Source organism: Helianthus annuus, chromosome 2, assembly GCF_002127325.2.
Source record: "Helianthus annuus cultivar XRQ/B chromosome 2, HanXRQr2.0-SUNRISE, whole genome shotgun sequence".
NCBI lineage: Eukaryota > Viridiplantae > Streptophyta > Magnoliopsida > Asterales > Asteraceae > Helianthus > Helianthus annuus.
Window position 1 is genome coordinate 19,360,717 of NC_035434.2, and position 72,089 is coordinate 19,432,805.

At 38.7% G+C, this 72,089-nt stretch overlaps 3 protein-coding genes and 1 non-coding gene across 4 annotated transcripts; all 4 read right to left on the bottom strand.

The window, feature by feature from the left end:
• Positions 1-34,941: 34,941 nt before the first annotated feature.
• Positions 34,942-35,048, bottom strand: LOC118489902. Its single transcript, XR_004887914.1, has one exon. It is a non-coding gene; the product is annotated as a small nucleolar RNA R71 (small nucleolar RNA).
• Positions 35,049-56,736: 21,688 nt separating this feature from the next.
• On the bottom strand, positions 56,737-57,396 carry LOC110887179 (nuclear polyadenylated RNA-binding protein 3-like). Its single transcript, XM_022134985.1, has one exon. The coding sequence runs from the start codon at positions 57,394-57,396 to the stop codon at positions 56,737-56,739; it is 660 nt and encodes a 219-aa protein (XP_021990677.1).
• Positions 57,397-57,888: 492 nt separating this feature from the next.
• Positions 57,889-58,346, bottom strand: LOC110887191 (3-beta-hydroxylase). Its single transcript, XM_022134987.2, has one exon. It carries the CDS (start codon positions 58,344-58,346, stop codon positions 57,906-57,908), a length of 441 nt encoding a protein of 146 aa, XP_021990679.1. The 3' UTR covers positions 57,889-57,905.
• Positions 58,347-61,737: 3,391 nt separating this feature from the next.
• LOC110912045 (3-beta-hydroxylase) lies at positions 61,738-63,610 on the bottom strand. The gene is made up of 2 exons (XM_022156717.2): positions 62,711-63,610; positions 61,738-62,437 (listed from the first exon to the last, which is right to left on the bottom strand). Exons 1-2 carry the CDS (start codon positions 63,599-63,601, stop codon positions 61,826-61,828), a joined length of 1,503 nt encoding a protein of 500 aa, XP_022012409.1. The 5' UTR covers positions 63,602-63,610; the 3' UTR covers positions 61,738-61,825.
• Positions 63,611-72,089: the final 8,479 nt, after the last annotated feature.

Sequence of the window (72,089 nt, forward strand, 5' to 3'; positions counted from 1 at the left end):
CGGAAATGTGCAAAAGACTCGGACAAACAACGAACCAGCCACAGAGGGTTATACCATCATGTAACCTGGTCCTAAGAGAGTCCTAAGGCATATCTAAAACATACTAAATCGGGTCAGAACTGAAGTCAAAGCAAAAGTCAAAGTTTTGCGACTTTCGGTTCCGAACCAGGTCAAAACAGAAAATGGTCGGATCAAACAAGCTTAGACCAGTTACAATACTTATTATCAAGTTATATGAGTGATAAAACAGGTTACATGCCATTTACATTGTTAATTATGCATTAAATCGAAAATTAGCATTCTGTTGACTTTTTCTAAGCAACTTTGACCCGACATTTGGACTAGTTAGAGTGGGAATCATAGGGAGCCCTTTTAAGGGTTTAATGCCCACATATTTACCCACATATAACTATCTTTGATTCGACTAATCACTGGACCATTTGTGATTAATCGTTAATTCAATCGTTAATTACGACGGATTGACTTTTAAGCTAAAATTAAGCAAAAACTTAACTAAGAAGGGTTGAGCACACTTACTGAAGTCCTATGCACGACCAGAGATGCTTAGAGAGAACACTTGAGCTCCAGAAATGATCAGAAGTGAAGGAATGAGGTGTGGTTACAATGTGTGCATCTCATGGCCTTTTATAGTGAATTTGTGAGCTTAGGATCATTACAACTAAGGCTACAACTGTAACCGGATCACCAACAAGTGTCCCTGAGTGCTAGGGGTCGCTTAGGGGGCGCCCATACTCTTGTAATAATGTCTAGAGTCGGTTAAAACACCCAACAGTGCTTCTGTCCACGTTTTCTGCATCTGGGAGGCTGACGCGGCCCGCGTCAATGATCCATCCACTCTTACGCGGCCCGCCTTGTAACACCTCGAAATTTTGTGTCCAATAATGTATTGACACGTGTCTTAAGTTTACACGTGGCGTTTAATATTAAATAAAGGACTAAAGTTTACAAACCTTGAAAGTATGTAAATTCGAGGGTTATAAATGTCAAACAAGGGTAAGTATACTGTATAGTTGATGTGAGTAAAATGCAACATATAAATTACATCAAATGAGGCATAAAACTAACCCTTTTTAAGTACTAATGTTGGAAAAAGTGTGCTTTTGTCTTCCTTTTGTATTTTCAGGGTTAAAAGAGCTTAAATGAACAAAAGAAGCAAAAATGCAGCCAAATCCAACATAAATACAAAGAAAAGGAAGAAACGTGGCATGCCCGACTCCTCGACAGCATCTCCCAAAGCAAAAACAAGAAGAAAGCTGAGCATGGGGCTGTGCCCAGCTGAGCATGGGGTTGTGCCCAGCTGAACACGGGGCTGTGCCCAGCTGAGCATGGGGCTGTGCCCAGCTGAACACGGGGCTGTGTCCAGCGGACACGGGGCGTGTCCAGCTCAACACGGGGCCGTGCTCAGCGAGCACGGGGCCGTGTCCAGGATGGTCAACCCTGGCAGAAAAGACAAAAGTGATAGAAGCTTCTACTGCCCACCACGGGGCCGTGCCCAGCAGACACGGGGGCGTGGTCAGAGTGCTGCAGGTGCATTTATTGTAATTGCGAATAACAATTAATGAAGAGAGAGAGTGTCAGACGGGCACGGGGCCGTGCCCAGGCTTCTGTTCAGCCTATAAATAGGAGTGCTTGGCTTCATTTCAACTCATCCCTTGGCACACCACCTCTCTCACACTTCATCCACCACCCACCACCACCATAATACCATCATCCACCACCATCATCCATTGTCCATCGTAGAGTGTGTGAGTCGTCTCGGGATCCAAGATTGATAGTAAGAGTTCTTGACAATCAAGGCCATGTTTGCCTAAGTCTCTTACATCACTTGGTGAAGACAAGTGTTTAGTATAATACTTTTTATTTTTAATCTTTTGCACTTTTTATTTGGTTTTGTATTAATGACTTTAATAACTAGTTACTTATGTTGAAGGTGATCTTTCCTTATCGTTTGTCCGTGGTGTCTTGGCATTATTTTACTGTCTATATAAAATAAAAGATTTTCACCATTCATATCTCCACGGTCTATATGGAGGTATGTTGGCTACCTGGTCGGGGGTTAAGGGAACGGTTTGGTAAGGGTCTTGCCCTTGTTCAGCGTTTAGAGGTCCGGCTTAGGACCTGGGTCAAATTTAGTAGGATCTCCTTCAATGCCCATAGGTATTGGATGGCGGGGATCCAAACTCTTTGACCCCCTCATAAGTTAACTACTATTAATACTATAACCCGGCTATTTAGGACTGTATCCCTGCTGACTCAGACTACTTAGCCGAGGGTAACGTCACCGCCAAAAGCGGGGCCTACCACAATTTGCATTAATAACTTAATTCATTATCTTTCAATAATCCGAACCTTTAGGATTGTATCCTTGCTAACTCAAACTACTGGGTTGAGGGTAACGTCGCCTTCAAAAGAGGGGCCTACTACAATAACTAAGACAATCTCTTAAACAAGTGCAAAAGTGCGAAAATAATCAAAGGTTATACTAATACACGTGTCGGATCCAAGTGATTCATCTTGTCTATCTGTTTTTATTTTATTTTTATTTTCAGCATTTAGTTAGTTTTTATTTTTCTTAGTTTAAAACATTTTTCTCACTTTTTGATTTGATTAGACGTTGAGGATAAACCGGTATTAAAAGCTCTTGTGTCCTTGGATGACCTCGGTATCTTACCAACACTATACTACGTCCACGATGGGTGCACTTGCCCATATGTGTGTTTAGTGTTAGTGAATATCGTGTTTTATAAATTTAAAACTTGGCTAAAAGTGTAAAAAGGGGCTTAAATACTCATCAAAAATATAACACACTTCACGCACATCAAGTTTTTTGCGCCATTGCCGGGGACACAAGGATTTTAAGAAAGCTTAAAATCGACGGCCTAATCAGTTTTTCAAAACCTTTTTAAAACGCGCGCATTTTTTTCTGCATTTTAGTTTAGTTTTGCATTTACAGTAGCCTGAACACGGGGCCGTGCTCACTGAACACGCCCCCGTGCTGCATATTTTTAGTTAGATACCCAGATACAGAGTCTGAACACGGGGCCGTGCTCACCGAACACGCCCCCGTGCTCAACGTGACCAGTAAATTTAATTAAAACGCCCAGATACAGACCCTGAACACGGGGCCGTGTTCGCCCAACACGGGGCCGTGTCCAGCTTCTGTTTCCGTCTTTATTTTTGTTTTCTGGTCCCGAGACTCAGTTGTGATTTGTTGAGTGATTCTTATGGATCAATACTCAAGAGGTTACAACTACACCTATGATGAGGATGATTATAGGGGTAATTATTGCACTAATTGTCGTAACGCATGCTCGGTTCAATATAATAACTCATATCAACCATCCAATTCATACAACCATTATGAGGAGCCCAGGTACGAGCCATCAACTTCATACACATCCTATGAAGACCAAAGGTATGAACCTCCTCCCTCATACTCATATTTTGATGAACCAAGGTATGAGCCTTCATACTCATACTTTGAAGACTCAAGATATGATACTTATTTTGAGGAACCATGGCGTGAACAACCCACCTCATATGAGTACTATGAAGAACAAAGTTTCGACCTTTATCCATCATATACTTACAATGAAGAACAATGGTGTGAACCATCTACTTCATATGAGTACTATGAGGAGCCAAGGATCGAACAACCGGATTCAAGCTTTGAGGATCCAAATTCTTTTTCTCTCACCGAAGTGACCAATAGGATATTAGAACACATTAAAACTATCGAACGTTGCATAAAAGAATCTCGCGCAAAGGAAGAGGAGTCCCGCGCAAGAGAAGAATTAAATTGAAATAATAATGTAGAGATAGTTGAAAATGTAAAAATGGAAGAACAAGAAAGTGAAAAACCGACACATGAGTTAAACAACGAAAGAGGTGAGGCCGATAACGTAAAAATTCAAGAAGAGTCTAATTTTAAAGAAATTAACCTCTTGTCGCCTTCTTTCGAAAATCATTGTTTAGTACCAACTCATGCTAAGTTTTTAAAAGAGCTAAACACTAGCACTAAAATTGAAGAAATGGTAAGTGTTAAGTTAACTAATGATCAAACTTCGCTAATAAAAGAAGACCCTTTTGAAATTAACATTACACCGGTTCCATATTTCTTTCAAAATTCATTTATTAGTAATATCACCATTGATAAAGATCTTTGTGTTAACATAATGCCTAACTACATTTTTGAAAAGCTAAGTATTAGTGATTTTGCTTCACTTCAAATACCCATTTTTCTATCCAATCGGAGAATAATAAAATCAATCGGTGTAGTTGAGGATATCTTGGTTCAAACAAATCAAATGGTAATCCCAACCGACTTTGTCATCCTTGATGACGCTCCTCTAGTGTTGGGACGACCTTTTGTAAAAACTCATGAAGCTTTGAAAAACCGGAAGTACAACAATCTACCTCTTCAATTAGGGGCATTCAAAAGGAGCATAGATCTTGAGCGCTCAATGAAATATCCTTTTGGCAATAATGACCCCCTAATTGAAGATGAGCCAGAACCACCCGATAAGGAGGGTCTAGCCAAGGACCCTTATAAACGTGGTGCACCACGGAGGCATTCCGCGGAACTATCCTTAGTTTTATATTAGTTTAACTTTTATGCTTTCTAGTTTAGTTTTAATTTGCAGGAATAAAACACACTCGGGATGGTGAAGGATACTAAGGGAAGCTTGAACCAACACCCCATGCGCAAAAACAGAGTCTCTCGACAATTTTTCTTCATTACTGCAAGTTCAGCACGGGGCCGTGCTCACCCAACACGCCCCCGTGCCCAAAAATCTGCAGAAATGCCCAGTTTAGGTACCTGGACACGGGGCCGTGCTCACCCAACACGCCCCCGTGCCCAAAAATCTGCAGAAATGCCCAGTTCAGGTACCTGGACACGGGGCCGTGCTCACTGAACACGCCCCCGTGCCCAGCCTTCTGTTTACTTTTGGTACTGGCAGTCTGGACATGGGGCCGTGTTCAGCCAACACCACCCCGTGTCCAGCTACCCAGTACCATAAAATCTTGTTTTAAACCCACTTTTACACATTTTAATCAACCGAAAAACTTATTTTTGGGACACATTGAGGACAATGTGTAATTTAAGTGTGGGGGGATGCTAAAACCTTGAATTTTGCAAGTCCTAAACACAAGCCTTACACAAAACTCTATTGGAACCACTAAACACCCCAAATTTTTTTTTTTCAAAAACTTTTTCATTTTTTTTATTTACTTGTCTTAGTTTAAGTTGGGAATAACAAGTTCTAAAAAGGTTATACTTTTACAAGTTTACAATCGCTAGCGTCGTGATAAAAAAGAACCAACATAAGAAAATTATGAAACGGCATAACAAGTCTAGTTAAAAATTTGATTATATATACTTGGTCACATTAAAAAAACCCATTCCCACAAAAGTGAGTTTTGAGCGTTTATTGAGCACAAAAATATACATATTTAGATTAAATGCTCATTTTTCGTTTCTTGTGTGAATAGCCGCTCGGTTCTTACAAATCTAGAACTTGCCACGACGATACATTCCCGGTCCTTACCAACTTAAACCCGAGTAAGTAAATGATGGAGGCATTAGGACTAACCCCCTTTTATATCTACACCATTATTTTTCTTTTTTTTTTTTATACCACCTACCCAAAATCCCCCTAGTTAACCCCTTTGAGCCTAAACCTTTTCATTTCTTAATCCAAAACAAACACCCTTTTTCCCACCAAAACCCCTTTTTCATTTTAAACCCTTTATTTTAGTAACAAAGCGCGGTTTTTCTTATGACTTCCTTATCAAAAAAAAAAAAAAAGAGAAAAATAATGATAATAATGAAGCCAAAAGAAATAAACAAACAAGTTATCAAAAAGAACTTTGTTTGAAAAATTGCTTCATTAAAACAAAAAGTCAAAAAAAAAAAAGTCTTACGAAAACCGGCGCTTTTTACGCCTTTCGCCCTTTTCTACTAACCACTAACCCAACCACCTACCTTTAACCCAAGCCTAACCCTTCCCCCAAAAAGTCCTCTTGATATTTACAAAGGTATATAGTTAAAAAGGAGGAGGATTGATTGCTTGGCAAGCTTATGGTAGAAGTAAGTTCCATGCCGCTCTCGAGTGATTCACTAAAAATACACCTTCGGCCGAGTGTTGAGTGATCCCCCGTGAGGTATGTGAACTTGTATATAAATGAAATTTTAAAGAGGCATGTTATGCCCAAATAAGTAATTTCTCTTATGAAACGTTCTAAATAAATCATAACGAATAGGATTGTAAATAGTATAAAAATAAAACCAATAAAGATCTTGGATTCCCGACACTCAAAGACAAGCCCAAAACCTTCTCTTCTACCCATTCCATTTGGGAGTGTAAGCCACATATGAAAGAGTTTTGCTTGAGGACAAGCAAAGATTCAAGTGTGGGGGTATTTGATGTGAGTAAAATGCAACATATAAATTACATCAAATGAGGCATAAAACTAACCCTTTTTAAGTACTAATGTTGGAAAAAGTGTGCTTTTGTCTTCCTTTTGTATTTTCAGGGTTAAAAGAGCTTAAATGAACAAAAGAAGCAAAAATGCAGCCAAATCCAACATAAATACAAAGAAAAGGAAGAAACGTGGCATGCCCGACTCCTCGACAACATCTCCCAAAGCAAAAACAAGAAGAAAGCTGAGCATGGGGCTGTGCCCAGCTGAGCATGGGGCTGTGCCCAGCTGAACACGGGGCTGTGCCCAGCTGAGCATGGGGCTGTGCCCAGCTGAACACGAGGCTGTGTCCAGCGGACACGGGGCGTGTCCAGCTCAACACGGGGCCGTGCTCAGCGAGCACGGGGCCGTGTCCAGGATGGTCAACCCTGGCAGAAAAGACAAAAGTGATAGAAGCTTCTACTGCCCACCACGGGGCCGTGCCCAGCGGACCCGGGGGCGTGGTCTGAGTGCTGCAGGTGCATTTATTGTAATTGCGAATTACAATTAATGAAGAGAGAGAGTGTCAGACGGGCACGGGGCCGTGTCCAGCGGACACGGGGCCGTGCCCAGGCTTCTGTTCAGCCTATAAATAGGAGTGCTTGGCTTCATTTCAACTCATCCCTTGGCACACCACCTCTCTCACACTTCATCCACCACCCACCATCACCATAATACCATCATCCACCACCATCATCCATTGTCCATCGTAGAGTGTGTGAGTCGTCTCGGGATCCAAGATTGATAGTAAGAGTTCTTGACAATCAAGGCCATGTTTGCCTAAGTCTCTTACATCACTTGGTGAAGACAAGTGTTTAGTATAATACTTTTTATTTTTAATCTTTTGCACTTTTTATTTGGTTTTGTATTAATGACTTTAATAACTAGTTACTTATGTTGAAGGTGATCTTTCCTTATCGTTTGTCCGTGGTGTCTTGGCATTATTTTACTGTCTATATAAAATAAAAGATTTTCACCATTCATATCTCCACGGTCTATATGGAGGTATGTTGGCTACCTGGTCGGGGGTTAAGGGAACGGTTTGGTAAGGGTCTTGCCCTTGTTCAGCATTTAGAGGTCCTGCTTGGGACCTGGGTCAAATTTAGTAGGATCTCCTTCAATGCCCATAGGTATTGGATGGCGGGGATCCAAACTCTTTGACCCCCTCATAAGTTAACTACTATTAATACTATAACCCGGCTATTTAGGACTGTATCCCTGCTGACTCAGACTACTTAGCCGAGGGTAACGTCACCGCCAAAAGCGGGGCCTACCACAATTTGCATTAATAACTTAATTCATTATCTTTCAATAATCCGACCCTTTAGGATTGTATCCTTGCTGACTCAAACTACTGGGTTGAGGGTAACGTCGCCTTCAAAAGAGGGGCCTACTACAATAACTAAGATAATCTCTTAAACAAGTGCAAAAGTGAGAAAATAATCAAAGGTTATACTAATACACGTGTCGGATCCAAGTGATTCATCTTGTCTATCTGTTTTTATTTTATTTTTATTTTCAGCATTTAGTTAGTTTTTATTTTTCTTAGTTTAAAACATTTTTCTCACTTTTTGATTTGATTAGACGTTGAGGATAAACCGGTATTAAAAGCTCTTGTGTCCTTGGACGACCTCGGTATCTTACCAACACTATACTACGTCCACGATGGGTGCACTTGCCCATATGTGTGTTTAGTGTTAGTGAATATCGTGTTTTATAAATTTAAAACTTGGCTAAAAGTGTAAAAAGGGGCTTAAATACTCATCAAAAATATAACACACTTCACGCACATCAATAGTAACCCTAAACGATGCTCGTACCTTCAAACGAATAAATCATGGATCGTACGGAAGCGAAACGCGGAAGAAAGTGAGAGATTACAAGTTGCATGGGTTAACTGTGTCAACATGTTTAATTATACCTCTGAGTGACCCTTTGACGTACCCGAGGCTTTGTAACAGTAAAATAGGCTCACTAGAATGTACTATATAAATTCCGCGAAGTTCCGTTTTAAAACGAGAAAGTTATGATCAAATTCGTATGAGAAGGGTTAAAAGCGTCAACAATGAAAGTTAAAGCTTTCCAGATAATTAACAAACTAACCGGGGACTTAACAATGCAGGTAAATAACATGAGGCCCTTAGTTGTAAATAATCGAGGGCCAAATCGCAAAGTTACCCCTTCAAACCCGAAAGGTCAGGCTATTAATTACCGAAGATTTCGTTATTAAATACAAAGATTTAGTCATGATTATAAAAGATTAAAAATCCAGAAAAATTAGACCTAACGCGGGCCGCGTTAAGGTCTTGGGTAAGTTAATGCGGGCCGCGAGCCTTCTGCAACTACGCGTTCTGTTATAAGAACTCAGGCGACCCGCGTACAAGTCAGCCTGATCTTCCATGCGGGCCGCGTGAACCACCCAGATGCAGAAACTTTGGACAGACTTGTTGTTTGGAGTTGTGAACGATCAAAAGTGCAATAAGTGAAGCATGTGTGCCCCCTACTTGCCTCCTAGCATCAAGGGCCACCTGCTGAACATCCATACTCACTTGTAGCCTGAGTTGTAATGATCTAAGGGTCTTTCTTTCACTATAAATAGGCCTACATTGTGCAAAAGTTCATCACACCTCAAAACACATCTTCTGCTCATTCCTGAAGCTCCCAAGTGTTCTTCTATAATTCTAAGTCGTGCTCTAAGTCTCTGTAAGTATGCCAAACCTTCTATGGCCTTGTTTTTGCTTAGTTTAGCTTAAAAGTCAATCCGTCGTAACTAACGATTGACTTTGCGATAAATCATGAATGGTCCAGTGAATTTTCGAATCAAAAATAGTTATGTGTTGGTATTTATGTGGGTAATAAACCTCTAAAAGGGTTCCCCCTGATCACCACTCTAACTAGTTCAAATGTCGAGTCAAACGTATACTTAAAAAGTCAACAGAAAGCCATTTTTGCGATTCTTGCATAATCTGTAATATAGATGATATGAAACCTGTTTGAACACTCATAAAACATGATAATAAGTATACTAACTTGTCTAAGCTCGTTTGATTCGGCCATTTGCTATATTAACCCGGTTCGGAGCCGAATGTCGCAAAAGTTTGACTTTTGCTTTGAATTCAGTTCTGACCCGTTTTAATGTAATGTAGATATACCTTAGGACTCTCTTAGGACCAGGTCACGTGATGGTATCACCCTCTGTGACCGGTTCGTTGTTTGTCCGAGTCTTTTACGCATTTCCGTTAATTGCTTAAAAGTTGACCGTAACGCCCTTTTCAAAATAAAACGAGTATTTCGGACACGTGAAGGGACCATAACCTTGCTTACTAAATTCTAAGCATGTCCCTAAAGTTTCACGCCAATCCGAGGTCCAGAATGGGAGTTATGCTAAATAGCGCAAATAAAAGAAACTTTTGTAATAAACGGCGCGATTAGCATAACGCCTACCTAAACCAAGATTTCGACACCTCACGGTTGTAAAATAATATTTTGGTATTTTTAAAGATTTTTAATTAATTTTAACCTGCTCATAACCTGCGGTTATGGCTACGGTTCGGTAAATACCGAATATGCCCTTTTCGGCCAAAACTTGAGTTCTACAAGGTCTTTTGACCCGATTCCAGTTGCTACTGATTTTAAATAATAAATAAAGTATTTTGAACTTTATAAACTGATCGGGAAACTCAGATTTCCTGTAGAACTCAGAAATCTATTTTAAAATCTTTAAAAAGACCGAAATACCCCTACGGGGCATAAAATGAACTTAAACTCGTTACGGGCATCGCGGAAGGTATCCTACTGATACCACAACCTCTTTAAGGCATATTGACTTAGGAAACAAGTGTAGGACTCTTACGGTTACCCATTGCGCCCTTCGCGCGCACGGTTCGGCTTATGTAACTAGTTTACATAAATTAGCCGATACGGGTCAGACCATATTATTTTGAACCCAAAATCCAAAGTGTGAATATTAAACCCATATAAAACAAGTCTTCGAACTTGCTGGGTCACAATCACGTTCCATTCCCGGTTTTCGCCTTTCACGCGATTAAACCGTATCTATCCCTTGAAACTGACCGGTCTAGGCTACGGCTAATATAAAGACCCGTTAGGATTCTAATAGGTTATTTTAAAACCTTCGTTCCAGAATAGGAGCCCCAGTAAAAGATATCTGTGATTTAATCAATTAAGGACAATACTTGCAAAGGTAAATACTTTTAACTTATTTTCCGTATTACGGGCTTGGGTTACGGTATATATAAAATACCGCTTGATCGAGCATCAAATCTTCCATCATTTGGTGGTTAATTGAATAATTTGATTGGCTCGTTTAAACAGTCTTGTTACTTAAAAGCTTTGGGGGGTTAATGACCATGTCCCGGATATCCTAGGCATCATTTTACGAAATGGCCACGACCTCGACATCCGGGTGTAGGCGTACACCCGGCATTATGTCTATATTACTAAAAGACGTAACCGTTGGTTTACCCACCTCGGTTTTACGCAATGTGGTGTGTCTATTGATCTTTAACCCGGACTAGATCCGGGCTACTGAACGCAAAGAAGGAACATGTAATTCGTTCACAAGATTATAATATTAAATAATTCTCCCAAGTTATAAAAGAGTTTGTGCCTTGTGCATTCAAATCAATTTTAAATAAACATTTTCAAAAGTGTCGGTTTAATGTATTTACCAATGTAAACTGACGTATTTTCCCAAAAAGATTAAGTGCAGGTACTACACGTAATCGGCTGGCAATAGCTCCTTAGCATCTTAAGAAGTCTCGCAAGCTTTGATGCCTTGTCTGTTGAACAATACTTTTTATTATTTTGACCCCCCTGTGGATACCATTCGACTATTTGTGATACATTCGATATTACAATCAAAGGTTGAATTATATTTATCTTTATGCTTCCGCTGTGCATTTATATAATTGTGTGGTTTGACTATATTGTTGCCAACTACGTCACGGTAATCCCCCACCGGGCCCACCGGTGAGACACGTGGAAATCGGGGTGTGACAGGTTGGTATCAGAGCCAACATTGAGTGAATTAAACACTATCCTAATGTGTTTAATCTCAGTGACACAATTGCACATACTTGAGTCTAGACAAGAACATAGGACAAATTCGAATTGTTATTTCAAGTTTGTCTTTTCTTTTATTATTGTTATTTAAAGTTTTAAAAGCAGGAAATATGGCGCCTGTAATTTTCCGAGGAAGAGGAAGGGGAAGAAGAGGCAGAGGAGAGATCGTTACTCACCACGATCACGAAGCTGGACCTTCAAATACGCGAGCTCCTTTGACCACAAGGAGTGAAGAACCGCAAAGACGGAGAAACCTTTTCGAACCTGTGAGGCATTCCACCTCGCACAGCTCGACGCCATCGTACCGTCACTCGTTCGGGCCAGTTTCCGAGAATGATCCCAACAACCCTCAACCCTCCTACATGCCTCTACAGCGTTCGGTATCGCACCGCAATTTTGACGACCCTACTCCATACTTCAGAGGTCAGTTTAACCCAGCTGACTACATTCAGGAGCCTGCAGGCTTTGTTCCGTTAGGATCACTTCTCCAAAGACCATATGGATGAGGACACGGATCCAATAGAACCTGCTCGTGGTATGCCCACCCATCCTATCGAGATCTCCGATGGGTCTTCTTTTCATGGGATACCTTATCAAGGCCCAGATAGCTTCCAAGCGTTGTTCGACCGACATGAGTGGTACTATACACCATCTCATCAGACATCACAACAGCCGCAACATCCGCAAGATCCCTCTGAGGATCCACGTTTCGTGGCAGTTACGCCACCACCTCCGCCACCGGTACAGCCAGTAATGCCTGATCCGCTGTCACGGCCCTCGGCCCCGGGTTGACCCGGTTCCAGAGCCGCGAGGCAGGAAACCTGCGGTATCTGTTTTAGGCGACAGCGGAAGTCTTTTTAATTCAGGATCTTTTCACCGAAAATGCTCGTTTAATATATTACACAAAGGTTTAGGACTAAAATCCTATAATTTACAATAAGTTGATTTCACAAAGAAATCTTTATTTTCCAAATCATGTTTATTTTATTTATTCACAATGAGCCACTTCTCTGAGCTTGTAGTGCTTTACTGCACATTTCCTGGATCACACAGATCACCTGAAACATGTTTGAAAAAGGTTTTGTCAGCGGGGAAATACTGAGTGAATCATTCAGTTTTCTAAAACATCCCGTTAGTTACAAATTACAGTATTAAGAGCGATTACAATGTTTCTGATATCAATCCAACTACCCACAGTATTTGTCACTCGACCATCCATTGGCTAGCCCATTTGTCCAATGGTGTCTGTGACTGTGGTCAGATCACCCCTTGGCCACCCGTTTGTCCAAGTGTGACGGGAAACAAGTAATGTATACAAAACCCCACATACCGGCTGTAATATGGTGATTACAAAGACTTAATCCCTGTAATTATAACTTTGAAAATAACTTGGAGTTTTGTAAAACAATTGATAAAAAGAGAATGACTCACTTTGCAGATTTAACGAGCGAGATATAAGCCTACTGATTAGCCTCGATTAAACCTAATTTAACACAATGCACACACAAACGGGTTAGTAACTAATACCGAAGTTACGTCAATTCATGAGATTAAACCCTCACAAAGATTATCAAGTGCAATACTTAATAATTCAATCGGATTCACAACGAATAACAGAGCATAGTCCGGATTCGAACAGCACTCTATATTCAAGTTGAAATCAAGACGAATAATCAAAGTACAAGCTCAATTTGAGCAGCACTCGGACAATCGTTGGATAGTTATAATCGATCGGACGTTGAATCGTAATAGCGACCGAGTTATTACCCTAATTGCGGCAGCACTTCGAGTTTAGTGTGTGGTTGTGTAGTATTCAGATGATATCTCCGTGTATAAACGGAATTTGGACGTCGAATTATCACAGAATTTCAAGTGCCAACATCCCCTATTTATATCTGAAAAATGCACTACCTCGCGCCACGCGAAGGATTTCCTTGCGCGTGTCGCGTGGCGCGAGAGACCCTAGTCTAGCATAGGGTGTGTTCGTGTACAGGTAGCTTGGGTGAGTTGGTTTCGACTGAAAACTTAGCTCCCACGTAAAACTGTTAAGATATTACCAACTAGGGTTTACCCCCCCTGAGTTTTAAGGGCCCTGATCCTGATTCCGATTGTTATGAAAATTTTAGGGTTTATGCGGAATCACTTGGGTGTTTCAATTAGGGTTTTCTTATTGCCTAATTATCATCTAATTATTGATTTTCATGACAGTTGTTACATCCTCCCCACCTTAAGAAAAATCTCATCCTCGAGATTTATTGGAATAAATGAGGATATTTGCGCTTCATTTCTGATTCCAGCTCCCAAGTGTATTCTGGTCCTCTCCTTGAATTCCATTTGACTTTGACCAACACCAGTCGTTTGTGTTTGAGAAACTTGACTTTTCTATCTTCGATTTGTAGTGGTTTCTCTATAAACTTCAACTTTTTGGTCACCTCTACATCTTGAAGAGGTACTACCAGGGACTCATCTGATAGACATTTCTTGAGATTGGATACATGAAATACATCATGTACTCCAGCTAATTCTTCTGGTAGTTGTAAACGATAAGCAACTGGTCCTATTCGTTGACTTATTGGAAATGGTCCTACGTATCTGGGACTCAGCTTTCCTTTCTTACCGAATCGTACTACTCCTTTCCAAGGAGAAACTTTTAAAAGTACTTTATCTCCGACTTGAAATTCTAAAGGCTTGCGACGATTGTCTGCATAGCTTTTCTGACGATCTCGAGCTGTTTTCAGTCTTTCCTTGATCTGAGTTATCTTGTCAGTAGTTTCTTGTACAATCTCAGGACCTGATAATTGACTTTCTCCTATTTCTGCCCAACATACTGGGGTTCTGCACTTGCGTCCATACAATGCTTCGAATGGAGCAGCTTCGATGCTCGAATGATAACTATTATTATAGGAGAATTCAATTAAAGGTAGGTGGCTATCCCAGTTTCCACCAAAATCTATTACACATGCTCGGAGCATGTCTTCCAGAGTTTGTATCGTTCTTTCACTCTGTCCGTCTGTTTGTGGATGATATGCTGTACTTAGATTTAGTCGAGTTCCCATTGCTTTCTGAAAACTTGTCCAGAAATGAGAAGTAAAACGACTATCTCTGTCCGATACAATGGAGAGCGGAACTCCATGTAGGGATACCACTTCGTCTACGTACAGCTGTGCTAACCATTCCATGTTAAAGGTTTCTTTCATTGGTAGGAAATGAGCTGATTTGGTTAATCAGTCAATCACCCAAATCGCATCATTACCCTTTCTGGTTTTGGGTAACTTAGTAACAAAGTCCATTGTTATGAGTTCCCATTTCCATACTGGCATTTCTAACTGTTGTAGTAGACCTGAAGGTTTCTAATGTTCGGCCTTAACTTGTGAACAGGTTAGACACTTAGATACGTATTCGGCTATATCCTTTTTCATTCCTATCCACCAGAAATTGTTTCTTAAATCTTGGTGCATCTTATTATTTCCTGGGTGCATGGTATACCTAGATTTATGGGCTTCTTCTAGAATCTTATTTCTTAATTCTCCCTGCTTAGGTAGCCAAACTCGTTTCTTATGGAATCTCCTGATTCCATCATTTCCTTGTTCTAGTTCTTTCATATAACCTTTCATTCCTTCAGCATCATTCTTGATCGCTGTTTCCTGAACTTCCTTGATTTGTTCCATTAGATCTACTTGTAGATTTAATCTAAGAGCACGGACTCGTTTCTGCTTCTCATGGAACTTACGACTTAAGGCATCAGCGACTACATTCGCCTTTCCTTCGTGATATTGGATATCACAGTCGTAATCGCTCAGGATTTCCATCCATCTTCTTTACCTCATATTTAATTCTTTTTGCCCAAATATGTATCTTAAACTTTTATGATCTGTATAAATAGTAAACTTACTTCCATACAGATAATGTCTCCAGATCTTAAGGGCAAAGATTATGGCTCCTAATTCCAAATCATGAGTCGTATAATTCTCTTCGTGCTTTTTCAATTGTCTAGAAGCATACGCAATTACCTTCTTGCGTTGCATCAAGACACATCCGTATCCTAATTTTGAAGCATCACAATATACTTCAAAATCTTCTGTTCCCTCGGGTAAGGCTAAAATTGGTGCATTTGTCAATCGGTGCTTTAAAATTTTAAAAGCTTCTTCTTGTCTATGTCCCCATTCAAACTTGGTGGCTTTACAGGTTAACTTAGTTAAGGGTACGGCTATCTTAGAGAAGTCTTGGATAAATCGTCTATAGTATCCAGCTAGGCCTAGGAAACTTCTTATTTCCATTGCTGTCTGTGGGACTTTCCATTTCGTGATTGCTTCTATTTTGGCAGGATCTACATGGATACCTTTGTGATTTACCACATGACCTAAGAATTGTACTTCTTGCAGCCAAAATTCACACTTCGAGAATTTGGCATAGAGCCTTTCTTTCCTTAACAAAGCTAAGAGTACCTGCAAGTGCTCACAATGCTCTTTTTGACTTTTGGAGTAAATAAGTATATCGTCGATGAAAACGATCATAAATTTATCCAAGTATGGTTTACAGATTTGATTCATCATGTCCATAAATGCTGCTGGGGCATTTGCTAATCCAAAGGGCATGACTGTAAACTCATAATGACCATACCTAGTTCTGAAAGCAGTTTTAGGTATGTCTTCTTCTTGTACTTTCAACTAGTGATATCCGGATCTTAAATCTATCTTTGAGAAGTACCTAGCTCCTTGAAGTTGATCAAAAAGATCATCAATCCTAGGTAATGGATATCGATTCTTAATGGTAACCTTATTCAATTCTCTATAATCGATACACATTCTCATCGATCCATCCTTCTTTTTCACAAACAATACTGGTGCTCCCCAAGGGGATGAACTAGGTTGTATGAATCCTTTGCTTAGTAATTCATCTAACTGCTTTTTCAATTCTAGCATTTCGGTAGGTGCTAATCTATAAGGTGCTTTAGCTATTGGTGCAGTACCTGGAATTAAATGAATTCTAAACTCTACTTCTCTATCAGGTGGTAATCCAGGTAATTCTTCTGGAAAAACATCTGGGTATTCTGAGACTACGGGGATGTCCTGAAATTCCTTATCTTTAGTGTTAATGATTACGGAAATCATATACACCATTTCCTGTTTTCTCGAATAACTAGCCAATTTCATTACTGATATGAATTTCAATGGCTTTCGAGGTTTATCTCTAGTAATCAAAATTACTTCTCCTGTGGGGGTTTGAATTTCTACGGCATTCTTATCACATAGGATTCGAGCATGATTGGCTACTAACCAATCCATTCCTAGTACCATATCGAATCCAGCTAAATTCATTGCTAACAGATTTGCAGAAAACTTATGGCCTAATAGTTCTATTTTTCCTTCTTGCAAAATTTTATCTATGTTCACAGAATTTCCTTCTGCCGTTTCGACCGTAAAAATCTGCCTAAGAGTGGTTAAGGGTAGCTTAAGAGCTTGGCAAAATGAAGTATTAATAAAACTTTGGTTTGCACCAGAGTCAAATAATACTTTTGCAAACACGTCATGAACTAGGAACGTACCAGCTATCACGTCTGGAATAAGTTCGGCTTCTTGAGTGGTTAGCTGGAATGCTCGTACATTCTTCTTGGTTGCTCCTTCAGCCGTTTTAGCTTTATTGTCTGCTGGTTATCTAACTTAGGACATTCAGATTGGAAATGTCCCCTTTCTCTGCAGTTATAGCAAATTCTTGTTTTCCTCCTACAGTCTTCTTCACGGTGTCCTCTTGTCTTGCAAAAATTGCAAATTATATTGCATTGTCCATAATGTTTCTTTTTGCAATTTCTGCAGAAAGGAGGTGATGAGGATTGCCCTGTTCCTCTTTTCTTGGTATTACCCGCACGAAATCCCTGGGTAATCTTTTGAGCTAATTCCTTCCTGCGATCTTCTTCTCTTGTGCGCACCAGTTCATCTTTTAGGGTATTAGCTAATTCCACAGCATCGTCAATAGTACGAGGTCTCGCAGCCTTAACGATGTTACGGATCTCACTAATTAAACCCCAAATGTAACGGGAAATGAGTACCGGTTCTGGCGAAGCCAGTGTTGGCACTACTCTCGCGTATTCAAAGAATGTCGAAGTATAACCTCGACAATCTACACCTGTCATGCGGTGACTTAGGAATTTGTTTGCCATTTGGTCTTTCTCATATTCGGGACAGAATTTTCTTTCTACAAGACTTTTAAATTCTTCCCAACCCATGGCATAGGCTATCCTTCTTCCTTTTGCCTGTAGGACCGTGTTCCACCATTCTAGCGCCCCTTCTTTGAACAAATTTGATGCATACATCACTTGATCCTCTTCGGCACATTTGCTTATTGCAATTACTGCTTCGGTTTTCTCTAACCAACGCAGTGTTGCAGTTGCCCCTTCGTTACCTGCAAATTCAGTGGGTTTGCAAGCAAGAAACTCTTTGTAAGTGCAACCAGGCGTTGCAACTTTCATTCTTTTTGGGAGTGGGGCCTGTTGCGGATCATGATTGCCGCCTCCATTTATGCTGTTACTGCCGTTATCTTCCGGAGTACGTTTACTAGAAATTAATTGTTGAGGTTCGGCAGGTTTTTGAACAGCAGCTACAATTTCTGGAATAGCATTGGCTATCCCTTGAGCGATAAAGTGCTCAATATCTTGTCTAGTTATATATTGATCTTCCTGATTTTGCTCAGACTGATTTACTTCATTAATTGGTTCACTATTAGCGTTTTCCATCGGCTAATTAGTAGGAATTATTAGTGTCTAATTTATTGGCAACAAAATCAGCACAGGTGAACACATAAATTATCACAACATACAAGTATAACCAAAATTGTCGATTTCTCGACTTTCATTTTGTTTTTGTATATTGTATATGCATCCATACACACCGTTTCTTACAAAGTTTTATTGCCCATTTTACAGAGTATTTTTTTTTTTACACTATCATACAATATACTTTCCTGACTTCACTATTTCGTTGGTTGACTGACAGTTCTAATAACGATACTCCCTCTCATCGTACTTCCAAGATAGTTGTTCCCCCATTTCCCTGATCCTATTACCTATACCTATCAGTTCTTCACCGAACTGACGGAGTTCGGCTAGGTTTTCATTACTCATGGGAGGATTGGGGATTGGTTCTGGATCGAATTGAGGAAGGAAACTATAAGGACTATTGACTATATTTTGGAATTGCCAGTCATTGGTCCACCATTCTTCCATTTGGCCTAATGGTCGTGTGTGGATTAGTGGGTCTGGAATCATTGGTGCTAGGTTTATGGGGATTCGAGCTGTAACAGGATAAGAGAAGTGATTATTGTTGACAGGCTCTATAGCATCACAATTGGCCAGTAGACGATCTATTTCGTCTTGGAATGTGATTTCTCCCGGTTGTTTTGAGCTTTCTCCAATCTCTATTCCCTTTTGTTTTAGATCTATCCCTATTTCCGTTTCTGCTTGTTTAGAACTTTCTCCGGGTTCTATTTCCTTTCCCTTGTTCATACTCACAGGATTTTCTATTTTAGGAAGTCTCCTAGTGGCTGGCTTCCTACGGCGTACTTTTCTCCATCCTACGTATCTTCTCTTCTTTTTAGGTTTGGCTTTTTCCAGCGGTGGAGCTTGGAATTCCACGGGTTCTTCTATGTCAGCAATGTAACCAGTAAAGTCGTGAGAGACTTCGATAGGCACTGGATATAAGTTGAGATTCTGAAATGCTTCCGATATCTCATTCATGCTGCATAGCATATATGCAAAATACAGGATGGTAATGTTAAAACTTTGGAACAAAGTTTAACAAACAAATACTGAAGTTTTATTGCATACCAATTTGTACAGAGGATAACAGAAATAAACACACTAGGATTTTATTTATTTACTGGATAGTGATTTCTTTTACTAGACCCAACTTATCGGATATTTAGAGGTTTGCATTTTCTGCTACAGTAGCTAGCATATAAAGATTTGCCCATTTCTCGTCTAGTTTATCTTCCCAAGGTGAACTATTACCTAATTCCTGAATTTCTGGGTTAAACCTAACTTTCTTGGTTCGGGGTTTGTTTTTCTCCTGACTCTTTTTAAGTATCGAATTTCTTTTCTCTGGAGTAAGAGGATTTTCATAATTTGTCTTTCGGACAAAGATTCCTTCTTCTAGGTTTACTGGGTTTTTGGAGGAAGAGGTTTCTTTTTCCTGGGATGCAATATCTAATTTGTGGTAGATAGCAGAAAGCTTTTGTTTACCCATACTGTAACTAACAAATAATCAGTTAATAAAACATATAATCACAGAATAGCAATTTGCAGAATTTAAGTATTTCCTCAAATACTTAATTTATAGGCTTAAATCAGTGGCTCGATCAGTGGCTCAAAAGTTAGCTCTGATACCACCTTTTCCCTGTCACGGCCCTCGGCCCCGGGTTGACCCGGTTCCAGAGCCGCGAGGCAGGAAACCTGCGGTATCTGTTTTAGGCGACAGCGGAAGTCTTTTTAATTCAGGATCTTTTCACCGAAAATGCTCGTTTAATATATTACACAAAGGTTTAGGACTAAAATCCTATAATTTACAATAAGTTGATTTCACAAAGAAATCTTTATTTTCCAAATCATGTTTATTTTATTTATTCACAATGAGCCACTTCTCTGAGCTTGTAGTGCATTACTGCACATTTCCTGGATCACACAGATCACCTGAAACATGTTTGAAAAAGGTTTTGTCAGCGGGGAAATACTGAGTGAATCACTCAGTTTTCTAAAACAACCCGTTAGTTACAAATTACAGTATTAAGAGCGATTACAATGTTTCTGATATCAATCCAACTACCCACAGTATTTGTCACTCGACCATCCATTGGCTAGCCCATTTGTCCAATAGTGTCTGTGACTGTGGTCAGATCACCCCTTGGCCACCCGTTTGTCCAAGTGTGACGGGAAACAAGTAATGTATACAAAACCCCACATACCGGCTGTAATATGGTGATTACAAAGACTTAATCCCTGTAATTATAACTTTGAAAATAACTTGGAGTTTTGTAAAACAATTGATAAAAAGAGAATGACTCACTTTGCAGATTTAACGAGCGAGATATAAGCCTACTGATTAGCCTCGATTAAACCTAATTTAACACAATGCACACACAAACGGGTTAGTAACTAATACCGCAGTTACGTCAATTCACGAGATTAAACCCTCACAAAGATTATCAAGTGCAATACTTAATAATTCAATCGGATTCACAACGAATAACAGAGCATAGTCCGGATTCGAACAGCACTCTAATATTCAAGTTGAAATCACGACGAATAATCAAAGTACAAGCTCAATTTGAGCAGCACTCGGACAATCGTTGGATAGTTATAATCGATCGGACGTTGAATCGTAATAGCGATCGAGTTATTACCCTGATTGCGGCAGCACTTCGAGTTTAGTGTGTGGTTGTGTAGTATTCAGACGATATCTCCGTGTATAAACGGAATTTGGACGTCGAATTATCACAGAATTTCAAGTGCCAACATCCCCTATTTATATCTGAAAAATGCACTCCCTCACGCCACGCGAAGGATTTCCTTGCGCGTGTCGCGTGGCGCGAGAGACCCTAGTCTAGCATAGGGTGTGTTCGTGTACAGGTAGCGTGGGTGAGTTGGTTTCGACTGAAAACTTAGCTCCCACGTAAAACTATTAAGATATTACCAACTAGGGTTTACCCCCCCCCCCTGAGTTTTAGGGGCCCTGATCCTGATTCCGATTGTTATGAAAATTTTAGGGTTTATGCGGAATCACTTGGGTGTTTCAATTAGGGTTTTCTTATTGCCTAATTATCATCTAATTATTGATTTTCGTGACAGTTGTTACATCCGCCAAGGCGTAGGAGGACAAATGCCCGTATGTCCACACGAGGAGGGGATTTCCACTTCAGCACCCCTCGACACTCTAGTAGTAGCCACTACCCGCCACTACCAGAAGAAGGACCTGCAAGTCCAGTACAGGAGGCGAACTCCGCACCAGTTGCACCAACTTCGCCACCGTTTGGGTATGACCACCCAATACCTGCGTACATGGGCCCAACGGCATACAACCCGTTCGAACCATCGTCGCACGCACATTACAATTACAACTATGAGCAAGACCCATATGTGGTAGGGGCTAGGTATAATTCCCGCTATCCAGACGGAGCTTTTGGAAACATGGGGATACCGGACTACTCAGCTCATGGGTATCCAGCACCTCCTAGACCTCCAGTTTCGCAACCGACGCCACAACCACGTTTTTCCCCACCTGAACAAGAAGAAATACTCCACCGTTTGAGCCGTGTGGAAAGAGACTTCGAGTAAGAACGTAAGAGCCACCGAGGATTCCTCAAGGGCTTGGCAAACCTACTGAAGGGCAAGAAGAAGAAACGAGACCCTTAGTCTCCGTATGGATTGTTGTACTTACACTTTAGTCCCTGCGTGGACATTTATCGTATTTCAGTCCCTACGTGGACTTATCTTTCAGTCCCTACGTGGACACCTATCTTGTATTAGTCCCTGCGTGGACCTGTCTTTTATTAAAACCTCTATGTAGGTATGTACTTGTTTAAAAGTCCCGTTTAGGGCAGCGTGTAATCGTATTGAAGTTTTGGAATGTTATGTTATGAATTTCATTTTGTTATTACTATATATGAAATAAATCAAAATCATTCCTATTAATTTGATCTGCATAAATAAAGAATCTTAAGAGTGAAACCTAGCCAGGTGTCCTATAAGATCCGGCCAAGATGGTAAGACCTAATTAAAAGATTCAGATTCCCTGTTAACCTCTATAAGCATGTTAACAATCATGGCAGATGTGATTCGTAAAAATCGCACACGCCATTCTTATACAAGAGTCCTCTAAAAGGATTCCAAAGCCCAAATTAATGATTTGTAAATCATGGGTTAAATCATCAAGGAAGACGATCACTTGCTAAACATCCATTAGCGATGTAGTGCCTACGGGCCAACCTTATCAAACATCCATTAGTGATGTAGTGCCTACGGGCCATAATTGTTGTCATATAAGACAAAAGACAGTGGTGGTCTATGACTCCCTGTCAGAAGAGGGGGTAAAAGAACTACGGTTCAAACCTTCATACCTTGATTCTCTGTAATCTCGGCTAATATTATAATAACGTCCTCGTGACTAGGCTTTTATGCCTCTAACAATATCAATTGTGAATAGGATAAGTATGTTCAAATCCTAAATATAAAGTGAGTAACAAATTAACCGGATATGGTCTTCGTTACCATGGTTAACGAATTGCCATAAAAGACAATTCTATAATAAACTCCTAAATAAAATTTTCATTATCTTCTGCAGCAGATACAAGCTACTATGGCGAATCCTAATGGAGAAAATAGTCATACAAGTGAAGATGATTATGATAATGCCCAAGTACATTTAACGGGTGCTCAACTAAAGGCTCTTGTCGACAACGCTGTGCAAGCAGCTCTAGATCGACAATATACCGAATCTCGAAGCAGAACCGTTTCCAAACCACCATCAAAGCCGAAGACACACTCAAAATCCCACAGCAAACCATTTTCCAAACCCCTCTCCATACCCAAAAAGGACGACGACAATCACTCGTCAAATGAAAACAGTGTTTGTCGTGAAAGGGAGTATACTGATGCATCCGGTGCCAGGGGCTGCACCTACAAGTACTTTGTGTCTTGTAAACCCCGAGACTTCACGGGGGAGAAAGGTGCCGTCGAGTGTATGACGTGGCCGGATGAGATGGACACTGTGGTGGACATCAGTGGCTGTGCGGAAAAGGACGTAGTGAAGTTTGTGTCGCAATCGTTTAAGGGCGAGGCCCTAGCTTGGTGGAGGGCACTGGTTCAGGCCTCGGGAAAAGCTGTGCTATACAGCATGACGTGGGAGGAATTCGTTTCTCTCATCAAAGAAAATTACTGCCCTCAACATGAGGTAGAGAAGATAGAGTCCGATTTTGTATCTTTGGTGATGACAAACCTAGACTGCCAAGCCTATTTAACGAGCTTCAACACGATGTCCCGATTGGTTCCATACCTGGTAACCCCGGAACCAGGGAGGATCGCTCGTTTTATCGGGGGGTTAGAACCCGCGATAAAGGCAAGTGTGAAGGCCTCTCGGCCAACGACCTTCAGGTCCGTAACTGACCTCTCTTTGTCCCTCACAATGGACGCGGTCCGACTGAGATCGCTGAGGAACAAAGAGGCCGAAAAGAGGAAGCGTGAGGACGATACCTCACGAAGGTCGGGAAAGAAGCACCGTGGGAACGGTAATGGCAAGAGAGGGACAGAGTCGAGGAAAGATGGGCAACAATCCGGAGAGAAGCCCAAGTGCAGAAACTGCCAGAAATTCCACTTTGGGAAATGTAGGCTTGGGTCGAACTCACAGTCCCAATCGAAGTCGCATACTTGTGGACTGTGCAAGTCCAAGGACCACAAGACTGTGGACTGTAAGAAGATTAAAGATGCGACCTACTATAACTGCAATGAGAAGGGGCACATTAAGAGCAACTGCCCCAAATTTGCCAAGAAGACGGAAGAAACCAAGAAAAACAATGCTAGAGTCTTCAAGATGGATGTGAAGGAAGCTTTGCAAGACGACAACGTAATCACAGGTACTTTTCTCGTGAATAATATCTTTGCAAGAGTACTTTTCGATTCAGGCGCTGATAAATCCTTCGTAGACCAAAAATTTTGCAAATTGCTGAACATGCCTGTCAAAACCCTAAATGTGAAATACGAGGTAGAGCTAGCAGACGGCACAGTAGAAACCGTCTCCACTATATTAGATGGATGTATGATATCCATTAAGAACCATTCTTTTCCTCTATCTCTACTTCCCTTTAATCTAGCTGGTTTTGACATCGTTCTGGGTATGGACTGGTTATCACACAACCAGGCCCAGATCGTCTGCAATAGAAAACAAATTGTGCTAAAGACCCCGACTGGTGAATCGCTCACCATTCGAGGAGATACGCAGTATGGATTGCCCGAGAATGTAACTATGCTCAAGGCTTCAAGATGTTTAAAAAGATGCTGTGTCATCTACATGGCACATGTAATTATTGAAGAGCCCAAACCAAAGATAGAGGACATTCCTGTCATTTCGGAGTATCCAGAAGTTTTCCCCGAAGATCTACCTGGATTGCCACCAGATAGGCAAGTGGAATTCAGAATAGATATCATCCCTGGAGCAGCTCCCATTGCTAGAGCACCCTACAGGCTAGCACCAACTGAAATGAAGGAATTGAGGACCCAACTGGATGAACTGTTAGCAAAAGGTTTCATCAAGCCTAGTTCATCTCCCTGGGGAGCACCTGTCCTTTTTGTTAAGAAGAAGGACGGGTCGATGCGGCTGTGCATCGACTATCGTGAACTTAATAAGGTCACGATAAAGAATAGATACCCATTGCCAAGGATCGACGATTTGTTTGACCAGTTGCAAGGGGCTAGCTATTTCTCGAAGATCGACTTGAGGTCGGGCTACCATCAGCTGAAAGTCCGAGATGAGGACGTACACAAAACAGCATTTAGGACTCGCTACGGTCACTACGAGTTCCTAGTGATGCCTTTTGGGCTCACAAATGCACCGGCTGCGTTCATGGATCTCATGAATCGCGTCTGCAAGCCGTACTTAGACAAATTCGTCATCGTATTCATCGACGACATTCTTATCTATTCAAAGAATAAAGCTGACCATGAGAAACACCTACGATGCATTCTCAAATTGCTGCATCGCGAGAAACTCTATGCCAAATTCTCTAAATGCGAATTCTGGCTACGAGAAGTCCAATTTCTTGGACATGTCGTAAGCGAGCGTGGTATCCAGGTGGATCCCGCTAAGGTAGAGGCGGTCGTGAATTGGCAAGAGCCAAAGACGCCTACAGAGATCCGTAGTTTCCTGGGGTTAGCAGGATACTACAGAAGATTCATTGAAAATTTCTCAAGGATTGCTACGCCCTTAACTTCTCTAACCAAGAAGAAGATAAAATTTGTTTGGGGCCCTAAACAGCAAGAATCCTTTGATATTTTAAAGCAAAAGCTGAGCAACGCTCCTGTGTTCACGCTACCGGAAGGTACTGAAGAGTTCGTAGTTTACTGCGATGCGTCACACACTGGCATGGGGTGTGTGCTCATGCAGAAAGGCAAGGTGATTGCCTATGCTTCGAGATAGTTGAAGGTGCACGAAAAGAATTACACCACTCATGACTTAGAGCTGGGTGCCGTTGTGTTCGCACTGAAACTGTGGAGGCATTATTTGTACGGAATCAAGTTTGTGATCTATTCAGATCACAAGAGCCTTCAACATCTGTTTAATTAGAAGGAGTTGAACATGAGGCAACGCCGTTGGTTGGAAACCTTAAATGATTATGATTGTGAGATCAGATACCATCCCGGCAAGGCGAATGTAGTCGCTGATGCCCTGAGCCGGAAAGAAAGGATGAAACCCATCCGAATCAATGCTAGGAGGATGGAAGTAAAGAATAACCTGATTGAAAGGGTGTTAGCTGCACAAAGAGAAGCTGTGTTAGAAGCTAATTATCCTAAGGAAAAGTTAGGAGTAACTGAGGAGCAGTTAACTCTTCACAAGGATAGACTTTTGAGATTGAATGGGCGAATATGGGTTCCTATTTATGGAGGACTACGAGATGTTATCCTCTAGGAAGCCCATAGTTCCAAATATTCTGTCCATCCTGGAGCAGATAAAATGTATCAGGATTTAAAGGCAAATTATTGGTGGATAGGCTTGAAAAAGTCTGTAGCCGCTTATGTAGCCAAATGCTTAACTTGTGCGCAAGTCAAGGCTGAGCATCAAAAGCCATCTGGCTTGCTACAACAGCCTGAACTTCCTGAATGGAAATGGGAGTGTGTAACTATGGATTTTATCACCAAGTTACCAAAGACGAGCAAGGGAAATGACACGATATGGGTTATAGTCGATAGACTGACTAAGTCAGCTCATTTCTTACCCATCAAGGAGACTTATAGCTCCGACACCTTAGCCCAACTGTATGTTGATAAGATTGTGGCCTTACATGGCATACCTGTGTCTATTATCTCCGATCGAGATACTAGATACACGTTTCATTTCTGGAAAAGTTTCCAGCAATCTTTGGGCACACGTTTGAACTTTAGTACGGCTTACCATCCTCAGACAGACGGTCAGAGTGAGCGTACTATTCAAACATTAGAAGACATGCTACGGGCATATGCTATCGATTTAGGTGGTAGTTGGGATAAGAACCTACCACTAATCGAATTCTCCTACAACAATAGCTACCATACCAGCATAAAAGCTGCGCCTTTCGAGGCATTATACGGTAGGAAATGTAGATCGCCTGTTTGTTGGGCGGAAGTGGGAGAGGTCCAATTATCAGGACCAGAGATAGTTTTCGAAACAATGGACAAGATTGTCCAGATTCGGGAACGTCTCAAAGCTGCCCGTGATAGGCAGAAAAGTTACGCTGATCCAAAGCGTAAGGATTTTCACTTCGAGGTAGGTGAAAAAGTATTACTAAAGGTATCACCCTGGAAGGGGGTGATGCGTTTCGGTAAGAAGGGTAAACTGAGCCCGAGATACATAGGACCTTTTGAGGTTATCGAACGAGTCGGGTCAGTTGCCTATAAGTTGAACTTACCAGCAGAGCTCAATGGAATTCACAACGTGTTCCACATCTGCAATCTAAAGAAGTGCTTCGCCGATGAATCATTGGTGATCCCACACACAGATGTGCATATAGATGAGAGCTTGAAGTTTGTGGAGAAGCCCTTGTCGATTGAAGACCGACAGGTGAAAAAGCTTCGAAGAAAGCATGTACCGATAGTAAAGGTCAAATGGGATGCCCGGAGAGGTCCCGAATTCACGTGGGAAGTTGAATCCACGATGAAAGAGAAATATCCCTATTTGTTTGAGTAAATCTCGGGTCGAGATTTATTTTAAGGGGGTGAGGATGTAACACCTCGAAATTGTGTGTCCAATAATGTATTGACACGTGTCTTAAGTTTACACGTGGCGTTTAATATTAAACAAAGGACTAAAGTTGACAAACCTTGAAAGTATGTAAATTCGAGGGTTATAAATGTCAAACAAGGGTAAGTATACTGTATAGTAACCTTAAACGATGTACCTTCAAACGAATAAATCATGGATCGTACGGAAGCGAAACGCGGAAGAAAGTGAGAGATTGCAAGCTGCAGGGGTTAACTGTGTCAACATGTTTAATTATACCTCTGAGTGACCCTTTGACGTACCCGAGGCTTTGTAACAGTAAAATACGCTCACTAGAATGTACTATATCAATTCCGCGAAGTTCCGTTTTAAAACGAGAAAGTTATGATCAATTTCGTATGAGAAGGGTTAAAAGCGTCAACAATGAAAGTTAAAGCTTTCCAGATAATTAACAAACTAACCGGGGACTTAACAATGCGGGTAAATAACACGAGGCCCTTAGTTGTAAATAATCGAGGGCCAAATCGCAAAGTTACCCCTTCAAACCCGAAAGGTCAGGCTATTAATTACCGAAGATTTCGTTATTAATTACAAAGATTTAGTCATGATTATAAAAGATTCAAAATCCAGAAAAATTAGACCTAACGCGGGCCGCGTTAAGGTCTTGGGTAAGTTAATGCGGGCCGCGAGCCTTCTGCAACTACGCGTTCTGTTATAAGAACTCAGGCGACCCGCGTACAAGTCAGCCTGATCTTCCATGCGGGCCGCGTGAACCACCCAGATGCAGAAACTTTGGACAGACTTGTTGTTTGGAGTTGTGAATGATCAAAAGTGCAATAAGTGAAGCATGGGTGCCCCCTACTTGCCTCCTAGCATCAAGGGCCACCTGCTGAACATCCATACTCACTTGTAGCCTGAGTTGTAATGATCTAAGGGCCTTTCTTTCACTATAAATAGGCCTACATTGTGCATAAGTTAATCACACCTCAAAACACATCTTCTGCTCATTCCTGAAGCTCCCAAGTGTTCTTCTATAATTCTAAGTCGTGCTCTAAGTCTCTGTAAGTAAGCCAAACCTTCTATGGCCTTGTTTTTGCTTAGTTAACTTAAAAGTCAATCCGTCGTAACTAACAATTGACTTTGCGATAAATCACGAATGGTCCAGTGAATTGTCGAATCAAAAGTAGTTATGTGTTGGTATTTATGTGGGTAATAAACCTCTAAAAGGGTTCCCCCTGATCACCACTCTAACTAGTTCAAATGTCGAGTCAAACGTATACTTAAAAAGTCAACAGAAAGCCATTTTTGCGATTCTTGCATAATCTGTAATATAGATGATATGAAACCTGTTTGAACACTCATAAAACATGATAATAAGTATACTAACTTGTCTAAGCTCGTTTGATTCGGCCATTTGCTATATTGACCCGGTTCGGAGCCGAATGTCGCAAAAGTTTGACTTTTGCTTTGACTTTAGTTCTGACCCGTTTTAATGTAATGTAGATATACCTTAGGACTCTCTTAGGACCAGGTCACGTGATGGTATCACCCTATGTGACCGGTTCGTTGTTTGTCCGAGTCTTTTACGCATTTCCGTTAATTGCTTAAAAGTTGACCGTAACGCCCTTTTCAAAATAAAACGAGTATTTCGGACACGTGAAGGGACCATAACCTGGCTTACTAAATTCTAAGCATGTCCCTAAAGTTTCACGCCAATCCGAGGTCCAGAATGAGAGTTATGCTAAATAGCGCAAATAAAAGAAAGTTTTGTAATAAACGGCGCGATTAGCATAACGCCTACCTAAACCAAGATTTCGACACCAAACCTTTTACTCATGGTTGTAAAATAATATTTCGGGATTTTTAAAGATTTTTAATTAATTTTAACCTGCTCATAACCTGCGGTTATGGCTACGGTTCGGTAGATACCGAATATGCCCTTTTCGGCCAAAACTTGAGTTCTACGAGGTCTTTTGACCCGATTACAGTTGCTACTGATTTTAAATAATAAATAAAGTATTTTGAACTTTATAAACTGATCGGGAAACTCAGATTTCCTGTAGAACTCAGAAATCTCTTTTATAATCTTTAAAAAGACCGAAATACCCCTACGGGGCATAAAATGAACTTAAACTCGTTACGGGCATCCCGGAAGGTATCCTACTGATACCACAACCTCTTTAAGGCAAGTTGACTTAGGAAACAAGTGTAGGACTCTTACGGTTACCCGTCGCGCCTTTCGCGCGCACGGTTCGGCTTATGTAACTAGTTTACATAAATTAGCCGATACGGGTCAGACCATATTATTTTGACCCCAAAATCCATAGTGTGAATATTAAACCCATATAAAACAAGTCTTCGAACTTGCTGGGTCAGAATCACGTTCCATTCCCGGTTTTCGCCTTTCACGCGATTAAACCGTATCTATCCCTTGAAACTGACCGGTCTAGGCTACGGCTAATATAAAGACCCGTTAGGATTCTAATAGGTTATTTTAAAACCTTCGTTCCAGAATAGGAGCCCCAGTAAAAGATATATGTGATTTAATCAATTAAGGACAATACTTGCAAAGGTAAATACTTTTAACTTATTTTCCGTATTACGGGCTTGGGTTACGGTATATATAAAATACCGCTTGATCGAGCATCAAATCTTCCATCATTTGGTGGTTAATTGAATAATTTGATCGGCTCGTTTAAACAGTCTTGTTACTTAAAAGCCTTTGGGGGGTTAATGACCATGTCCCGGATATCCTAGGCATCATTTTACGAAATGGCCACGACCTCGACATCCGAGTGTAGGCGTACACCCGGCATTATGTCTATATTACTAAAAGACGTAACCGTTGGTTTACCCACCTCGGTTTTACGCAATGTGGTGTGTCTATTGATCTTTAACCCGGACTAGATCCGGGCTACTGAACGCAAAGAAGGAACATGTAATTCGTTCACAAGATTATAATATTAAATAATTCTCCCAAGTTATAAAAGAGTTTGTGCCTTGTGCATTCAAATCAATTTTAAATAAACATTTTCAAAAGTGTCGGTTGAATGTATTTACCAGTGTAAACTGACGTATTTTCCCAAAAAGATTAAGTGCAGGTACTACACGCAATCGGCTGGCAATAGCTCCTTAGCATCTTAAGAAGTCTCGCAAGCTTTGATGCCTTGTCTGTTGAACAATACTTTTTATTATTTTGATCCCCCTGTGGATACCATTCGACTATTTGTGATACATTCGATATTGCAATCAAAGGTTGAATTATATTTATCTTTATGCTTCCGCTGTGCATTTATATAATTGTGTGGTTTGACTACGTCACGGTAATCCCCCACCGGGCCCACCGGTGAGACACGTGGAAATCGGGGTGTGACACGCCTGAATCTTCCTGTCAGAGCCCATATCTTTTACTGTCCATGCAGCCCACATAAGCCTTATGGCAACTCTTACACCGCCCGCCTGAGGCCTGCTGTAAGATTTTTCAAATCTTTTTACATTATTGCAGCTGGCTCTTGGCGTTTCGAAGGGGTAACTTTGCACTTTGAGCCTTTCTTATTTACGTATAAGGGCCTCGTGACTTTTACTCATCTTATTAGTCCTTGGTTAGTTTATTACTACCCGAAAAGTCATAACTTTCAATGTTGACGCTTTTAACCCCTCGCGTACGAATTTGATCATAACTTTCTCATTTTATAACGGAACTTGATGAAATTTATATCATGCATTCTAGTGAGCATATTTTACCGTTACAAAGCCTCGGGTCTGATAAAGGGTCACTCAGATGTATAAATTAAACATGTTGACACATTTATCCCCTGTAGCTTGTAATCTCTCACTTTCTTCCACATTTCGTCCCGTATGATCCATGATCCATTCGTTTGAAGGTACGAGCATCATGTAGGGTTATTGTAAAGTATATTTATCCCTTGTTGACGTTTTAAACCCTTGATTTCACATACTTTCTATGTTTGTCAACTTTAGTCCCTCTATAATATTCTTTAACACATCCAAGCTCATGACACGTGTCATTACATCATAGGACGCAAATTTTTCGAGGTGTTACACTTACCAAGGAAACGAACTTCCGCAAAAGGAGTCTCTTCTTCATTTTATCTCCGAGTATTTTCTCCTTGGTTGCACTTTAATCCTAGTCGCAGTACGAAGCTCGGCCTTTCCTAGGCTTCAAATGGGGAGAATTTCCATTACGGCTTCTTTGCTTGGCGACATATTAAAAATATATAGAATTGAAGGCAATAATTCTCCGAATAGAGATGAGAGTATTCCTATGTTAAGTCTAGACTCAGAAGGTCAAGGAATGTGCTACTGTGTCATTGAGATTAAACACAAAAAGGCTAGTGTTTAATTCACTCAATGTTGGCTCTGATACCAACCTGTCACACCCCGATATTTCCACATATTATCGGTGGGCCCCGTGGGGAGTATCGTGACGTAGTTGATATCATCATAGTCAAACAACACAATTTAAATGCACAGGGGAAGCAAAAGATAAATATATTACAATCCGATAAAGAGTAACATCAAGTATTACAAATACGGTTGTAAAAGATCCACAGGCGGATCAAAAGATAAAAAGAAACTTTGTTCAATAGACTTTAAGGCATCTAAGCTTGTGAGACTTTTATTTGATGCTAGGAGAGGCCAGCCTGTTCCGATTAGTACCTGCACTTAGCCTTTTTGGGAAAATACGTCAGTTTACCCTGGTAAATACAATTTAACTAACTCATTTTGAAAACGTTTAAGAAAATTGATTTGAATGCACATGGCACAAAACTTTTTATAACTTGGGATAATTATTTATATATAAACTTGTAAAAAAATTACATGTTCGTTATACGTTCAGTAGCCCGAGCTGAATACCGGGTTAAAGATTAATAAACACACCACATGGCATAGTCGCGCGGTGAGTTATTCTTGTAACCGGCGGTTATACCTTATTATTTATATATGCACTGGCGGGTGTACGCCTATACCCCGTGCTAAGGTCGTGGCCATTCAATGAATGATGCCAAGGATATCCGGGACATGGTCATTAACCCCCCAAAGGTTTTAAGCAAACAAAACAATTTAAACGGCTCATTTCAATAAATTAACCATCATACGATTAAAGATTCAATGCCCGACCAAGCGGTATTTTATATACCGTACCCCAAGCCCGTATAGGGAAAATAAGTTAAAAGTATTTACCTGAGCTAAATATAAATTCAATCCCAGCCGTATATCAAACCAGCAAGTACAGATAGCTTTTACTGGGCTCCTAAATCTGGAACAAAGGTTTTTAATAACCTATTAGATTCCTAACGGGTCTTATTTAAGCCTATGCTTAGACCGGTTAGTTTTTAAAGGAGGATGTGGTTCAAAACGCAAGATTAAGCGAGAACCGGATTAGAATGTGGTTTAGACCCGACAAGCTTGTATACGTATGTAATAAGGGTAAGCTAAACACATTCTGGATTTTGAGATAAAAATGATAAGGTTTGACCCGTTTCGGCTAATTTATACAAACTAGTTACATAAACCGATCCAAACGCGAAAAGTGCGTAACGGGTAACCACAAGAGTCATGAACAGGTTTCCTAAGTTAATATGCCTTAAATATGTTGTGATATCAGTAGGATACCTTCCATTATGCCCAAAATGAATTTAAAACCAATTCATGCCCCGTAGGGGTATTTTGGTCATTTTAAAGGTTATAAGAGAGTTTATATATTAGTCTGAGTTTCAGGTCTGATATAATCAGTAAAAATACTTACTTTAATAAGTTATATCAGTATGGTATTACATATATGTGAAATTTATTAATTATAACCAAACTATGCACCGAAGGGGCATTTTGGTAATTTCGCATAAGCTTTAAAGGTCAAAATTAGAATTCTGAGTTTAAAACTTTTGCCTACTGTTTAATTATGAAAATTTACTAAAAATATTAGTAGGTGTCAAGTCTTATATATTTAAAATAGTTTTAATACATACTATGCGTTTAAAACGCGTAAAAAGGCGATTTTAAGCGATTTCCGGCTTTTATAATGAAAGCTGATATTTTTATTATTCCAGAAAGCTTAAAATACTTTATTTATTATATATAATCAGTAGCAAAAGGTTTGGGGTCAAAATGTTTTGAAAAACTTAATTTATAAGCCAAAGGGCAAAACGACAATAACCGAATCAAAGCTAGAACCCTATGTTATGCTCAGCCTAAAAATAAATAAAAATCTTCAAAAATCCTAAAATATTATTTTACATTAGTAGGTAAAAAGTTTGGTATCAGAATTTGGGTTTAGATAGGCTATACGCTAATTATGCCATTTAATTAATAAAAAGCTTTTCATTTACGCTAATGAGCATAACTCCTAATCTAGACCACAAACTGATGTCAAATTTTAGGGACAAGTTTATAATTCAGTAATAAAGGTTTCTATTCTTTCATATTTTCAAAAATATCGTTTTAAGGTCAAAAGGGCATAATAGTCAACATTTAGGCATATAACGGAAACATGTAAATGAATAGGATAACTAAGGATCCAAGTTGTATAACCTCAGAGGGTTATACTAACCTACAGCATGGTCCTAAAGGAATCCTAAGGCATATCTAAACTAAGCTAAATCGGGTCAGAACTAAAAGTCAAAGCCAAAGTCAACTTTTGCGACTTTCGGTTCCGAACCGAGCCTATACTTAGAATTGTCGAGTTGAACATGCTTAGATATGTTCAACTAATATTTACCAAGTTATTAAAGTGAGAAAACTGATTTCATGGCTTCTATATTATTAGTTATCTCCGACCACGGGCCGTGTTCACTGAGCACGGGGCCGTGGTGAACTTCCTGACCAACATTCTTTTCTGTTTTTATTGCAGGACTTGGAACCCAGGCACCACATCTGAACTTTCTACGTAGTGTATGAGCTCCAGTTCTAGTAGAGACATAAAAGAACCTCTAGAAGAACCCGAACGCTTTCTCAGAAAAAGACTTAAAGCTAAAAACCAAGAGAAGGTTTCGGGGGACCCACTTCCAATGGCGGACCAACGTACCCTCATGGATTACCTACGACCCACCGTGGGTAATCTCGGCGCCGCTATCAATGCACCGAATGTTGAAGCTAACAACTTCGAACTTCGGCCACATTTGATACAAATGCTTCAAAACTCCGCAACCTTCCATGGGCCGCAACCTTCCATGGGCTTGCGGACGAGGATCCCCATCTACATATTACTAATTTCTTAGAAATATGTGACACCTTTCAGATCAATGGACCATCAAATGAAGCCATCCGTCTTCGAATGTTTCCATTTTCACTAAAAGACCTAGCAAAAGCTTGGCTCAACGCCCTCCCAGTTGGTTCGGTAAACACCTGGGATGAACGAGCCCAAAAGTTTCTATATAAGTATTTCCCTCCCGCTAAAACGGCAAAATTAATGACTGAAATTAATACATATTCACAAGAGGATGGGGAATCCTTATATGAAACTTGGAAAAGGTTCAAGGAGCTATTGCGAAAGTGTCCTCATCACGGTCTTGCGGTATGGCAACAAGTATCCACTTTCTACAATGGGTTGTTGCCACACACAAGACAAACACTTGACTCTAGCTCCGGGGGACTTTTAGGTAATCGCCGCCCACATGAAATATACAATCAAATTAAGGAAATTGCTCAAACCAATTTTCAGTGGCACACTCCCCGAGGCAATAAATCTATTGCCCGGGCGCCCATAAGGTTGATGAAAGCACTTCTTTACAAGCCCAAATCGAGGCCCTTTCGTCAAAAATCAAAAAGTTAGAAATGACAAAAACGGTCTCGGTTATGATGGGATTTTGACATGTTTATCAAAGCAATTTCATCCATATGAAATAAAAACGCAGCGGAAATAATGTTTTAAAACATGTTACTTTTGTAAGATATAAAACCATTTATATGCAAAATCCCAAAACCCGGATCCATATATGAAGATGCATACTATCAAACATAACCATAGGGTGTTTAGCAAAACTACCTTCTTGGAGTAATGAGAATGAAATGGATGATGCTTCAAGAATGGTTGTCCTCAAGAGTAGAAGACCTCAAGCTTGTATACCCCAAGCTTCCAACAAACACCACGGGTTTAGCTAGGATTTCTCACACTTGAATCAAAACCGAAAAGCTCCTTGGAACCCTTCTATGGCCGATTTTGAGAGCAAAATAACACAAGTCTTCCAAGTTCTCTCTTGTCCATTTTGTCATACAAAATACATTTAAAGGAAGTGAGAGAAATTGCCACCCTACATGCCCAATCAAAATCCATGCAATTGCATGTATGTTTATTGGACCAAATTTTCACCCAATCAAGAGCCATCTAAATATGACATCTTGCATGAAATGTTATTGGAGCAAAAACCTTTTGGGAATTCCCATGAGGGGGGGCGGCCCACTTGTATTTTTATAAAAAAAAAATTCAAATCTTTCTTTTATAAATTTAAGTCTTGATTAATTTTATAACTTTTATAAAATTATACACCATATGTTTGCAAGACTTTATGTAATCTTTTATAATGTTATTTAACCCATTAAATAACAAAATAAAATATTCTCTCAAAATAAATTATCCATATAATTTATTAGTTTCTCAAGTGTAATTATTTAGAAAACCAATTTCTAAATATTGTAAGTGTTAATATTTATTTGTTTGATCATATCACAAATAAATAATATAAGTGTTTGTCTAGCTTGTTATTGGGTATGACTCGACTTGGATCATAACGTACTAGCCACATCAATTTAATATGTGTCTTGGGCATACAGAGTCCAACAATCTCCCACTTGCACAAGATACATAGAAGATTGATGCAAGCAGTAAATGACGCCTAACTACGGTTTACTACCCCCAATACGTATGACTATATTTGCCATTCAATAACATCATCCCTTTCAAGTCCCTTACTTGAACATGATTTAGGTGAATCTATCATTTATCCTTTCGTTACAGATGTCATGTTAAATCCAGAGACATAGAGTGATCACTCTCTGTTGATTTAACTTTATCAGGCCTTAGACATCTTACTCTCAACGAATAAGAGGAACAAATCCCTTCTTGACTACATACGTCTCTCACAACCACCTTGTACCACACCTGAGCTCAGCCTTATGTACTGTCATATTACTGACAGCGAAGAAATGAGTCAAAGCATAATATTTGGTGAATATCAAGACCCAATATGTATCTCAGGTCAGAGGATACTATGATATTCGCCTTAACTCAAAATTTACTTATGATCAATCACAAATGATTCCATGCAGTAATATTTGAGAGCGAGTCAGTCCAATATTTGTATCCCACAAATATCTATGAACTTTGGCAGTAACACTTTGCTCTATATTCATTCTAAATGAATATCCACCAATCCAAGTTCATAATAGTCTTACATTCATATTTGTTCCCACAATTATGATTGACTACGGACATTTAGAATAATTAAGTTATTCACGGATTTAAACATGCTAATATGAAACGTAACTCAAAATACCATAAATGAGTTAAAATAACAATTGTTTCAATATCCAAATACAAAATTTGATCAAATCCAATCACTAGAATATCGAAGTCCTAAGGAACATGTGTGACCCTCATGTTTTCCTCTGTCAAGGAGCTTCGTGAGTGGATCCGCAATGTTTTGATCGGTGTGAACTTGGCGGATACATATCTTTCCTTTTTCAACTTCATCCCTTATGTAGTTGAATCTCCGCTCGATATGTCTAGTCTTTTGGTGCGCACGAGGTTCCTTGATTTGAGCAATCGCACCCTCGTTATCACAAAAGATCTCTAGGGGATCTTGAATGGTAGGGACCACCCCTAGGTCGGCTATAAATTTCTTCAGCCATGCAGCTTCCTGGGCTGCCAATGAAGCGGCGATGTATTCTGATTCTGTAGTGGACAATGCTACCACGTCTTGTTTTGAGCTCTTCCAGGAGACTGCTCCTCCATTTAAAATGAAGACATACCCCGATTGCGATCGAGAATCACTTCGATCGGTTTGGAAACTCGCGTCCGTGTAACCCTTTACAACGAGTTCCTCCTCACCAGATCCATATATTAAGAACATATCCTTAGTCCTCCTAAGATATTTCAATATGCTTTTAACAGCCATCCAATGACTGTTACCTGGATTTTGTTGGTATCTACTCGTCATGCTCAAGGCGCATGAGACGTCCGGTCTGGTGCATATCATTGCATACATGATGGATCCTATAGCTGACGCATATGGGATTCTTTTCATTTTCTCTTGCTCATCCTTTGAGCTTGGACATTGAGATGTATTCAAAATTGTCCCCTTTTGAATAGGTACAAAACCTCTCTTAGAGTTCTCCATTTGGAACCTATTCAAGACTTTGTCAATGTATGCACTTTGGTTTAAACCTATCAAGCGCCTTGATCTATCTCTATAGACCTTTATTCCCAGAATGTAGGCTACTTCACCAAGATCCTTAATGGAATAATAACTTCCAAGCCAAGCTTTTACACCTTCCATGGTTGGAATGTCATTCCCAAATAGTAGAATGTCATCGACATACAGTACTAAGAAAGTGATGATGCTCCCACTAGCCTTCTTATAAACACAAGCTTCATCGCCGTTCTTGATGAATCCAAAATTCTTAATTTCTTCATCAAAACGGTGATTCCAACTTCTAGATGCTTGTTTCAATCCATAGATTGATTTCTTTAACTTGCATACTTTGTCAGGATGTTTTGGATCGACAAAACCTTCAGGCTGAACCATATAGACATCTTCATCAAGATATCCATTGAGAAATGCCGTTTTGACATCCAATTGCCAGATCTCATAGTCATAATATGCGGCTATGGCAAATAATATTCTGATTGACTTTAGCATCGCCACAGGCGAGAAGGTCTCATCATAATCAATCCCTTGAGTTTGAGTGAAACCTTTTGCTACAAGTCTTGCTTTGTAAGTATCCAAGTTACCATGCATATCAGTTTTCTTCTTGAAAACCCACTTACTTCCAACTACTTTAGAGTTAAGTGGTGGCACAACCAATTCCCAAACTTGGTTGTCATACATGGATTGCATCTCTATGTTCATGGCTTCAAGCCATTTGTCGCAATCGGATTTTGACATTGCATCATGGTATGTGGTTGGTTCATCTGAATCTACCACGTAGCATCCATCCATGAAAAATCCATATCTTTCAGGTGGATTGCTAATTCTACCAGATCTGCGAACATTTTGTGTATTTCGATCAACCTCTTGATCGTTTTCAACAACCTCTTGTTGAGTGCTAGTATCAACCAAACGTGTATCGTCTTGTGGTTCTTGATCCTCCTCAAGTTCCACTGTTCTATCACTGGTTCCTTCCATAAGGAACTTAGCTTCTAAGAACTTACCCTTTCGAGCAACAAATACCTTTTGCTCAGTTGGGTCGTAGAAATAGTATCCTATATCATCTTTAGGATAACCTACAAAGATACACTTAGTAGATCTGACTTCCAATTTATTTGGAGTGTATTGCTTAACATAAGCTTCACAACCCCAAACCCTTAAGAATGATAATGATGGAGGGTTTCCATGCCATATTTCAAAAGGTGTCTTTTCCACTTTCTTGGTTGGGGCCATATTTAATATACGGACTGCGGAGAGCAAAGCGTAACCCCAAAATGATAGAGGCAATGTGCTTCTAGCCATCATAGATCGAACCATATCTAATAGAGTTCGATTTCTCCTTTCAGATACACCATTGTGTTGTGGTGTTCCAGGTGGAGTAAGTTGTGAGATAATCCCACAACTCCTAAGATGATCTTGAAAAGCACCACTAAGGTATTCACCTCCTCTATCGGTGCGAAGGACTTTGATTGTTTTCTTGAGTTGATTTTCTACTTCACTTTTAAAGTCTTTGAACATTTCAAATGCTTCATCCTTGTGTTTTAGTAAATACACATAACCATAACGACTATAGTCGTCGGTAAAGGTAATGAAGTATCTTTCACCATTCCTAGTCATCGGTTTAAAAGGACCACATACATCTGAATGTATGATACCTAATAAGTCCTTAGCCCTTTCAAATGTTCCACTAAAGGGCGTCTTGGTCATTTTGCCTTGTAAACAAGACTCGCATACATCAAATGAATTATCTTCATTTGTATTCAAAAGACCATTTTTCTGAAGTGTATGCATGCGATTCTTGCTTATATGTCCAAGGCGACAATGCCAAAGGTAGGAATCACTCAAATCCATTTTGAGTTTCTTGTTGGTTACTTGGTACATTGAGCTATCATATGATGCGTTATCATGATCTAATTCATAAATACCATTTAAAGACATAGCTTTAAAATAAAACACATCATTTTTAGAAACATAAATGTCATAGTTAACAAATTCGAAATTGAAACCAGATTGTTTTAAAAGGGAAACTGAAATTATGTTCCTAGTCAAACTAGGAGCATACAAAACATTCTTCAAAATAACTTCCAAACCACTTGGAAGTTCTAAAACGTAGTCTCCTTGAGCCTCGACTTCAACTTTTGCTCCGTTGCCCATAAAGAGACTAGTGTTCCCCTTCTTGTAATGTTTATTTCTTTTGAACCCCTGCAACGAATTGCAAATATGAGTTCCACATCCGGTATCTAGTACCCATGTGTTAGAAGAAATAACATTAAGCTCAACATGTATCATAAAGATAGTACCTGAGGTTTGCCCTGCATCCCTCTTGTTTTTCAACTCTTTGAGATAGGTCGGATAATTTCTCTTCCAATGTCCTATCTCACCACATTCAAAACATGGGTCATTCATAGCAACCTTTTGCTTCTTTTCTTTTGGTTTGGCGGGTTCTGCTTTAGCTTTTCCTTTTCCCTTTCCCTTGACGTGTCCCTTTCTTTTAGCATAGGTTGCTTTAGAGTCGGGGTGGGGCCTTTTCTTATTTCCTCCTTCATTGATCGCTAGGACGGGTAAAGCCTTTTTGCCCATACTTGCTTCGGCCGTTTTGAGCATTGCATGAAGCTCACCAATGCTCTTGTCCCATCCATTCATGTTGTAATTCATAACAAAGCTCTCAAATTTCTTTGTTAAAGAGTTGAGGATCAAATCCGTAGCCAACTCTTTGGAGACGGGACAATTTAGCCGTTCGAGGCGATCAATGTGGCTTTTCATCTTGAGAACATAAGATGATACCGATTGGGTTTCCTCCATTCGACATGCATGAAGCGCCCGAACAGTTTCGAAGCGTTCTACCCTTGCTTGTTGTAGGAACATTTCCTTTAACTGGGTAATCATGTCATATGCCCCGTGGTGTTCAAAATCCTTTTGAATTTCGGGAATCATAGTTCCCAACATGAGGCATGAGGCTTGCATGGAGTCCTCGGTATACTTAACCCAATCGTTATAGGCTTCCACATCTTCCACGTTAGGTTCATCAGGAATAGGATCATCCAACACATAGGATATCTTCTCTTGCTTGAGAACGATTCTCAAGTTTCGAAACCAATCCATGAAGTTGTTATGGTTGAGACGATCCTTTTCAAGGATGGTTCTTAGTGATAGGTTTCGGACGGTTTGGGTAATCGGGTTTGCATTGTTAGCGGCCATCTACAAAATTTAACAAGTTCAATTTTAGTATTTTCGATATTGTTATATTTTAATCATTAATACCCTTTTGTGTCTTAAAGACAATTAATAATTAAAATCTAGAATCCAACGTTACATTTAAATATTGGTTAGGTGACCTTTATCCCTCTATTTAAATTAACAAGGTAGTCAACGTTTGACAATTGCAACTCTTTGCAATTTCTAGCCATATGGGATCGGTTAAACATCTTTATGTTTAGTTGGCATGTTTAATCCCATCAACACCTTTGTTCCCCATGCTTTGGTGACCCTAAGTTCATGGTTTCCAAATCAAGTCGTCCAACTTACACACACGTGTGAGTTTATACACATAAGTGGTTAGGTGACCTTTATCCCACAAACATGGTAAACCCACCTCGAACATACAAGTTCCCTCAAATGTGGTTAGGTGACCTTTATCCCACAATAAGAGTTCCCAAGTATTTCGAGTGTTGTATAAAAGGATGGTGTTTGACTTGTTTTATAAAAGGGTTTTCAATATTTCAAAATTCTAGTTAGAAAATATTATGTACCATACATTTGCATGCATTCAAATTAATGGTACTTTGGTGAAAACTAATTTTCAAGGTTCTTTTAATAAAACCCATTTTATTATAAAAATCATTAATTTTTAATAAAACCTTTTATTAACCATTTTAATGATTTTGTTAAGAACCAATTTTACGCTTGTTGTTGATTATTAGTTTGTTAAGTCATGCATATCGACATATCATCTAAACAACAAAATAAGCAACCAAACAAGCACATCATTCATAATAATAGGTGCATAACCATAGCCAACTATTTTGACAACACTTGTTAGCCGAAACAAGTGTGCCAAAAGGTCCTTCCTAAGGGGTGAAAAATGACACAAGTTATGTGTCGTTGAACTCCCACTTGATCCCGCATCCAAATGCTTCAAGTCTCCTTCTTGTGTTGTGATTTCTCCACCTTCTTTGGGCTTCCAAAAGTCTTTTATATTCAGCTCCAAACTCCTTTGGACTTCAAAAAAATGAGTTTTGGTTATCGGGTTAAAATCCCGTTGAGAACGATGAAGTTCTTTGGACCGAATATTATGGTCCAAACCAAAAGCTCATTTTTGTGTGCATCTTCTTTTACAAAATATATCCTAATACATTTTTCTAGTAAAATAAAATGCACCTAATCTATTTATTTTACATACCAGATGAAAATAAATAAATTACATATCTTCTAATGGAAGAACAAAAAAAAATAATTATTACAACCCATTGAAATAATAAATAACAACACAATCATTCAACACAAGGTCATGGCTAGGTTATATGCACCAAAATATATATCCAAATATATATATATTAATTTCAAGAAGCATAAAAAAAATGGTTCCCTTTTATAAACATTTTCGGCTATGTTCAAAAAACCGAAAAGGTAAGTTTTGTCCAAACAAACAAATCATCCATATGAAATAAATTTTTCAAGATTCTCTTATGCATGTAAGAAAATAATCTTGAAAAACAAAAGGGTTAACCATGTTAAAATTTTCGGCCATAGGGTTTTCCTCAAACCCGAAACCCGAAATTTTTAATCTATTGAAGTATGCACTCACATAAGCGGCTCTAGATGCCATTGATGGGATTTTGACATGTTTATCAAAGCAATTTCATCCATATGAAATAAAAACGCAGCGGAAATAATGTTTTAAAACATGTTACTTTTGTAAGATATAAAACCATTTATATGCAAAATCCCAAAACCTGGATTCATATATGAAGATGCATACTATCAAACATAACCATAGGGTGTTTAGCAAAACTACCTTCTTGGAGTAATGAGAATGAAATGGATGATGCTTCAAGAATGGTTGTCCTCAAGAGTAGAAGACCTCAAGCTTGTATACCCCAAGCTTCCAACAAACACCACGGGTTTAGCTAGGATTTCTCACACTTGAATCAAAACCGAAAAGCTCCTTGGAACCCTTCTATGGCCGATTTTGAGAGCAAAATAACACAAGTCTTCCAAGTTCTCTCTTGTCCATTTTGTCATACAAAATACATTTAAAGGAAGTGAGAGAAATTGCCACCCTACATGCCCAATCAAAATCCATGCAATTGCATGTATGTTTATTGGACCAAATTTTCACCCAATCAAGAGCCATCTAAATATGACATCTTGCATGAAATGTTATTGGAGCAAAAACCTTTTGGGAATTCCCATGAGGGGGGGCGGCCCACTTGTATTTTTATAAAAAAAAAAAAATTCAAATCTTTCTTTTATAAATTTAAGTCTTGATTAATTTTATAACTTTTATAAAATTATACACCATATGTTTGCAAGACTTTATGTAATCTTTTATAATGTTATTTAACCCATTAAATAACAAAATAAAATATTCTCTCAAAATAAATTATCCATATAATTTATTAGTTTCTCAAGTGTAATTATTTAGAAAACCAATTTCTAAATATTGTAAGTGTTAATATTTATTTGTTTGATCATATCACAAATAAATAATATAAGTGTTTGTCTAGCTTGTTATTGGGTATGACTCGACTTGGATCATAACGTACTAGCCACATCAATTTAATATGTGTCTTGGGCATACAGAGTCCAACAGGTTATGGCTTGTGAAGGGTGTGGTGGGCCACATGAAAGTTGGAGTTGTATAAAAGAAACAGATGATCAACCAGAGTCGGTAAACTACATTGATAATAGACCTAGGCTGTTGGGTCCTCCAACGGGTACCTACAACCAAGGATGGCGTAACCACCCTAACCTTGGTTGGAGAGAACCTGACAATAGTAGCAACCAACAAAACCTAAACCAACGAACAAACTTTCAACAACCAAGAAATGAGTCACAAAATTTCCCTCAACAACAAGGTGGACGAGAAAGGCTTAAAGATACTGTATCTCGCCTCATCTCCGACACTGAAAAGAAAAACTCGGATCGATTACAACAATTGGAATCGAATTTTAGAAATCAACAAGCTAGTATACAAAACATTGAAAAACAAATAAATCAATTAGCTCAAAATTTCTCCGATAGACCACAAGGCGCGTTACCAAGTAATACCGAAACAAACCCAAAAGCACAAGTCCATCTCATAACATTAAGAAACCGTACCGTGGGTTCCGAAGAAGCGCCACCACCGCCAACTGAGGGAAGCACAACACCGCCCAACAAGAGAAGGCTTTTCCTCTAATTCAAGAGCCTACCAAGGCTCCTCCGGTTCCATACCCCGGTAGGTTAATTTGTCAAAAGACCAATGAGCAATTCGCAAAATTCGAAAATCTACTAAAACAATTGCATGTTAATATTCCTTTTATCGAAGTCCTAACTCAAATGCCTAAATACTCAAAATTCATGAGGGACTTCCTCACTCATAAAAGGAAAATTGAATCATTGCAATTAGTTAACTTAGGCGAAGAATGCTCCGCCCTCGTACTCAACAAACACCCACAAAAGAAGATTGATCCTGGAAGCTTCACAATTCCTTGCTCGATCGGGGAATCCCCCGTTCGTAATGCACTAGCCGACCTTGGGGCTAGCATTAACCTCATGCCTGCATCAATGCTCAAATGACTCGGCCTAGGAAAAACAAGCCCTACCAAGATGAGTATATAACTTGCCGACAGATCCATCAAATACCCGCAAGGTGTCGCTGAAAATCTATTGGTCAAAGTCGACAATTTCATCTACCCGGCCGACTTTGTCATACTAGATATGGAAGAGGACACCGAAGTCCCCCTCATACTAGGGAGGCCATTTCTAGCCACCGCGCAAGCAGTGGTAGACATGAATGACAGAACACTTACTTTGAAGTTTGGGGATAAGGAAGTGAAGTTTGGGGTTGGGAAGAGAGTAGAGGATGATGACCCGGTCAATTACATGAAGGTCATTGATTCGAGTTTGGATGATGCTCTTCGACGGTGCAACATGGGATGCAAAACATCCCGCTCGGAAAATATATGACCTCACTTTGGGTCTAGCCAAGGACCCTTATAAATGTGGCGCACCACGGAGGCATTCCGCGGAACTATCCTTAGTTTAGCTTAGATTAATTTTTAGTTTAATTTGCAGGAATAAAACACACTCGGGATGGTAAAGGATAACAAGGGAAACGAGAAACATCACCCCATGCACGAAAACAGGGCCATCCGACAAAAATTTCTTCATTACAGCAAGTTCAGCACGGGCCGTGTCCGCCCAACACGGCCCCGTGCTGCACAATCTGCAGAAAACACCCAGTTCAGGTAATTGGACACGGGCCGTGTTCACTAAACACGCCCCCGTGTCCAGGCTTCTGTTTCTCTTTACTAAATTTTGTCACTGGCACCTGAACACGGGGCCGTGTCCGGTCACCATGGGGCCGTGTCCAGAGTGTCAGTAACATAAAATTTTGCTTTTTAACACTTTTTTACACATTCAATCAACCTAAAAACTTATTTTTGGGACAAATTGAGGACAATGTGTAATTTAAGTGTGGGGGGATGCGAAAACTTTGAATCTTGCAAGTCCTAATTAACAAGCCTTACACAAAACTCTATTGGAACCGCTAATCACCCCAAATTTTTTCAAAAAAAAATTTCATTTTTTTTACTTGTCTAAGTTTAAGTTGGGAATTTCAAGTTCTAACAAGGTTATATTTTTACAAGTTTACAACCGATAGCGTCGTGATAAAAGAACCAACATAAGAAAATTATGAAACGGCATGACAAGCTTAGTTAAAATTTGATTATATATACTTGATCACATAAAAACTCATTCCCACAAAAGTGAGTTTTGAGCACTTATTGAGCATAAAAATACATATCTTTACACTAAATGGTCATTTTTCGTTTCTTGTGTGAATAGCCGCTTGGTTCGTATGACTCTAGAACTTGCCACAACAATGCATTCCCGGTCCTTACCAACTTAAACCCGAGTAAGTAAATGATAGAGGCATTAGAACTAACCCTTTTTTTTCTTTCTACACCATTATTTTTCATTTTTTTTACCACCTACCCAAAATCCCCCCTAGTTAACTCCTTTGAGCCTAAACCTTTTCATTTCTTAACCCAAAACAATCACCCTTATATATATATATATGTGTGTGTGTGTGTGTGTGTGTGTGTGTGTGTTGATGATGAAACCAAATAAACAAACAAGTTCATCAAAAATTACTTTGATGATGAAACCAAATAAACAAACAAGTTCATCAAAAATTACTTTGTTTGAAAGAAATGTTTCATCAAAATAAAATAAAATTGTGAAAAATAAAAAGTCTTTCAAAAACCGAAGCTTTTTACGCTTTTCTCCATTTCACTAACCAGTAACCACTAACCCAACCACCCACCTTTAGCCCAAGTCTAACCCTTCACCCAAAAAGTCCTCTTGATATTTACAAAGGTATATAGTTAAAAAGGAGGAGGATTGATTGCTTGGCAAGCATATGGTAGGAATAAGTTCCATGCCGCTCTGGAATGATTCACTAAAAATACACATTCGACCGAGTGTTGAGTGATCCACCGTGAGGTATGTGAACTTGTATATAAATGGAATTTTAAAAAAGGCATGTTATGCCCTAATAAGTAATTTATCTTATGAAACGTTTTTAATAAATCATGACGAATAGGATTGTAAATAAATAAAAATAAAACATAATAAAGAATCTTGGAAATCCCGACACTCTATGACAAGCCCAAAAACCTTCTCTTCTACCCATTCCATTTGGGAGTGAAAAAGCCACATTATAAAGAGTTTTGCTCGAGTACAAGCAAAGATTTAAGTGTGGGGGTATTTGATGTGCACAAAATGCAACATATAAATTACATCAATCGTGGCACAAAACTAACCCTTTTTTAGTACTAATGTTGGAAAAAGTGTGCTTTTGTCTTCCTTTTGTATTTTCAGGATTAAATGAGCTCAAATAAACAAAAGAAGCAAAAAGACAGCTAAATCTAACATAAATACAAGAAAAGGAACAAACGTGGCATGCCCGACCTCCCGACAGCATCTTCCCAAGCAAAACAAGGAGACAGAAGCCTGAACACGCCCCGTGCTCAGTGAGCACGGGGGCGTGCCCAAGTGTCAGCAGAAAAGACAAAGTGGTAGAAGCTTCTATTGCCCACCACGGGGCCGTGCTCAGCGGACACAGGGCCGTGGTCAACTATAAGATTCGCGAAATCCAAGCAAATCTTGATAGTACAGATATGCTTCTACACACGGGGTCGTGCTCAGCGGACACGGGGGCGTGGTCAACTAATGCAGACAAAAATGCATTTAATGAAAATGCATTTAATGAAGAAAGAGAGTAGGATGGGCACGGGGCCGTGCCCGAGCTTCTGTTCAGCCTATAAATATGAGTGCTTGGAGCTCTTGCAACTCATCCCTTGGCACACCACCTCTCTCACACTTCACCCACCACCCACCACCATCACAACACCATCATCCACCACCATCATCCATTGTCCATCATAGAGTGTGTGAGTCGTCTCGGGATCCAAGATTGATTGTAAGAGTTCTTGACAATCAAAGGTCATGTTTGCCTAAGTCTCTTACATCACTTGGTGAAGACAAGTGTTTAGTGTAAAACTTTTTATTTTTAATCTTTTTCACTTTTTAATTGGTTTTGTATTAATGACTTTAATTACTAGTTTCTTATGTTGAAGGTGATTCTTCCTTATCGTTTGTCCGTGGTGTCTTGGCATTATTTTACTATCTATATAAAATAAAAGATTTTCACCATTCATATATCCACGATCTATATGGAGGTATGTTGGCTACCTGATCGGGGGTTAAGGGAACGTTTTGGTAAGAGTCTTACCATTGTTCAGTGTATAGATCCTGCAAAGGACCTGGGTCAAATTTAGTAGGACCTCCTTCAATACCCAACGGTATGGGATGGCGGGGGTCCAAACTCTTTGACCCCCTCATAAGTTAAACTACTATTAAAACTTTAACCCGGCTAGTTAGGACTGTATCCTTGCTGACTCAGACTACTTAGCCGGGGGTAACGTCGCCTTCAAAAGAGGGGCCTACCACATTATGCATTAATAACTTAAATAATTGTCTTTCAATAATCCGACCCTTTAGGATTGTATCCTTGCTGACTCAAACTACTGGGTTGAGGGTAACGTCGCCTTCAAAAGAGGGGCCTACTACAATAACTAAGATAATCTCTTAAACAACTTCAAAAGTGCGAAAATAATCAAAGGTTACACTACACACGAGTCGGATCCAAGTGATTCATCTTGTCTATCTGTTTTTATTTTTATTTTACTTTTCAGCATTTTAGTTAGTTTTATTTTCCTAGTTTAAAAACCTTCTTCTAACATTCTGATTTGATTAGACGTTGAGGATAAACCGGTACTAAAAGCTCTTGTGTCCTTGGACGACCTCGGTATCTTACCAACACTATACTACGTCCATGATGGGTGCACTTGCCCATATGTGTGTTTAATGTTAGTAAATATCGTGTTTATAAATTTAAAACTTGGCTAAAAGTGTAAAAAGGGCTTAAAATATACACCTAAAACATATTATACCTAACGCACATTAGTTGGCATTCCCGAGAGTATAATCAAATATCATGAAGCTCCCGATTTGTTAAAAGGTCACTCAGAGGTAAGAATTAACATGTTGATGCTTTTAACCCTTCATTGCGCAAACTTTCAATTAATTACGCAAACGGCTACACTCGATCGACAAGTGGCTCATTTGTGAATATAATCATCGTGAGAGGTTATTTAGAAACTTATTTTAGGTATGCTAACTCTTCCAGTCCTTTCATTATCAAAGTTTTCGATTTTTCAAAAAATTAGTCCCTTAAATTCAATATTTGACTTCATTAGGGTTTATTACACGTGTCAATACATCATTGGACGTGATTTTACGAGGTGTTACAACTTGGTTTGACCAGAAACATTATTTCAGTTTCTTCACTGTTTGAACAAGGATTCAAGTACGTTTTAATGGTTTTTCTATTTTAGCCTACTTTAATGATGTCTTTTATTTTAAGGCTAAACCTCGAAATGGTATTTATGAGATTGATGTTCAAGCAAGTAATAACATATATCATCTTTCTAAACGTAACAAAGCTGGCATGAATGAAACATACTTATGGCATTGCAGACTTGGCCACATAAGTAAGGCATGCATAAAATGGCTCCAGTTCGAGGGAATTCTTGAATCCACTAGACAGGACTCCTTTGATGATTGCAAATCTTGCTTAGCTGGCAAACTCACAAAGCACCCCTTCACCGATGTTGGTGAACGGATTAATGGTCTTCTAGAACACATTCACATGATGTATATGGCCCTTTCAGAACCATGACTAGAAACCACGACTAAAACCAACTTGATAGAAAGATAAAAGTACTTCGATCAGATCGAGGTGGTGAATACCTCAGCTATGAGTTTCTCAATCATCTGAAAGAGTGTGGAATAGTTTCACAACCCTCTCCATCTATCACACCCCAACTTAATGGCGAGAGTGAAAGGTGAAATCGAACTCTACTTGATATGGTTTGATTGATGATGTGTAGAACTAACTTGCCACACTCATTTTTGGGACAAGCTCTTATGATCGCTTCCCGCATTGTCAGTTTAGCTCCGACTAAAAGGTAAACAAAACCGCCATATGAGATATGACATGGGCGTTAACCCGATTTGGAATACCTTAGAGTATGGGGATGTGATGCATACATCACAAGTGATTCTGATGATAAGCTCGATCCTCAAGGCGAAAAGGTTGTTTTCGTCAGATACTATAAAAGAAGCGGCTATTATTTCTACCATCCTGATGCAAATGTGATTTCAATCAAACGGAAGGGACACTTTCTCGAGGAAGAACTTCTTAATCGAGAAACTGGGAATAATGTGTTTGATCTTGAAGAAATTCAAGAACCACAGACAACCGCTAATGTAGCTGGACTGTCTGATCAACAAGTAGTTGTTGCCAATGAATCAGATATAAAACACAAGCGTTTGCAGAAGTAGTAGAATTCCCAAGAATCTGATAGATGTCTATGGCATCTAAAAGGTCCCGAAGTCTTATTAGTAGTTGAGTCTAATGAGAAACCTGCTAACTACAAATCTGCAATCTTAGATTTAGAATCTGAGAAATGGCAAGAAGCCATGAACGTCGAGATGCAATCTATGCATGACAATCAAGTATGGGACTTGGTTGAGCGACCCCCCGAATCTCGGGCAGTAGGGAGCAAATGGATTTTCAAGAGAAAAACTGATATGCATGGATATATACACACCTATAAAGCACAGCTAGTTGCAAAGGGTTTCACTCAAACTCAATGTATTGACTATAATGAGACCCTCTCACCCGTTGCTATGATTATATCAATCAGGATATTGCTTGCCATAATTGTATACTGTGATTACGAAATATGGCAAATGGATGTCAAACCCTCCTTTCTTAATAAACATCTCTCTGAAGATGTCTATATGGTTCTGCCTGAAGGTTTCACCGATCCTAAATATCCAACTAAGGTGTGCAAACCAAAAAAAGTCTATTTATGGACTCAAGCAAGCATCTCGTAGCTAGAATCTTCATTTTGACCAGGAGATCAAAGAGTTTGGTTTTGTCAAGAATAAAGATGAGCCTTGTGTTTATAGAAAGGTTTGTGGGAGCACCATATCATTCCTCATCATGTATGTGGATGATATACTAATCATTGGAAATAACATCCCTATGCTTAACAAGTTAAACACTATTTGGCATCTTGCTTCACAATGAAAGATCTTGGAGAAGCTGTTTACATTCTAGGAATGAAGATCTATAGGGATAAATCTAAGCGCCTTCTAGGGCTAAGTCAAAGAACGTACATAGACAACATGATGACATGCTTCAAGATGGAAAACTCCAAGAAAGGAGATGTTCCTATGACTAAAGGAACTGTGTTGAACAAAGCGCAATCTCCTTCAACGGACATTGAAATTAAGCAAATGGAAGCAGTTCCATATGCTTCAAGGATTGGTTCAATCATGTATGCTTTCTATTAGACTTAACGTCTCGTATGCTTTAAGCATGGCCAGTCGTTTTCAGCATAGTCCTGGCATTGCCGATTGGACTAAAGTAAAGAACATTCTGAAGTACTTGAGAAGAACTAAAGATATGTTCTTGGTGTTTGGAGGACTGGAAGAGGAGCTCAATGTAAGGTGTTACACTGATGTTGGCTTCCAAAGTGACCAAGATGATTCTCGCTCACAAATAGGGTTCGTATTCACTCTCAATGCAGGGGCTATCTATTGGAAAAGCTCCAAACAAAGTGTAGTGGCGGATTTAGCCACCGAATCTGAATGAATAGCTGCATCAGATGCTGCGGAAGAATCTGCTTGGATGAAGTAATTCATCAACGACCTCGATGTGGTTTCAAGTATTCAGAAACCAATCTAGATGTTCTGTGATAACACAAGAATCATTGCTCAAACCAAGGAGCCAGATCACAGGGTTAAGCACATTCTAAGAAAGTTCCACTATATACGAGAAGTACTAGAATGAGAAGACATCTTAATAAGCAAAATAGACACAGATCAAAACCTAGCAGACCCGTTCTCTAAACCGATGACTCATGACAAGCTATCGGTCTTATATTGGATAACCATTTGTTTTGATTTAGTATTTGGATGTATGAACATTCAAACAGTTGTACCTTTTGAATTCACCTATGATTTACTAGCTAAATGCAAAGTATGAATCTTACAACTGTGTTCGATTTTGATACGTTTAATCCATGAATCTTGTATTCTAAATTATCCGTAGTCGGTCAGACTCGTGGGAACGACTCTGAATTAAGACTATTCTGGCTTTGGACTCCAGGAGTTGACTTCCAAATTCACAGGCCTCATTGTGAATGACGCTGGATGTAACTCGTATCAAATCATCTTCATGGATCTTAGTCATAAGATGTATTTGATTTAGGTATACTCATTTAGTATCCTCTAACCTGAGACTATTCTTTGATCAGTGTCAAACGATGTCGTGTAACTGCCAGTCATATAGGCATTGGTTGGGAGTGGTTCTGAAGTTCAGTGGGAGTTGTATGTAGTCAAGATGGGATTCTGTACTCTTACATTATATGTAATAGTTAGACATCTGGGCACCCTCGTTGATTCACACTGGTGAAGTGTAAGGCCTTACCCAAACTTACTAAGTGTTTGATTGGACCACTTTGATTCTTAAATGAGAACGATAATGATTGAACGCCATATGAGGATGAATCTAATCCATGTCTAATTGTTCAATTGATGTCTTTTACAGAAAGGATAGATGACGAGGATTACCTTAAGTCTATCGTGTTCACGTAGTAAGCCGTTGATAAAAAGAAGATACGTTGGTTAATGACTTTAAAGTGTCATGACCTGTTGGGGGCAGCTATGTATAGCTAGAACACCACTAGCTGTCTGCGTTGAGATCTTATCAGAGACCGTCCAAGTGGGAGCTGTTGGATATTATGTCTGGTTCGATAAGTCAACGCTGCCGACCGGGTCTTGACTCGTAAGAGTTACACCTTGGGCAACAAACTAAAATCCACTTAACCTGTTTAACTGGTACGAACGACATACGAGACAGATCGTAATTATATTTATGATTATAAGCGGGTATTAACTGAGAGACGGGTACATGGACCTGGTGAGACGGGTATACTCACCCTACGCCACTTGTCGCGCATACACCTTTGTTGTGCCACATGTCGTACATGCATCGTGCTACCGCCACTTGTCACGCACCTAACAACTTGACCAATTGCAACACATGCACCATGCATGTATGCAACTTGGCGAGCATGCATAAAGGCTCCATACCTTTTATTCTCTTGGGTCTTGCATTTGCTGTGACTATGGAAATGGAAGAAATAGGAAAAATGCTCTCAACAACACCCACATACACAACCGGCCACCAAGCCACCGCCACGGGCCACCGCCACCGCCCTGCCTCTGCCGCCCGCCTCTGCGTTACCGCCGCTGACTGCCGCGGCTGCCGCCGCTGTTTGCCGCGGATGGCCGCCGCTTGGCGCCACCTCCTTCGCCGCGTTTCGTTGGTGCGTTTACTAGCACTTGTTCGTTGAAACTCGGTGTCTCGACCAGTTAGTCATTAACCGAGGTATAATTTTTCTCATCGGTAGCTAAATATTTTTTACTGTGCTCGTATTTGCATGTACCCGGATCCTGTCGGGTTTCGTTTTGTTGATTATTAGTATATATTTCCGCTGCGTTTTATTAATTAACTCGTTTAATTAATTAATTATTATTTATTGAACCGGGTTTTTGATAAATAAAATTTTAACCGATCACAACAGAAATCCAACAAGATCTTACATTACTTATGTAAGATCTAAATTCAACACATACAATATACAGGATCATCATAGAAAGAAATCAACAGAATACAAGATCCAACACTCCAACACTGGATCAACAACAACCAAACGAGACGGATGAAAACAAATACAGAGAAAACAACAAGACCAATAATGACCCAAATGAAACCCTAAGGACTTTATATACCAGGCATCTTCATAAGTTTCCAATCAGCCCTTCATGTATCCGCCTCATACACCTTAGTCCCTCATTTCATCACTCTAAACCTCCAACTTTGTCTCCTGTACACAAAACACCCCTCAACAACAAATCAGTTATAACAACTTTATAACAACCTTAACAAGCCCCACGTGACAGGCCCAACAATACAACCACATTATAATCCCAAAATAATAAGTCCCTTTGCAACATGAATCAAAGAATACTTGATACACTACATTTTAACACTGCTTAAACGGAACCATGGATCCTTTAATTTCTCACTTTGGCCATTGGAACGAGAACTCATGTCATCGATGACACCTATTTTCAATAAGCATTTGCTAAGAAATCTCATATCCAAACAACATCCAGATTCGATAACACTTTTAGATTCCGCTTACCATACCTTTTTTTGCAGTATTGATTCGACAGATAACTAACTAACTAACCATTGCTCAATTAAGAACCAAATCACTCATGTATGCGAAGCATCTTCATAAATAGGATGTTATTCAACCAGCCTTCACTGTGCTAACTTTGCATTTGAATGAAAATATATCGAACTCCAGCACACTTAATAGCTTGCCAAATATTTAAGAGATTAGAGCAGCCTCTAGTTACTTGTTTCTACCAATATATACATATCAAGATTAGGGGTGTAAACTGTTAATTAAGTTAGTCCTTGTTCACATGAGAAACTTTAATATATACATATCAATATATGAACGGTCAAGTGTTTGGCCTTTCAAAAGTTAGTTTAATGGGTCGTTACTATGGACTCCATACATCGTAATCTAAGTTTTGTTAATTGCCTCAACGTGCCATTAAATCCTTAACTTGTGTCACTCATAGTTATCTAACTAGTTTTTGTTTTAACTTGTGAACTTTGCTCAACAAACGTAGTTTAATGAGCAGTTTAACGAATTTATGCGCCTACACCGATGGTTACTATCTTCACCGATGGAGATCAACAAATATTTCCGTAAGTAAATTCTTCTTATTTCTATTTATTTAGGGATGTTAGGGAATGTTTCTAGATTTTATCTTATTGAGATATATCGTACTAATGATCAGTGAGATAAAAAAAATCAATTGAGGTAACCAGAAGGTATTGTAATTATAAGTTCTCAATCTCATTTTAGGATAATAGAGGCCGAAGTTTACCTAAAAACGTGTACTATTAAGGAGAACGGGGAAAAACCAACTAACTGATAGGTTGTAAAAAAATTGACTGCAAGATATAACTTTAGAAATACTTCTATACGAATTAATATAGTCATTGAGGATTTTAGTTTTTGACAAACTCCCATTATTGTAGAAAATTATTACCACTGTATATGTTGGGGATCAGAACTAGTACTTGCAGCGGAAGTATTAACATCATTCGAATACATATTTGATAATGAACCGAATTGGATTTGCATAGTGTGTGTTTTGTGATGAAATCAAGATATAGAACAATAGTGGACAGATCGTTATTGAATAAGGAAATGTCTTGGTACCGGATATTGTTTCCGGTGACATCAATATATACATATGAGTTTTTGGCGGTTCGGGAATTGGCGGGTAACTGTTTTGACAGTTATTTGAAAGGGTTTCCCGCTTATCTCCCGATTATTACATAAGTATATCATTAACAAACTAATAAGTGGTTCTAATTATATATCCGAATAGAAATAATAACATATAAACATAACTTAGTTTATTAAATCTAACATAACCCCCTTAAACTAGGTTATGTTTACGAGCTTGATCCAGTACGCTACGATTTGCTTCATCCATTGCCCATTTTGCATAGTTGAAATTGAAACGCTTCCTTCGTTTTCCTTTATTCCAGTCTTCATCATCAACACCTGCAAATAAGGCAACTGGTTCCATCTCGGCAGAATCTTGTTGAGTAACTCCTGCATTCTTTGAACTTCCTTGACGACCGCCGGTGGACGTTCCTTCTTCCAAAACAGTCTCCTTGTCCTGCATTTTCTTTTGAACTTGCTTGAACTTGTTGTAATACTCTAGGACATCAAGATACGCAGCATATGTGACTCTCATGTAATCACCGTCTTCATAATTGAAACCCAGATCCTTTGCTATTGCAGGCCATGTGTTCTCTGTTGTTACATTTCGATAACCCCCGTCCATGGCTACGAGTAAATACAGACTCAGCAGATTAACCTTTCTCATGTATGAAGCTATTGGTGGAACCGGTCTAGTTTTTATTCCCATGTAATCGAACAAGAACCATGTAACCAATTCTTCAAACTTTGAATCAAGTATATGTTTATACTTGAGAACAAAGTCTCAATCATCCAATAGATCCATAAACGCTCTGCAGTCTTCGAATTCTTTGAATTCCATGGCCTTAACAATCATGATACTCCAATCTGTCTCTTGTGTAGACAGATGAAGTTCTTCAAAATAGGAATTCAAATATTTTTCTTTGAATTCATCGTCATACACGCTTTCATCTAATATTCTCTGTTTTTCATTTAACCCGATTTCCTCCTCTCTTGACAGACCATTCAGGTTATTCACAGAGTTATTCACCGGAGAAGAAAACATTGGATATATCCTACAAGTATCATCGGCCTTCTTGACCGTAAATCCTTGCAGCGTCAATTGATCTAAACTCAATACATTCCTATCGATTTCCGGTGAATAAAAGACGCTTTGAATTCTCATGGTTTCATTACTTGTTTTTATTTCTATTGATGCAACCCCCCGTGTGAACAAGAAATTATGTTCACCGGTGCGTGTATCAACCCCAATGATGTGTTTAATTCATTTAAACACGTTCAAGTTCCCGGCAATATGATGTTTAAATACAGAACTTACGTACCAAATGTCGTTCCATAGCCCTCCTTCGGTACCGACAACAATCATTTCCTGATGATTGTTAACCTCTCCTTCTTGTCTCTGTATTCCCTCATTTACTGCTTTCCGTATTAACTGTGTCGCTTCATCGGTTTTTTTCTTTTTACACGCGTGAATCTGATGCCCTGGTTGGTGACAATAGTAACATGTCTTTTCTCTTTGATTTCGTTTGGTTTTGCTTTTTGCTTCATTCGTACAGTGTTGACAAGGGAGTAACGTGGAACTAGGTTTAATTTCGGTTTTGTTCATCTTCCCCAACACCGCTCTGATACCACTTTGATTTGTTTCGTGATGCCGAGTACGGTAATATTGTTGTTCATTACCCATTTTGTCGCTGAAAGTCTTTGATATGTCGTTAAAGGCAGTTTAGTGCTACTAAATCGTCCTGTCGCTGATCTGTTTTCTGTCGCTATCCTTCTTCTTTTGTCGCTAACTGTCGTCGCTAAATCTGGATATCCTTTCTTCCTTTTTTGTTCCCGTCGTTTCTGCATCATTCTTTTCTTCATATTAACATCCGATGATACCGTTTCCGGTGATCGGTTCCGGTTGAATCCTTCACTCTCTTCTTCTTCTTCTTCTTCGTGATAGTCTCTATCATCATCTTGCCTGCGTTTCCGGTCCTTGCTTCTTTCATTCTTACCGTTCAGTTTTTGAACATCTTTACAGGCCAAATCATCTCTTTCGGAATCGTCTTCTTCTTTCCGTGTCATTACTTCGCCTGCATCTCCGTTATCTTCGTGACGTCCCGATTCGTATTCCATTAATGCAATTTCGTCTTGCAATTCCATTATTGCAATCTCTTGTTTCAAGATTGCAATCGCGCGTAATCGGGGACTCATATAATCTGAATTGCTATCTGTTTCTCGCCTCTTCCCGTGTTTGTTTTCCATCTTCTTCATCCGCATCTTCCCAGGATCACATAATTCTGATCCTAATTCTTGGTTTTCTAACCATGCGCTCTGATACCACTTTGTTGGGGATCAGAACTAGTACTTGCAGCAGAAGTATTAACATCATTCGAATACATATTTGATAATGAACCGAATTGGATTTGCATAGTGTGTGTTTTGTGATGAAATCAAGATATAGAACAATAGTGGACAGATCGTTATTGAATAAGGAAATGTCTTGGTACCGGATATTGTTTCCGGTGACATCAATATATACATATGAGTTTTTGGCGGTTCGGGAATTGGCGGGTAACTGTTTTGACAGTTATTTGAAAGGGTTTCCCGCTTATCTCCCGATTATTACATAAGTATATCATTAACTAACTAATAAGTAGTTCTAATTATATATCCGAATAGAAATAATAACATATAAACATAACTTAGTTTATTAAATCTAACAGTATACTCCTAAACTGAATATGTGACCATTATAATCAGAACACAAAATTACTAGATATTTGCATCTAATCGAAACGAGGAGTTGCCACAACCAATAAAGGGGACTTCCTACGAAGTACAAGGCCAGTGATCTCAGTCATGTCAAGTTCTTCCCCTTTCACCTCTTCTGGCAATGCAAAGTCGTATTTATACACCAAATTAGCTAAAGCAAGTTCGTTAACAACAATCGCAAAGTGAATACCAGGACACCCTCTCCTTCTAGCACCAAATGGAATATACTCAAAATTATGCCCTCTATAGTCGATAGAATTGTTCAAAAACCTCTCTGGACAAAACGTCTCGGGTTCTTCCCACTGTGAAGGATCTCTTCCTATCGCCCATGCATTAATAATCACTTGTGTACCTGCTGAAATGTCGTACCCCATGAGTTTGACATCTTGTGTTGATTCTCGGGAAATGAGTAATGGAGCAGGAGTATGCAATCGCAACGCCTTTGAGGACAGCATGTAAGTAGGTCATTTTCTCTAAATCATCCTCGGTAATCATGGGTTTTCCATGAGCTATTTCTGTCACTTCTTTCTGTAGCTTTTTCATAACTCTTGGATGTCTTATTAGCTCACTAATTGCCCACTCGATGGATGTGGATGTAGTATCAGTTCCAGCAGCAAATAAGTCCTACAAGAGTTAGAAAATCTAAAACAGTTTTTGAACTACAATAAATATAAAAGAAATTATGTTTATATGACTACCACACAAATTAATATCACCTGCACAAAATCACCTAACATATAATCAAGGAACTCCATTAAGAATGATATTTATGTGGCGTAGTAAATTTATTAATTGATCCAGCTGTGACCATTTGAAAAATAGGAAATGAGTTATCAACCTCCAATATAACTTCATATATTATTATATATTATTGAACTAGTTTAAGATCCCGTGTATTACACGGATTGCATAATATTTCTTATAAATCTGTGGATTTAATAAATTATACATAGATGTAGATACTACATATATCCACCTAATATTGATAACAACTTGTCTCAAAACACTTTAAATTATCTTATAATTTGAATTTATAAAAATTTATTGTAGACTTATATTTTTTACATTCTGAAGTTTATTTGACAATGAAATCTCTAATTGCAAATCACTTTATCCAAAATTCTACATGCACACACATGTATTATATGTATTCATATATATGGATACATAGTTTAAGAACCCGTGAATTTCACGGGTTGGTAAAAGAAAATATTTGTGTTTATCACCGATGATCTAAATATTATGATTTTATACACGTTAAAACACAAACGAATATGTTGTTGGTTGTCATCTTTTTTAGGTTTCTTATGGAATTGATTAAGAATTTAATTTATTCGTGATCGCAACAGTATAGTGTTAGGCTACAATAATAGAGATATAGACATATAGTTGACTTTGTGAAACTCAATTTGATTCTTTAAAGCAACCTGGAAACTCAACTGAATTAAATGTATTAATTTTTTTAAATAACTCATGTCAAAAGTTTGATTTAAATTACCATTTGATTTCGTTCTATTTAACCCATTAGTCGATAGGTGATCGGTGATCTGAATTGGTTCATTCACCTCAATGTTCATTTGAATGCAATACACTCAACCTCGATTGACTTAAAAGCTCATAGAAATTCGTTGACTGCAAACACTCCCAATAAATCAAAGAAAAGTAAATAAAGTTAAAAGTAGAGATTGCAAAAGCATGCAAGTTAGATTGGTTGGATAAGGGGTCAAAACAAACGATACTTTTAAAAGGGACAACATTAAATAAATGGAAGGGGTTCAACAGCTTGAAAGTTGCCTAAAGCCTTAATGGATACAACATTATAACCTGACTAAATCGTTTTACTTAAACATTTAAAATTTATAATTGGAAATAGTTTTCATAAGGGGTGGACATATGGGTATGGATGTTGCAGGACTTCTGGTTGTAGATGGTCGCGAACTAACCGCTGATGCCGCCTCCTTTTCTTAGACCATGTGTAGTGGTAACAACTTATAATGCCCCCACTATGGGGCATTATCCGACACGTGTCATCCCAGTCAGCATGGGGCATTATAGCAAAAAGTGGTGTAGTGGGGCATTATTCCAATAACGCCCATATTATTTTTAATCCAAAAAAAAAAAAAAAAGAATCAAATGGATGTGAGGTTGAAAGGCATGTGATATCTCAAAAAGTTGTCAGACACACACACACTTTTCGTCCCTTTATATTCAAAAGTCAAAGTTGTCAGTCCAAGCTCAAAGGTGATTGGCTGGTCAAGTGTATGCCAAGCGTTTTAAATAAAACGCCAAACGTATTTTTTTCCAAAAAAACGCCCTATAACGCCGGGCGTAGTGGGAGGGGGGGCGTTTTCGGGCGTTATTTTTGAATTTAAAAAAAAAAAAACGCCCCACTACGGGTGGTCTTATGGAGGTGACTTTTTTGAACCCTGTAAAAGATAACAAAGATAATCTGCTCGTAAAATCATAGAAAATATTTGAATAAAATTAATGATTAAGTTAAACAAAAGCTCCGCCTCAAATTGTTACGAATACGCACGATTAACAAAATGCTTGAAAATCGTTCTCAAAACCCCAAATCTTGTGAAAATACAAAGAAAACTCAAGAAAATACACCAATCTTAAAGTTTTACCATAACCAACAGATCTGCAATAAAGACCAACTTGAGCGCATTCCATCAAGGAAGCGGTAATTTCGACCCATTTACATAATAATTGATTAGTTTTATTTGTTTTTATTGTCAAACGAGTCAAAATCAGGTCTCTTTAACTCTTGAAGTATGATTATAAGGGCAAAACCCAAACGACCGATTTGGGATAGTGCAAATGATCGCGTAACAACATGGCGAGTTTCTTGCAAACGTCGTTGAACAGAAAAGTCATGAGGTTCCGCGGGATTTTTTAACAGCACCATTGAATTGAATAATGAGTATAACCGCAATCTGCCCCTGATTTCCATCTGCAGTTTCAATTCCAAAGGTTATATCACTTTTACTATATTAGCCCAAAATAAGAATTTTTAACATATCTGCCCCCATGGTCTCTATAACTAACTATTTTAGCCCCTAAGTCTAGAGATCATGTGACCAAAATGGTTAGTTATAGAGACTATGAGGGCCAAAATGGTTAGACTTAGGGGCCAAAATGGTTAGTTATAGAGACCATGGGGGCGAATATGTTAAAAACTCTTATTTTGGGCTAATGTAGTAAAAGTGATATAACCACAGGGGCCAAAAACGTAATTAACTCCATACATATCAATATATGAACGGTCAAGTGATTGGCCTTTCAAAAGTTAGTTTAATGGGTCGTTACTATGGACTCCATACATCGTAATCTAAGTTTTGTTAATTGCCTCAACTTGCCATTAAATCCTTAACTTGTGTCACTCATGGTTATCTAACTAGTTTTTTTTAGCTTGTGAACTTTGCTCAACAAACGTAGCTGAATGAGCAGTTTAACGAATTTATGCGCCTACACCGACGGTTACTATCTTCACCGATGGACACCAACAAATATTTCCGTAAGTAAATTCTTCTTATTTCTATTTATTTAGGGATGTTAGGGATTGTTTCTAGATTTTATCTTATTGAGAGAGATGGTACTAATGATCCGTGGGGTAAAAAAATCAATTGAGGTAACCAGAAGGTATAGTAATTATAAGTTCTCAATCTCATTTTAGGATAATAGAGGCCGAAGTTTACCTAAAAACGTGCACTATTAAGGGGAACGGGGAAAAACTAACTAATTGATAGCTTGTAAAAAAATTGACTGCAAGATATAACTTTAGAAATACTTCTATACGAATTAATATAGTCATTGAGGATTTGAGTTTTTGACAAACTCCAATTATTGTAGAAAATTATTACCACTGTATACTCTTAAACCATATATGTGACCATTATAATTAGATCACGAAATTACTAGATACTTGCATCTAATCGAAATGAGGAGTTGCCACAACCAATAAAGGGGACTTCCTACGAAGTACAAGGCCAGTGATCTCAGTCATGTCAAGTTCTTCCCCTTTCACCTCTTCTGGCAATGCAAAGTCATATTTATACACCAAATTAGCTAAAACAAGTTCGTTAACAACAATAGCAAAGTGAATACCAGGACACCCTCTCCTTCCAGCACCAAATGGAATATACTCAAAGTTATGCCCTCTATAGTCAATAGAATTGTTCAAAAACCTCTCTGGACAAAACATCTCGGGTTCCTCCCATTGTGAAGGATCTCTTCCTATCGCCCATGCATTAATAATCACTTGTGTACCTGCTGAAATGTCGTACCCCATGAGTTTGACATCTTGTGTTGATTCTCGGGAAATGAGTAATGGAGCAGGAGTATGCAATCGCAACGCCTCTTTGAGGACAGCATGTAAGTAGGTCATTTTCTCTAAATCATCCTCGGTAATCATGGGTTTTCCAAGAGCTATTTCTGTCACTTCTTTCTGTAACTTTTTCATAACTCTTGGATGTCTTATTAGCTCACTAATTGCCCACTCGATGGATGTGGATGTAACATCAGTTCCAGCAGCAAATAAGTCCTGCAAGAGTTAGAAAATCTAAAACAGTTATTGAACTACCAAAAATAAAAAAGAAATTATGTTTATATCACTACCACACAAATTAGTATCACCTCCACAAAATGACCTAACATATAACCGAGGAGCTCCATTAACAATTAAGAATTAAGAAAGTAAAACTAAAAAAAAAAAAAAAAAAAAAAAAAAAAAAAAAAAGCTGGTTGGCAATTCGTCGCTAACTACAGGCAGATCACCGGTTGTGTAATGGTCAAGAGTGAAGGGGAACAATCTTACCATGATGCCAGCTTTAATGACTTCCCTATGCATAAAGCTGGTGTTGGACTCTATCTGAAGATCTAGTAATATGTCAAGTAAATCTTGACCTTTGTCATTTCGATTTCCCTCCCCATCCATCATTGTTTTCTTATATACATGTTCTTCCAGAACACCCTCAAGAAACTCGTCAAATTCTTTAGCAACCTTCTTTGTTCTTGCCTCTAAACCGCTCACACGATCCACCCATGACAACCACGGAATATAGTTCCCGATTGAAAAACAACCAATAAGATAGGTAAACCTTGCCAACAAGTCATTAAACTTTTTACTTTCATATGTTCTCCCTAATGCCACCCTACAAATTACATTATTTGTAAGCAAATTCAGCAACTCCCCTAAATCAATCACCGATCCACAACTTTTACCAATTTCATCGATTATAACATGGGTTTCTTGTTCTCTCACTTGTCGAAATGATTGAACTCGCTTATTACTTAAAAGTTGTAGCACAGCAATGCTTCTCACCCGCCTCCAGTGCTCCCCATATGGTGCAAATGCTATGTTCTTAGATCCATAAGTAAGTGTGTCGGGGATACTTAACTTGGGTCTGCTTGCAAAGATTAGATCATGGGTTTTCAAGATTGCACAGGCTGTTTCAGCCGATGATGCCACAAGCACAGGCACACTTCCTAGGTGAATGAGAACGAGTGGACCGTGTTTATTGGTTATGGTTTGAAGAGCGCGGTGTGGGTTCGAGCCTAGTTGATGAAGGTTCCCAATTATTGGAAGCTTTCGTGGGGATGGTGGTCGATTTTTTATGGGGTTTAAAGTAGATGAAAACCATATGAATGTAATCAGGAGTGATATAAAAGTAATTGTAGAGAATGTGAGACAAAATAAGAGAAACATGCTTGTAGAAATGATGATTTATTAAGAAATTAACATCTGCTGAAATGGCTTTGTATATATAGTCTCATTTTAACTCGGTTGCGTCTGAAAACATGTGATAATATTTATGTGGCGTAGTAAATTTATTAATTGATCCAGCTGTGACCATTTGAAAAATAGGAAATGAGTTATCAACCTCCAATATAACTTCATATATTATTATATATTATTGAACTAGTTTAAGATCCCGTGTATTACATGGGTTGCATAATATTTCTTATAAATCTGTGGATTTAATAAATTATACATAGATGTAGATACTACATATATCCACCTAATATTGATAACAACTTGTCTCAAAACTCTTTAAATTATCTTATAATTTGAATTTATAAAAATTTATTGTAGAATTATATTTTTCACATTCTGAAGTTTATTTGACAATGAAATCTCTAATTGCAAATCACTTTATCCAAAATTCTACATGCACACACATGTACTATATGTATCCATATATATATGGATACATAGTTTAAGAACCCGTGAATTTCACGGGTTTGTAAAAGAAAATATTTGTATTTATCACCGATGATCTAAATATTATCATTTTATACACGTTAAAACACAAAGGAATATGTTGTTGGTTGTCATCTTTTTTAGGTTTCTTATGGAATTGATTAAGAATTTAATTTATCTGTGATAGCAGCAGTATAGTGTTAGGCTACAATAATAAAGATATAGATATATAGTTGACTTTGTGAAACTCAATTTGATTCTTTAAAGTAACGTGGAAACTCAACTGAATTAAATGTATTAATTTTTTTAAATAACTCATGTCAAAAGTTTGATTTAAATTACCATTTGATTTCGTTCTATTTAACCCATTAGTCGATAGGTGATCTGAATTGGTTCAATCACCAATCACCTCAATGTTCATTTGAATGCAATACACTCAACCTCGATTGACTTAAAAGCTCATAGAAATTCGTTGACTGCAAACACTCTCAATAAATCAAAGAAAAGTAAATAAAGTTAAAAGTAGAGATTGCAAAAGCATGCAAGTTAGATTGGTTGGATACGGGTCAAAACAAACAATACTTTTAAAAGGGCCAACATTAAATAAATGGAAGGGGTTCAACAGCTTGAAATTTGCCTAAAGCCTTAATGCATCAACATTATAACCTGACTAAATCGTTTTACTTAAACATTTAAAATTTATAATTGGAAATAGTTTTCATAAGGGGTGGACATATGGGTATGGATGTTGCAGGACTTCTGGTTGTAGATGGTGGCGAACTAACCGCTGATGCCGCCTCCTTTTCTTATGGAGCTGACTTTTTTGAACCAAGAAAAAGATAACAAAGATAATCTGCTCGTAAAATCATAGAAAATATTTGAATAAAATTAATGATTAAGTTAAACAAAAGTTCCGATTCAAATTGTTACGAATACGCACGATTAACAAAATGCTTGAAAATCGTTCTCAAAACCCCAAATCTTGTGAAAATACAAAGAAAACTCAAGAAAATACACCAATCTTAAAGTTTTACCATATTCGACAGATCTGCAATAAAGACCAACTTGAGTGCATTCCATCAAGGAAGTAGTAATTTCGACCCATTTACATAATAATTGATTAGTTTTATTTGTTTTTATTGTCAAACGGGTCAAAATCAGGTCTCTTTAACTCTTGAAGTATGATTATAAGCGCAGAACCCAAACGACCGATTTGGGATAGTGCAAATGATCGCGTAACAACAAAGCGAAGGCGTGCAGTATTACCGCCGCCGACGCCGAAGTTGTAGCAAGTGCAGAGTGAACAAATCTGGAAACCGTTGAGTTTCTGGCAAACGTCGTTGAACGGAAAAGTCATGAGGTTCCGTCTTCCGGGCTCTTTTAACTGCACCATTGAATAATGAGTATAATCGCAATCTGCCCCTGATTTCCATCTGCAGTTTCAATTCCAAAGGTTAAGATTCCATTGGAATTTGTTTGTGGATTTGTGAGAAATGAACTTACATTGATTTTCAACATCGTATGTCCACTCATAAGAGATCCCTTCAAGTGTCATGGCTGGGTTAGTGTGTCATCCTGTTATACATTAGATAGTAATTTAGGTGGGTGGTCACAGCTAGGTTTGACTTATATAAGGTCAAATGAAGTTGTATTTGCTTCAGAATTGATACATACACTTCAAAATTTTTGGATGAAGAAGAGGTTGAGATCGTGTCACGTGACGGAGAGGTCGACGAGGCTCTGGAGGTGGTGGATGTCGATGGAGAGGGTTCCGGTGAGGTTGAGATCGCTCACGTGACGAAGAGATCCGCATGTGACGTCGGACCAGGTGCATAGTGACCGGTAACCAGTGGTGGTGGTTGTGGTGGAGATGATTTGCAGGTGGTGAATGGAAGAGGTGAGGGTGGGGAAGGGCCCACAAGGCTTTCTTTTAATGAAATTGTTTTAGTTAATGGTGGGGCCCATTAAATTTTCAATATTAGTGTTGAATTTTATTTTTATTTTTTAAGTAAGGGTATTTTTTTAATTTCACACCAACTTAACTTTAGTGAGAAAACTAGCCCGCATCCACGCCAGGGACTATCCGGGAACGAAATTGAAAAAGTTGGGGACTATAGCTGTCATTTTAGAAAGTTAGCGAAATAAAGGTAAAAAGGCCAAACAACAGGGACTATCCGGGCATTTAACTGTTATTGTTTTAGTTAAAGTTTAGTGTGTTTAAATGGTTAGTTACAAGGAATAAACAATTAAAACTAGGGCTTGATTTTAAAGTTAAAAATTTAAGAAGTCTGGTGATGATTGTTTAAGTGTGTAGTGTTAAAAATTAATAGTATATGTTTTATAGAGAAAAAGTTGCTTAGAAAAGTAGCTCTAGATGATGTTTTGATATATTTGAAAAATAAAAACTCGTAGGGCGAGATTTTAAATATTTTTGTAACGATGTTTGACGTGTTTTTGTTGATTATATAAATTTTAGCTTGATGTTCTTTTGTTTTATATGACCCGATCCGATATGAACCGAATTTTTTTCATATACCTAGGCGCCTAAAATCTTTAAAAATATTCTGCACCCCCATGAAAAAAATTCTGGATCCGCCACCGTGGATAACCATACTGAATTGTTGTGGATACTTAAATTACTGATACTTAAATTGCTTGAAATATAGAGCGAGAGAGAGAGAGAGAGAGAGAGATAGAGAGAGTGTGTGTGAGAATCATTTAAATCCGAACTTCGAAACCCTTCAATCTTAGCTCGTTTCGAAACTGGATAAACTTATCTCCAACCCGTTCTAATCTAACTTCAACTACTGATATACGAAAATTCCCAGACATATCTGTTAATCTATGAATTCCACTATGAATACTTAATCCCTGACCCCATACAACACCATACCAACTCAAATACACTATCAATTGCGTTAGTCTGGATCTCTACAAACTCCTATATCTCGCTGGAAAGTCTAACTACGGCCAGTCATTCCATTCCATCCATCCATCCGAGCTCTTTAGGTACAATTGTTTGGTTCTTTAGGTACAATTCCCAAATTAGATTCAGAATCCCAAAATTACGTATAAGTCTTGAATTCCCTTGAACTTAAATCTAAGTCCGACTATTCAACTATATCTCTTTAAACTTATTAATTCTTTTTACAAAATCTTAAACTCGTATAATTCAAATGTAAGCAACTTTCAATGTGTGTAGAATGTATTATTAAGAGCACTTTTTTTCCTTTGTTCTTCAACTTTATCATAAACTTAGGATAATATTAAAACTTGTCCATAATTCCGTCTATTTAAGCATCAAAACCCAACCTTCAAAGAACACAATACACATGGAAAGCTTAATCCATTGATGTCTTAAATAGCGATGAAAAACACTCAAAAAGATCATATAACAAGTGTTACTGAACCTATTGATATGAGGTTGTTGAACTTGGTTCTGACGCATGTAATTATGTGATTTTAATTGTTTAATTGTCTAGTTTGCTTTTAGAATAGTTCGATTTGCTGGTAACCGAAGCCTATATGTCACACCCCCAAAATACCACATGTAGAAACCCTGCGAGGCGTGTGACGTACCAGGATCCAGTCACTAATCACATTGACCTAATAACGAGATATTAAATAAAAGTTCCCATTTATTAAGATATTGTATTTTCAAAACATAACTTAAAACCCAACATGTTCAGCGGAAGCATAATGTGAGTCATTGTTCAAGTGTTTCAAAATCCAAGTGTATGAAAACCAATAGACTTGTCACGCGTTTCCAAGTGTCTCGACCCATGACCACTCCAACAATCCAGATAGCAAGTTCCATATCCAAGAATCTAACGACCTGCAAGCATGCAGACAAGTGTATCAGCATAACGCTGGCAAGTTCACAGTTTTGCAAAAACATTTAGTTGCCAAGTGTTTAGTTTAAAAACATGTTGATAATAACCCGAGTATCGCAAGATGGCGTCAGTTTATTTGCCCTTCCCCAATGCCCTATCAAACATTGGTCATGTGGTTAATGTCATTAGTTCACGCCCGTCCTCTCAGCTACGATGTGAGGTTGCCCAGCCTAATAGAGTTGTCACACCCCGACCACGTAGGACAACAAAACGTGGTGGAATTATCGGGGAGTGTTGTAACAGAAGCTATTGTTTCACAACCATGGATACAAAAGAGTTTCATTTTATTGATAATATTAAACATTAACATTGTCTTAACATAGAACAAACAAGTTTCACATTGTCTATCACAGTTATTATGTCACTAAGGCCTTGTCCAGATCCTATGTGACGCATGCATCCTAGAATCAATCAAGCAACAACACCTGAAACATATGTAAAAACATAGTCAGCAAAGAAATGCTGGCGAGTACATAGGTTTTATAAGAGTATCGGAATCATGGCTTCGTTTATATTTTGCAGTACTTAATTAGATTACAAGAGTCAAAATACAAACCTCGTTTTGAAAAGTGTATTGTAACATAGTTAACCAACTAAGATCAAGTTGATTATAGTTTATAAAATCTCGTTGCCATGATTCTTAACCCAAAAACATTTGTTTTAGAAAACCAATTTGTAAAACATCTCGTAAAAACTCGTTAATAAAACTCATATGGTTTATATCTTTTAGAAAAACATCGTTGTGTGACATCGTTTCAAAATCGTTTACCTAACTGAACTAAATAACACCACGGTATGTAATATGTTGAAAACACTTATATATAGGAAGTACCAGCGGCGTATCCACCATGCTTTCATCACTTTACACCCGTCCCGTTATCTAAACACTAACTAAAAACCAATTGTTTACCCAAATCGTTTAACTCGTTAAAATCGTTTCAAAATCACTAACTCGTTTAAAATCGTTTAAATCATCCTCGTTTTAATTTGTGAAACTATATATGGTTGTCTCGATAACAACATTCAAACCTTCGTGACTCGACCACCTCGCTTCTCGCTTATCGACTTAACAAACCACCAAAGGGTAAGTTAACAAACATCAGATTCAGTCGTTACCCACAACCCCCACACATAACCATGGGTGCAGTAAAATAACGGGATTTGTCAGATCCTATGTTACCATAACCTAATACTGGTCGGCTTGATCAATGCTAATGAATGTCATTTGTTATGTAACTACAACCAACAAGTTTGTTCACTTTATTGAAATCGTTATTAGTTTTGTATAAACCATCTTAATTATTTTTGAAAAACCATGGTCTAAACCTTGAAAATCATTTTGTACATATGAATCACCCCAAAACAATTGAAAACAGTAAAATAGGGGAACTATGTACTAATATGAAGTGCAAAGTATCCTCAATCAATAGAACTTCAATCAAACTCAAGCAAACCAGAGAAATCAAGTAGCACCTAGTAATCGAACCATTAGTCAAACAATAGACGCATAAATCGGACGATCGGACAAAATGAGGTCTTGTAAACCCAATGAGTGTTGGAACTCATGTGATATGGTTTAACAAAGCCTACATCCGAAATTGAAACCTAACCTAAGTGCTTTCGACCCATTGCGACCCATTAAGGTAGCTTACGCTACTTTAACGCGTCGTGCGCGCGAATGCGCGTTCGAGACGTCTAACTAGTCCTATGACAAGTATTATATCCCAAAACATGTTTAATTATGTTACATAATCAGTTACGTGGCAAAAGTTTAGGTTACATATGCTTAACTACCAATTATGTATGAAAAGGGTATTTTGGTAATTTACCAAAGGCATATAAACTACCTATCATGCGACTAATTAAACCTAAGTGACCATAAGGTATAACCTCGGAAGGTTATTCCCTATACAACTATGGTCACTAAACATGTTTGGTCGGATCCTAGTGATCGACCAAATGGGTCGTGTTCGAATGTCCAAGCAGGTGTTTAGTCCACTTGACTTACGACTCTACACAAGCACTAATCTAAAAAGTGACGAGCTAAACATGTCGAAACATGTTTAGTTAAGTTAGAAAACGGGTTTTAATATCAAAACAAACGGTTTTGATACCCAAGAGTAGTTTGGTTACAAAATACGCTAGAAAACGCATTTTGGCCGAAACTATGACTCGTCACTGAGCCTAGATAACGTGGTAATCAGTAGGTATAGTCACTAGGGACTATAACCATCGTGATTACGCTCACGTTTTGAAGTTCAAACGAACTTCGCATTGAGCATAAACTCGTCAAAGCAGAAAGTCAAACGCAGTTTGAGTTTAACGATAAAAACGAATGAAAAGAACGAAAGAATACTTATAAAAGGTCCCCGCAAGCTCTTGATCCGATTTACTCACAGGTATGAAGCATAAACTTCAACTTAGAGAGCCAAAATCAGATCAAGTGTGCTTTGGGAGGAAGTGTGGGTGGGTATTTATAGGAATTCAAGAACCGTTAGAATCGTTTCTCGAAGATTGAGCTTCGATCTAAGCCGTACAAGTGGGCACATGGTATTTGGATACCATGGGCACTTAAATACCATCAAAATTGGCCAATAATATGCTTAAAACCATGTCCCAAAACAAAGAAACCCAGCTGCTGTTTTAAAAAAAAAAAAAAAACAATCTACGGATCTAGGCATCTCAGGCGGCCCGCGTAAAATACAAGGGTGTCTTACGCGGCCCGTGTGGGCTTAGTTTCCAGAATTTGCAATTTAGTCCCTGCACTTGAGAAACTTGCATTTCGGCTCATTTTTGGCATGTTTAAGCCCCGTTAACCTCATTTCAAGGCTTTAAAATGAACTCAAAACATGCCCAAAAATATCTCGGATGTCGGTTCGTTTGGTCGTACGATCGCGTTATTCGCTTAATTACGACGGAAGTCGTAACGAACGCAAAAACGATCCAAATTAAGCGACGAATGGATTTTTATCAAGCCAATCACTAAAAAAATAATATTTTAATGATTACATGAATTTTTGAATGTCCAGATATATTCAGAATGAAAGATATCGCGAAAATGCAAACTTGTGTACTTTTTGACGCTTCTAGTCCCTATTGATCAATAAAGTTTATTTTGGCATACCGAATCCCTCAAAGCCTATTTCAAAGCTATGTAAAGGTTATTTAGGGTATTTTTAACTTATGATCAAGTTCCAGAATGTTTGTTACTATAAAAATCGGTATAGTTTCGCAGTTTGACACAAATAGTCCTTGCGATCGAACAAACTTGATTTCAACTCACCAAACCATCCAAAACTTATTTCTAAGTTATGTGGAGGTTATTTAAGGTATGTTAAGCCTATTTCACTATTCCGGAGTGTTTGTTGCATTAAACTGGTTATATTTACACATTGGTGCGCGTATAACCTTCCAGAAAGCGATTTAGAGCTTGAAATAGGAATCGAATCAAATTGAAAAATCACCAAACACAAATACACACTTAATAACACAAAAACACATATAATAACACCAAAGCACCTTGTTTTATTAATAATCATCATTGTTTTACATCGAACATCGATTATAGAACACAGTTGTCACAGTCTCCCCTACTTCAGGAAATTTCGTCCCGAAATTTTATTTGGAGGATACTTGTGAAAACAAATGCGGATATTTCGTCTTCATCTGGTCCTCACGTTCCCAAGTAAACTCTGGGCCACATTTGGATTCCCAGCGAACTTTGACCAATCGAATCCGTTTGTTCTTCAACTATTTGAAAGTACGGTACATAATCTCCACGGGTTTCTCGACAAAGGGCATCGTTTCATCGATTCGGATCTCGTCGAGAGGAATGTGAAGATCGGCATCAGCTAAACACTTTCGCAGATTGGACACGTGAAAAGTCAGATGAATATTTCCAAGCTCTGGAGGTTGCTCTAGACGATAGGCAACCTTCCCAATTCTTTCCACAATCTTAAATGGTCCCACACATCGAGGTGCAAGTTTTCCTTTCTTTCCAAATCCCACGACTCCTTTCCAAGGTGAAACCTGTTCTAGGACACGATCTCCGACTTGAAATTCTAAGGGCTTGCATCACATATCCGCATAACTCTTTTGAC

What these genes read in the sequence shown, in the direction of transcription:
- LOC110887179 (XM_022134985.1), bottom strand. Translation starts at nt 57,396, where the DNA reads ATGCGGATGAAGAAGATGGAAAACAAACACGGGAAGAGGCGAGAAACA.
- LOC110887191 (XM_022134987.2), bottom strand. Translation starts at nt 58,346, where the DNA reads ATGCTGTCCTCAAAGGCGTTGCGATTGCATACTCCTGCTCCATTACTC.
- LOC110912045 (XM_022156717.2), bottom strand. Translation starts at nt 63,601, where the DNA reads ATGTTTCTCTTATTTTGTCTCACATTCTCTACAATTACTTTTATATCA. An exon ending in TCATTAAAGCTGGCATCATG is followed by an intron (nt 62,438 to 62,710) that starts GTAAGATTGTTC and finishes TAACTCTTGCAG; the next exon opens with GACTTATTTGCTGCTGGAAC.